General features: G+C 37.2%; 2 protein-coding genes, 1 long non-coding RNA gene and 1 other non-coding gene across 4 annotated transcripts; 2 read left to right on the top strand and 2 right to left on the bottom strand.

Moving 5' to 3' along the window:
• Positions 1-13,201: 13,201 nt before the first annotated feature.
• On the bottom strand, positions 13,202-40,126 carry STARD6 (StAR related lipid transfer domain containing 6). Its single transcript, XM_061169387.1, is given in 6 exon segments — positions 13,202-15,772; positions 19,800-19,899; positions 22,258-22,375; positions 36,829-36,922; positions 38,672-38,755; positions 39,388-40,126. Coding segments are annotated over 4 exon segments (510 nt in total). The 5' UTR covers positions 36,919-36,922; positions 38,672-38,755; positions 39,388-40,126; the 3' UTR covers positions 13,202-15,570.
• Positions 33,003-33,075, bottom strand: TRNAA-UGC (transfer RNA alanine (anticodon UGC)). The gene has a single exon. It is a non-coding gene; the product is annotated as a tRNA-Ala (tRNA).
• Positions 40,127-40,332: 206 nt separating the features above from the next.
• LOC133075667 (uncharacterized) lies at positions 40,333-42,909 on the top strand. Its single transcript, XR_009697380.1, has 3 exons — positions 40,333-40,469; positions 41,050-41,146; positions 42,858-42,909. It is a non-coding gene; the product is annotated as an uncharacterized LOC133075667 (long non-coding RNA).
• C15H18orf54 (chromosome 15 C18orf54 homolog) lies at positions 42,904-61,821 on the top strand. The gene is made up of 7 exons (XM_061170018.1): positions 42,904-43,186; positions 43,897-44,679; positions 45,013-45,163; positions 48,415-48,517; positions 54,868-54,999; positions 56,323-56,393; positions 61,647-61,821. The coding sequence occupies exons 1-7, from the start codon at positions 42,904-42,906 to the stop codon at positions 61,717-61,719; spliced, it is 1,596 nt and encodes a 531-aa protein (XP_061026001.1). The 3' UTR covers positions 61,720-61,821.
• Positions 61,822-72,089: the final 10,268 nt, after the last annotated feature.

Here is a 72,089-nt window from a genome sequence, read left to right as displayed (position 1 = left end):
GAAGATTTTTAATCACCGTTTCAATTTCATTACTTGTTTTTGGTCTGTTCATATTTTCTATTTCTTCCTGGTTCAGTCTTGGAAGTTTTTTTTTTTAATTAATTAATTTATTTATTTATTTTTGGCTGTGTTGGGTCTTCGTTTCTGTGCGAGGGCTTTCTCTAGTTGTGGCGAGCGGGGGCCACTCTTCATCGTGGTGCGCGGGCCTCGTACTATCGCGGCCTCTCTTGTTGCGGAGCACAGGCTCCAGACGCGCAGGCTCTGTAGTTGTGGCGCACGGGCCTAGTTGCTCCGCGGCATGTGGGATCTTCCCAGACCAGGGCTCGAACTCATGTCCCCTGCATTGGCAGGCAGATTCTCAACCACTGCGCCACCAGGGAAGCCCAGTCTTGGAAGTTTATACCTTTCTAAGAATTTGTCCATTTCTTCCAGGTTGTCCATTTTATTGGCATAGAGTTGCTTGTAGTAGTCTCTTAGAATGCTTTGTATTTCTGCAGTGTCTGTTGTAACTTCTCCTTTTTCATTTCTAATTTTATTGATTTGAGTCCTCTCCCTCTTTTTCTTGATGAGTCTGGCTAATGGTTTATCAATTTTCTTTATCTTCTCAAAGAACCAGCTTTTAGTTTTATTGATCTTTGCTATTGTTTTCTTTGTTTCTATTTCATTTATTTCTGCTCTGATCTTTATGATTTCTTTCCTTCTGCTGACTTTGGGTTTTGTTTTTTCTTCTTTCTCTAGTTCCTTTAGGTGTAAGGTTAGATTGTTTATTAGAGATTTTTCTTGTTTCTTGAGGTAGGCTTGTATAGCTATAAACTTCCCTCTTAGAACTGCTTTTGCTGCATCCCATAGGTTTTGGATCATTGTGTTTTCATTGTCATTTGTCTCTAGGTATTTTTTGATTTCCTCTTTGATTTCTTCAGTGATCTCTTGGTTATTTAGTAATGTATTGTTTAGCTTCCATGTGTTTGTGTTTTTTTTTTTGTTTTTTTCCCTGTAATTGATTTCTAATCTCATAGCGTTGTGGTCAGAAAAGATGCTTGATATGATTTCAATTTTCTTAAATTTCCTGAGGCTTGATTTGTGACCCAAGATGTGATCTATCCTGGAGAATGTTCGATGCGCACTTGAGAAGAAAGTGTAATCTGCTGTTTTTGGATGGAATGTCCTATAAATATCAATTAAATCTATCTGGTCTATTGTGTCATTTAAAGCTTGTGTTTCCTTGTGAATTTTCTGTTTGGATTATCTGTCCATTGGTGTAAGTGAGGTCTTAAATTCCCCCACTATTAATGTGTTACTGTCACTTTCCTCTCTTAGAACTGTTAGCAGTTGCCTTATGTATTGAGGTGCTCCTATGTTGGGTGCGTATATATTTATAATTGTTATATCTTCTTGTTGGATTGATCCCTTGATCATTATGTAGTGTCTTTCCTTGTCTCTTGTAACATTCTTTATTTTAAAGTCTATTTTATCTGATATGAGTATTGCTACTCCAGCTTTCTTTTGATTTCCGTTTGCATGGAATATCTTTTTCCATCCCCTCACTTTCAGTCTGTATGTGTCCCTAGGTCTGATGTGGGTCTCTTGTAGGCGGCATATATATAGGTGTTGTTTTTGTATCCATTCAGCCAGCCTTTGTCTTTTGGTTGGAGCATTTAATCCATTCACGTTTAAGGTAATTATCGATATGTATGTTCCTATGATGATTTTCTTAATTGTTTTGGGTTTCTTTTTTGTAGGTCCTTTTCTTCTCTAGTGTTTCCCACTTAGAGAAGTTGCTTTAGCATTTGCTGTAGAGCTGGTTTGGTGGTGCTGAATTCTCTTAGCTTCTGCTTGTCTGTAAAGCTTTTGATTTCTCCATGGAATCTGAATGAGATCCTTGCTGGGTAGAGTAATCTTGGTTGTAGGTTCTTCCCTTTCATCACTTTAAATATGTCATGCCACTCCCTTCTGGCTTGTAGAGTCTGCTGAGAAATCAGGTGTTAACCTTATGGGAGTTCCCTTGTATGTTATTTGTCATTTTTCCCTTGCTGCTTTCAGGAATTTTTCTTTGTCTTTCATTTTTGCCAATTTGATTACTATGTGTCTCGGCCTGTTTCTCCTTGGGTTTATCTTGTATGGACTCTCTGCGCCTCCTGGACTTGGGTGGCTATTTCCTTTCCCATGTTAGGGAAGTTTTCGACTATAATCTCTTCAAATATTTTCTCGGGTCCTTTCTCTCTCTCTTCTCCTTCTGGGACCCCTATAATGTGAATGTTGTTGCATTTAATGTTGTCCCAGTGGTCTCTTAAGCTGTCTTCATTTCTTTTCATTCTTTTTTCTTTATTCTGTTCCACAGCAGTGAATTCCACCATTCTGTCTTCCAGGTCACTTATCTGTTCTTCTGCCTCAGTTATTCTGCTATTGATTCCTTCTAGTGTATTTTTCATCTCAGTTATTGTATTGGTCATCTCTGTTTGTTTGTTCTTTAATTCTTCTAGAGCTTTGTTAAACATTTGTTGCATCTTCTCGATCTTTGCCTCCATTCTTTTTCCGAGGTCCTGGATCATCTTCACTATCATTATTCTGAATTCTTTTTTTGGAAGGTTGCCTATCTCTGCTTCATTTAGTTGTTTTTCTGGGGTTTTATCTTGTTCCTTCGTTTTGTACATAGCCCTCTGCCTTTTCATCTTGTCTATCTTTCTGTGAATGTGGTTTTTGTTCCACAGGCTGCAGGATTGTAGTTCTTCTTGCTTCTGCTGTCTGCCCTCTGGTGGATGAGGCTATCTAAGAGGCTTGTGTAAGTTTCCTGATGGAAGGGACTGGTGGTGGGTAGAGCTGGCTGTTGCTCTGGTGGGAAGAGCTCAGTAAAACTTTAATCCACTTGTCTGCTGATGGGTTGGGCTGGGTTCCCTCCCTGTTGGTTGTTTGGCCTGAGGCGACCCAACACTGGAGCCTACCTGTGCTCTTTGATGGGGTCAGTGGCAGACTCTGGGAGGGCTCTCACTAAGGAATACTTCCCAGAACTTCTGCTGCCAGTGTCCTTGTCCCTTGGTGAGCCACAGCTGCCCCCCACCTCTGCAGGAGACCCTCCAACACTAGCATGTAGGTCTGGTTCAGTCTCCTATGGGGTCACTGCTCCTTTCCCTGGGTCCCGATGCCCACACTACTCTGTGTGTACCCTCCAGGGGTGGAGTCTCTGTTTCCCCCAGTCCTGCCAAAGTCCTGCAATCAAATCCCGCTAGCCTTCAAAGTCTGATTCTCTAGGAATTCCTCCTCCCGTTGCCAGATCCGCAGGTTGGGAAGCCTGACGTGTGGCTCAGAACCTTCACTCCAGTGGTGGACTTATGTGGTATAAGTGTTTTCTAGTTTGTGAGTCACCCACCCAGCAGTTATGGGATTTGATTTTATTGTGATAACGCCCCTCCTACCATCTCATTGCGGCTTCTCCTTTGTCTTTCTTTTCATGTGGGGTATCTTTTTTGGTGAGTTCCTGTGTCTTCCTGTTGATGATTGTTCAGCTGTTAGTTGTGATTCCGGTGTTCTCCTCGAAAGAGGGAGTGAGAGCATGTCCTCCTACTCCGCCATCTTGAACCAATCTCCCTCAAGTCTTTTGTATCCTTACTTTTTTTTTTTTTTGTATATTGAGAGGATTATTCAAATCTCCAACTAAAATTGTAGACTTATCTTTTCTCCTTGAAGTTTTATCAATTTTTGCTTCATGTATTGGTATTTCAAAGATTCATTAATATTCAAGACTATTACATTTTGATTAGTTGACCCCTTTATCACTTTGAAATGAACTTTATCCCTGATAAATTCTTTGCTCTGAATACCAGTTTCTTGATGATATCCATTATAGCTTTTTTTTGATTAATGTTAGGCTAGTGTCTTTTTTTTTTTTTTTTTTTTTTGGTTGCACTGGGTCTTAGTTGTAGCAGGCAGGCTCCTTAGTTGCGGCTCACTGGTTCCTTAGTTGCAGCACATGTGCTCCTTAGTTGCAGCCAGCAGGCTCCTTTGTTGCGGCTCGCAGGCTCCATAGTTGCGTATTTGTTGTGGCATGTGAACTCTTAGTTGTGGCATGCATGTGGGATCTAGTTCCCTGACCAGGAGGTGGAACCCATTTCCCCTGCCTTGGAGGTGGATTCTTAACCACTGCACCACCAGGGAAGTCCCTAGGCTAGTGTCTTTTTGCATCCTACCTATTTGTGTCTTTATATATAAATTGAGGGTGTTTTTATGGTACAAAAGAGATAGTTGGGTCTTGCTTTTTCATTCAATCTGATATATCTTCCTTTTAAATGAGGTTTCTAGACCATTTATATTTAACATGATTACTGATATGGTTTTGTTTCAATCTACCAATCTCCTATTTATTTTCTATTTTCCCCCCCATGTGTTCTTTGTTCCCTTTTTTCTCTCTTCACCTTTCTTGGCATTGAGTGTTTTTTAAAATCATTCTTTGTTTTATCTCTTTTATTAGTTTATTAACCATAACCCTTTGTTTTGCTATTTTAGTGGTTGCTCTAGGATTGCTGTTATACATCTCTAACTTATCACAGTCAGCCTTCAAACTATAAACTAGTAATTCATGTTTCGGGGCCTTACAACAGTATACTTCCATTTCTCCCCAACTGGCCTTGTGATATTATTACCATACACTTTACTCCCGTGTATTTTATAACTCCACAATATATTTTTTATTTTTATTTCTGCTTTATACAATCAACTTTTAAGAGGAGATTTTAAAATAATGGAAAAAGCTGTTAAACATACCCACTTTCTGGTATGCCTCCTTTCTTTGTGTATATCCATATTTCCATCTGTTACCATTTCTTTCTGCCTGTTGGATTATCTTTAACATTTTTCTTTGTAGTACAGTTCTGCTGGGCATGCATTCTTTCAACTTTCTTAATGGCTTTCTTGTGTTTTTAATTTTACCCTATTATTTTTTTTTTTTTTGGCTGCACTGGGTCTTTGTTGCTGCATGGGGGCTTTTCTCTAGTTGAGGTGAGCAGGGGCTACTCTTTGTTGCGGTGCATGGGCTACTCTTTGTTGCGGTGCATGGGCTTCTCATTACGGTGACTTCTCTTGTTGCAGAGCATGGGCTCTAGGTGCACGGGCTCAGTAGTTGTGGCTCGCAGGCTCTAGAGCGCAGGCCTAGTAGTTGTGGCCCATGGGCTTAGTTGCTCTGCGGCATGTGGGATCTTCCCAGACTAGGGCTTGAACCTGTGTCCCCTGCTTTGACAGGCGGATTCTTAATCACTATGCCACCAGGGAAGCCCTACCCTTATTTTTTAAAGATATTTTTACTGGGTATAGAATTCTAAGTTGACAGACATTTTTTTCTTTCTCTCTTTTTCTTCTTTAAAAATATTTGTCTTTTGGTTTGCATTGTTTCCAAAATGAAGTCTACTGGTTTTTTTGTTTGTTTGTTTGTTTTTTCTCTAAATAATATGTTTTTTGGGGGGGAGGGGTGCAGGGGTCTCCTTGCCTCTAAGATTTTCTCCTTATTACTAGTTTTAAGAAATTTGTTTGTGATATTCCTTAGTATTGTTTTATTCATGTTTGTTGTGCTTGGGATTTGTCAAGCTTTTGAATCTATTAGTTTATAGTTTTCATCAAATTTGGAAAAATTTCATCCATTGTTTCTTCAAATATTTTTTATGTCCCCTACTCTCTTCTTTGGGGACTTGAATAAGACGTGTTAGGCTGCTTGAAGTTGTTCCATAGCTCATTGATACTGTGTTCATTTCTTTTCAGTCTTTTTTTCTGTGTTTCCTTTTGGATAGTTTTTATTGCTCTGTCTTCAAGTTCACTAATTTTTTCTTCCATAGTATCTAATCTTATTTCTGATCAGTGTAGTTTTTATATCAGACATTTTATTTCTCTAGATATGTGATTTGGGTTATTTTTGTATCTTCCATATCTCTAATTAATTGCTCAATTTTTCCTCTACCCTCTTCAACATATGGAATATTAATAATTGTTCTAAGGTCTTTTTCTACTAATTCTGTTATCTGTGTAATTTCTGCATCTATTTCTATTGATTTGTTTTTCTCCTTATTATGAGCCATATTTTTCTACTCTTTGCATGCTTTGCAGTTTTTTAAATTGTATTGCAAACATTGTGAATTTTGCCTTGTTGAGTAATAGATGTTTCTGTTTTTCCATAAATATTTATGAGTTCGGTTCTTGGCCACTTTAATTAGTTACTTTATTAGGTACAACCAGAGCAGCCTTTAATCTAGGGACAATGTTACCCCACTACAGAGGCAAAATCCTTTTGAGGACTCTATTATATGCCTTGTGATTTGTGAGGTTTTCTACTCTGGCTGGTTATAACATGAAATATTTCTGGTCCTATGTGGTCTTAGAAGATAGCTCCCTCTGCTGCTTTCACTTGTTCTTCCCTAAGCCTTGGATAATTTCTTCACATGCATGTACTAATCAGTATTCAGCTGGAGACTTGAGAGGTATTTTCTAGAGTTATCTGTGCAGCTCTCTCCTGTCCAGTACTTTGCCTTGTCAACTCTAGTCATCCTGGTGTCTTCAGACTCCTAGCTGTGTCTCCTCAATTCACAGAGACTGCTAGATTCTCTCACTTCCCCATCCAGTACTGCACCCTGGAAACTCACTTCACAGAAGTAATCTAGGGCAATTGTTGGGCCTCATTTGCAGAGTTTTCATTTCTGCTATTTTATTTTTTAAGAGTAATTTCTAGTTCTCTAAATGTTCTTTTCTATTCATGTTCTTGTTTCTTGGATACATTATGTTCTTATCTCTTCAAAGATGTTACTGATAGAACTCCCAAAGATTTCCCCTACTGCATAATTACTCTTGAAATTGCTTTTATTTGTTTAAGAGTGTGGGACTAAAAATCTGGAAGCTCTGGTAGCTTGGTAGGACTTGTCAACTTTAAATTCCATGAAGGATGATCTGTCTGGGCCATTTTGTGGAGCACTCCTAATATCAGCATCTTTAGGTCTTTCCTTTGAGGCTGGTTATGTTTCTCAAAGATGATGCTTAAATTATCCTGCTTGGATTATGATTATCTGGCTACCTGTGTTATAGGAACAAACTGGGGGAAGGGGACTAGAAGTTTCAGCATTCAATGTACATAAAGTCATTTAATTCTGTTTTTAGTGCACTTGCTAGGTTGTCAACCAATGTACCTGGCATTGTCCCATTCAGAGTCCATCTGTTTTGCTCTTCTCTGCAGAGTAAACCTCCAGTCTTCTGTTGGAGTTGAGAGAATCTGGGGATATAATTCTCAATTAGTTTTTACCCACTTATCTTTAGCAAGTCATGTTAGCATCACATCACTAATGTAGCATGAGTCCTGTAGGGAAAATTAGGTTTTACCAGTTAGATACACTCCCACAATTTTTCAAAGGTGAAAGTGCAATGAAAGTTACATGGTGAAGGTGAGAAGGAGTCTATCTTCCTGACCCTTTTGGCTATTTTCTGCTGTCGAGGTTGTGCAGGCATGAGTCATCTTTGCAATAACATTCCTTAGTCTATTCTCCAGTTTTCTGGAGATAGAATTGTTATGGGGATGGTGACTAGACTCCTTGTTCCAGTGCCTGGTCACCAGATCATGGATGTCAAGACCTATTTGTGGAAGTATAAGTAATGATTTCTGCCGTTTGAATTACAGCTATAATATACGTTCTTGAATTTAAAGGTTCTAACATAGACTTAGAGGTAGTTGCTCTCCTGGCAGGTTGCCTCCATAGTATTCTGGGAGACATTCCTCAGGGCCTAGAACCTGCCCTTCCCACTCTTCCAACAATGTTCTAGGTGCCTAATTAGCTGTATTAAATCCATCACTTTCTGCTTAAAATACCTAGATTGTTTCTGTTCTGTACTGTTCCTAGAATGGTATGAAGTTCTATTTCCTTTTCTTAAAAATCATCTTGAACTTTTTCTTATTCTCTGTATTAAACCCAGTTTATTAGTCTTGTCTTTATTTTATTTATTTTAAACATAGTCATTTTTATTCTGTATTAGGCAATACAAATGTTTGAATTCTTTGGTGGAAGACTTTAATTCTTTGTCTTATTATTTCTACTGACAATTTTACTCATGCTGGCCTTTTCTCTCATGTGTTCTGTGATTTTGGAGTATGGGCTCACATTTGCTGGGCTTTATCTATGGGACTCCTGTAAGGTTTGGATATGGATGTGTCCCTCCAGAAGATAATTGCACTTGCTTCTGCCAGCACTTTGGGCAATCACAAGCTTGGATCATTTTAATTTCTCATCTTGGAAATTAAACCCTAGATCTGGGCTCACTGTAGGCATGGATTCTCAGGGGATACTCCTCCCCCCTCCCCCCTGCTCCATTCATTCATCGTTTATTTTGTGGTTGGATTATTTTTATTAGTTCACCATTTTACTGAGAAGATAGTCCTGTGAGGTTCCTGAGCAGTCTCATCCCATTACCTGCCTTGTATGGCCCAAGGTTTTGTCTTCTGTCTGCGAACTTAGATTTAATTATTTGTTTTCTTATTTACCACATTTGTTTTGTCACTTGTAAATAAATTATTGAATTGTGGACATTGGAACACAGAAGAAAATTCTCACCATTCCTTGTTCTTGCTGGCCAGCAGAAACAACAACAAAATAGGAAAACTGGCCTCCGCCTCACTCACAGCTCTCACAAGACTTCATACAATGGGTGTAGCCTAATTTTCAGCCAGAAGACTAAATACAAGCAATCCCTAGGATGTGTGTTTTTTGTCTTGTTTTGTTTTTTGTTTTGTTTCCCAACCTCTCCAACTAGAAGCAAGGTAGAATGGAGGTAAGCCAATGCACAGAATCTGTCAAATATATGTGTGTATGTGTGTGTATGTGATTTATCTAAACCAAACATGTGGATGGACATATATTGAGAGAGAAAAATTTGAGATGTTGATAAAATATTTCATCTTTAGACTTGGACTTATTCAGTTCAGAGTCATCAAATTTTTTGATGTAATGTCATAGCAGTGAAAAGAATGTGGAGGCACATATTCCCAATATCTGGATATTTGACTAGGGATTCACCAGAATTCAGCTCTAGCCTTGGTATAGTATTCAGCCAAATTGAATTATTTGGCTTTTGGGTGGCTGAATAATCAAGTACTTCAGCATCATCTGTGGCATCACCGAAATTGTGCGTGAAATTATCATGTGATTATGTAGGCTACCATCATATCTAATCAGTGTTAATCCACTGATCATTTGTTATCACACTTATATTTATTATGAGCATCTGAGTATTCACTTTCAAATATAGGTAAGCTTTCTAGACGTAACCAAGTTCCATTAGTCAAAGTATACATTTGTAATTATTATTGCAAAGTAAAATGTTGCAGTAATCAATAATTATGAAAGCTATTAATTTTATATTGAAAACAATGAACAATTTTCAGTTATTGAGTAGGGAAAGAGATTGACAGTTAATATGAATGTTGAGAGTACAAAATACTTGATAACTTTATGGTGAACACATATCCTTTTTGAGTCAACAAAAAATGTGTGGTTGTTTTGTGGCATTATTTTGTTAATAGATAACTACTGCAAAAGTTAATACATAGAAGTGGGGAGCTGTTCAACAAAACCCTGAAAATATGGTATTGGCTTCAGTAGGGAGTTGAGAAAACTGTTAGCAGAGGCTGAAATAATGATGAGGAAACTGCTTTATTGAACAGCTTTTATGAAACATTTGATAAAACAGCTGCCTATGGTACCTTGGAAAACAGAAAATACACCTAATTAACTTTTGGGTTTGGGCAAGGTTATCTCCAGGCAAAATGTAGAAACCGCCACCTGGTGGCTTTTAGCTACATGGAGTATACTACGTACAAGAAAGGGTTGAACTTTAAAAAAGAAAAAAAAGATGGTTAGGTTGCAAGCAGAAGTTAAAGGTAACATAGAGAGCCAGAACTACTAAATTGGAAAACCTGTCATCTTATCTCCAGCCATCCCAGTTAGCAAAGTCTCGAAGTGAGATGTGAGCATGTGTCAAACATCAAATCAAGATTGTGACTATCAGATACTTTGATAAGACTTCTGAGAGAGTTAAGGTGGCACTGAGATCTTCTGAAGTGGACAAAAGCCTAAGGGTGTGGTTGCACAGAAGTCAGATCCAAAATTAGCAATAGGAAAATCTAGAGAAGTATATGTTGATACCAGTTACAGGGGTGTGGCTTTTGAATATGTAATGGACCATAACCAGACAGTTACAGAAAGCTCAGAAGTTTTCAAGAGAGTACTACTAGCGAAAACACCAACTGCCTGGACTAAAAGAGGGGTCAAGCTATACAAAGGCCTCTGGGCTCTTGACTTTCTGGGTAGGAAGCATCCTGAGAAAGTTATTCAGCTGCTAACAAGGATCATTTCTTCACAAAGAGTAAAGGAGGGTGATGGGAAAAGGAGGGCATCTCAGATAGTGGGACAAAAAGCTGGAGAACAATGAGTCAGGGAGCAGCTCCCAGAGAGCAGGGTTGGGTCTAATCAGGGAGCATTTCCCTGTCGTCAGAATGGCAGGCCCAGTGGGATATCAGAATTGTTATGAACCAGTGACTCTATGCTTCCCATTCTTCCTCCTTTCCAATGGGACTATTCACTGTGGTTATCCTGTTCCTTTTTTATTATTGTATATTGGCTGCGTTTGTGTTGAGGCAGAGGGCTAGGAAACTTGTCTTTTTATTTCATAGGTCTTTGGACCAAGAGAAGCTGCATCTGGACCTGATATATATCACAAAGTTCTAGACTTGAAGTCTGATACTGTGATTGTATGAGACCTCTGGGGGTCTTGGGAATGAGTGAGTGTATCATGCATGTGGAAAGAATGTGATTATGACCAGAGGGTGAACTGTCATAGATCAGCTGCGTTAATGGTCTCACTTCTTCACCTCTTGTATTCATACTCCTTTACCATGGGACTTTACAGTTTCACTAAAAAGGCAGATTCTATTTCTTTGCTTATATAGGATTACGAGTTTGGCGGAGTGACTTGCTTTGCCAATGCGATGTTAGACTTGAAAAAGCACTTAGAGTTTTTCCACCTCCAGGCGAGGCTGCTGGAGGATGGAGACTCACGAAGCAGAGCTAAGTCACTACAGTTGTTCCAGCCCAGGCCATCCTTTCTCGGATGACCCACAGCCGTTTGCCAGACTTAGGATAAATAAAGTTAATTGTATGCCTCTGAGGTTTTATGGTTGTCTATTAAACATCATTACTGTGGCAACTGATAGTTATACAATAATTTACAATAGTATACATAAGTCATCTTAATTTATGAAAAAGATAAAGTATGTGAGGAAAGTGTTAGTGAAAAAAAATTGGTTGAACTTATTTTGTTCAACCAATTAAATCCCAAAACAACCTTCAACTGGAGGATAAAATTTAAAGCAACTTATTAAAATGATTATTGTAGACTGCCATTTTGCTAAAGGAATTTTAAGGTTTGCCAAAGCTATGAATCCTAAATCGAAGTTCATTTTGAAACTCATAGAACTGAAGAAACTTTTCTCAGATTTTATGTCCAAAGGAGTTAGTAATATCATTATGTGTGCCATTTGAACCTGTGTACTGAAGGGGTACAATATAGTGACTGTAAGTATAGTCTAGAAGCTGACAATACTGAGAAATTATTTTTCCCTGCACACTGTCAAACTTGAAAATGTAGACTTCTAAAAATTTTAAACAAAATTATAATACATATCTTTTGATAAAACTTCAGATTTATCCTTATGTCCCAGTTCATTCTATGATGGTGATAATAGGAGCTGGCCTTGATTTGGACAAATACTGATTTTAATACTCACCTACTATTTGACCAAAATGTATATTTAATTCAATGTACTTCTATTTTTACATAGTTTAAAATTATAAATTTATTCTATTGTTAGATATCTTAAGACATGAAAGACATTTAGGATGAAGCTCATTTTCGTTGACAGTGGATGCAATTTTATATTTCAAATAGTCTTGATAATTTTTCTAACTTCTTATGAGATCTAACTACATATATTATTGTTGTTTACTTTGTAATGTTGCAAAGATCTCACATTAATGAAATGTCAGCTCTGCTATATTCTCGTTTTTGCTTTCATTATTTGCATTTTCAATCCTTAGTTTCTTTATAGAAATCTTTTAAATTCACTTTTCCATTTTCCAAGGATTTTTTTTTTCATTAAAACTTTATCAATTTAACTGTAACCCTAGAAAACCCAATTTGTCAAAATATACTGAAAGCCAACAATCACTTTCAAAACTTCCACATTGTGGAACTTATTCTTACTCCTCAGAATGTCTTTTGTAATATGTCTCAGGACCCTTTCATAACTGGTGAGGTGTGACACTGGAGGCAAGGTACACAGCATACATTAGTAATTGATTTTTTGAAAAAAATGAACATAAGTAGAAGTTGTAATATTTTATTTCTGCACCCCAGTAGAACTTCCCTTTTGCTTTTTCTACTACAGATGCTAGAATACCTTCAGAGGCCAGGCCTGGCCGTGTGTTCCACTCTTGGCGAATGAGATGTGAACATCTTGGATTGAATGTGGAGGTTTCCAAAAAGGCTACGTACCAGGATGAAATCAGCTAAAATGTCTTTTAGCTTTTACCCTCTTTGTCCTGCTTGGAACCCTGGGACAGTGCCACTGGGACAGAAAGACAGAAGCTACAATCGAAGCAGAATTGAGTGATGTAAAGAGCCTCCCCGGTCCCAATTATTATTAGCTCTGTACTGAGCACTCCCAGACTTCCTGTGTGAGAGCAATAAACCTCTCAACATTTATGTTCTCTGAAAGTCCTCTTTTTTTGCAGCCAAATATTTTCTTAACTGATATAATCATGTTGCACTGTTCTGGTTCATTAATGTTATACGTCGAACATCACAGTTAGATAAGATCCAAGATTTGAAGGTGCATAGGGAATAAGCATTTCATTTGATTAAATATAAACATTTTGTTTTGGTAATTCCAGTAATGTCTGAATATCTGAAATTATTAGGAGAGTTGCATGATTAGAAAGATTATTTAAAATATTTAAAGAAAAATCTAAGTTTAGAATTAAATTATTTTTATTTTTCATATTATTTGGATGACAGTATTACCTTCAAACTTTTGTGTTATATCGGATTTTCGTTATTACAGATGACACCTTCCATAATACTTCTTCATAGGGTCTTTCCTAGAGCATACATTTTTAATTTTGATGAAGATTAATTTGCTATTTTTCCTTATATGGATCATACTTTTGGTATCCAGTGTAAGAATTCTGCCTAGCTGTAGGTTCTGAAGATTTTCCTCCTAGAAGTTTTGTAGTTTAATGTTTTACATTTAAGCCCATGTTCCATGTTGAGTTAATTTTTGTACAAAGTGCAGGATTAGGCCTTTGGATGTTAGTTACTCCAACACCATTTGCTGAAAGGCTGTCCTTCCTCCAATGAATTGCTTTTGTACCGCTGTCAACCATCAAATGTGATTTAATATACTCCTGAGAACAGTATATGACATTTGACATTTTCACCTCTTTTTACCCATTCCGCTGTTCTTCTTTCCTTTCCAAAGGACTCTGGATCCTATTGAACCTTCCATCTCAGCAGGCAGTCTCCTAGCTGAGGTGTAAGGAGAGGACTGGTGGGTATGTACATTCAGCTCCCCACTAGGCCCTGCTCTCACCACCCTGGTGAAAGTAGAGCACTGACCGACCCTCATTGCAGATGTGAGGGGGCAGCTCAGCTCCCCTTCCTGGCAAAAATGGGCACTGATTTGCATAGATTTGTTGCCTCCAAGTGCAAATATAAGCTCAGCTCCCCACTGGGCCCCGATGACACCAGGGAGGGGAAGGGGAAGTGGAGTGCTGACTGACCCCATGTCCCACACCTTGTTTCACCTTGTTGATGCAAGCTAGGAGCAGAGGCCCAGATTCCCACTGAACCCTGCTGACACCAGTGAGGGTATATTAGTTTCCTATAGCTATCGTAACAAATTACCACAAATTTGGTGGCTTAAAGGAACAGAAATTTATTCTCACAGCTCTGGAGGCCAGATGTCTGAAATTAAAGTGTCGGCAGGGCCACACTTCCTCTGAAGGCTCTAGGGGAGAATCTTTCTTTGCCTCTTTCAGCTTCTGGCAGCTCTAGGTGTTGCTTGGCTTAGGGCTGCACAACCCCAATCTCTGCCTCTGTCTTCACATGGCCTCCTCCTCTCCACATGTCTCTCCTTTGTGCATCTCTTATGAGGACACTTGTGACTGGACTTAGAGCCTGATAATCCAGGATGATCTCATCCTGAGGTCCTTAATTTAATTACATCTGCCAAGATCCTTTTTCCAAATAAGGTCACATTCAAGGTTCCAGGGATTTGACAAGGATGTACCTTCTGGGGGTCACCATTCAACACACTATAGAGGGGAAAACACTGATGCTGGGTGGGGATGGAGGCTCACATCGTGCTGGGCCTTGGGGACACCAAGGATCAGGGAAGCTGACTGGTGACTAGCTCTTCCTTGACTTAGCTGGTGACATCTTGCTGCTGCCAGGTGCGGGTGCAAGCTCACTTTGCCACTGAATCCCACTACCACCACCCCAGCAGGGATATCAAAGCACCATACCTGCCTCTGCCGGACGGAAGGTGGAAGATGAGCTCCCTGCTCGACCTTGCCGACACCACAGGCTGGGGGTGTCCAAGCACCACCGCCTGCTCCTGCGGCGCAGAGATGAGGTGGGGTGGCAGATTCGCTCTGCTTTGCCCACACGGTGGGGTAGGTGCAGTTTTTAGGCTGGTGTTTGGCTGGTGTTCTGCTGGGCCCCCCTTTGGTTTGTGGACACTCCTATGGCGAGGAGGAGCAGAGGAGCAGGCCTTTTCCTAAAGCCTCCCCCCTCTTTTTTCCTCTTTCCTGTCAGCAGTCCCAGGTTGGAGGCTTCTGCAGCGCCCCGTCTGGAATATACGGATGGCAATAAGGAAACCCAGAGAACTCACTGCTAAGACATTCCTCAAGTCCCCAGGTCCTTGGCCAGCTTGCCTTCTTGCCACCTATGCTGGAGTCTTCCTATGCTTGTCTGTTGTGCTAAGTGCAGGTCTTCTAGTTTTACGAGGAAGGACTTGGGAGGAACAGGCTACTACATTCTGGCCAGACCAAAAATTGATTCATGATTCAGCTGCAGATTCCAGGTATCAGTTGTCAAACATTCTAGTGGAATTCTTTTCAATTTTTATGTTCCTGTTTCCTACAGTTATCAATTTAAGCAGTAAGTGAAAGAAAAACAATTTAAAATATATTTTAATCTTTAATTAATGCTGACCTCTAACTGTATATGCTTTCTTATTGATGTTTTCTTGCAGAGCATTTTCCAGGGAAAAAAAGCAAAAGATAAAAGTCCATTAAGAACACTTGTTGTTTAACATTATTCTTATATGAGATTAAAAACTATATTTAATGCTTCTCTTGTACAACTATGAGCTCTTATTTTCACAAAGTACCTTCAATAGTTTGTTCAAGAATACAGTTTAGAATAGTGTAACAGTATTTATGCATATTGACTTAGAAGTAAAAGGCAGTTAACTGCCACACATGATTTTAAATGGCCTCATTTCTTCTTTAGGAATGACGAATGCCCATTATGATGACATCCACGTCCTGATGGAATTTTGTGTGTCTTTACTCCATCTTTTACATTGAGGAGGAAGCTTCCTAAATTGGAAGGCATCGTTGCTTCAATTATTGATGGGGCCAATTTTCCTCTCATTTCTGTCTGGACAAACATCACTATTTTGGAATATGCTGGGTTCCTGTGAACAAAGGAAGAGTTAAAAAATATAAAGAATTTTTAAGTTTATCTCTTGAGTTTACAAGTTTATAAGGAGCAGGATTCTTGTCTTATTCACCAATGACTGCCCATATAGTGCTTATGACACTGTAAACAGTTACTGAAGGAAGGAAGGAAAAAAAATGTAGAGTGATTTGCACACTCATAAATATTTTACATAAAAATATTAAGTAGTCAGACTATATCTTAAAGTCTTCAGTTTTAGTTATCATTTCCTTGTCATTTTATTGACTTTTTAAAATTATAAATGTAATATATGCTTATATTTTCACAATTCCCCCTCACTCTGTTCACCAGAGATAATCACTATTTATAACTTTGACTGTATCTTTTCAGGTTATTGTCTATGGATATACAAAGATAGCATGTATGTACATATATGTTATGTACCCCACATAGACGCACATGTACATTCTTGTTTTTACAAAAATGAGACATATTTGTTTTTCTGGAACTAGTTTCATTTTCCTCTTAGTATGATATCATGCACCTCTTTCTGTGTCAATCTATACAGATCAGCTTAATTGTTTTTCATGATTCTACATGGTATTTCATACTCTATTAACCAGTCCTCTATTGACTGTCATGGGGCTGTTTCTCACTTTTTGCCACTGGAAATAAAGCTGCAATAAAGCATCTTGTAGGGCTTCCCTGGTGGCGCAGTGGTTGAGAATCTGCCTGCCAATGCAGGGGACACGGTTCGAGCCCTGGTCTGGGAAGATCCCACATGCCGCGGAGCAACTAGGCCCGTGAGCCACAACTACTGAGCCTGCACGTCTGGAGCCTGTGCTCCGCAACAGAGGCCGCGATAGTGAGAGGCCCGCGCACCACGATGAAGAGTGGCCCCCCGCTTGCCGCAACTAGAGAAAGCCCTCGCACAGAAACGAAGACCCAACACAGCCAAAAATAAATAAATAAATAAATAAATAAAATTTTAAAAAAAGCATCTTGTAATGTATCCATTTGCACTTCTATAAATACTTACATTGAGTTTCTAGGTCAAAGTTTTTGTGCATTTAACATTTTGAAATGTTATCTCCAAATTGCCTTCCAAGAAGACTGTAGTATTTTACATTCTAACCCAGTGATCTTCAAACTAGAGTATATGAAGACTTGCCAAGGGGTATGAGAGACTGAATAACATTTAAGGGAATAAATTTTCAAATCTCTAACTTCCATGTAACTTTTCCTTAAACTGATCTGAGAATACGTCTCTGATGGAGATGTTGGCTTTGCTCTTGCCACCAGCCTGTTCACACCCTTCTATTGCTTTACAGAACCAAGGGATGCCTGTCATTCCCCCCTGAATAATGCTGAATGGTACCAAGGTGCTTTACTCTGGCATATAAAAATTTTTGAGATGCTAAAGGGAACATTCAATCTATTGGAAGTGAGTTGAGAAAGTGAATGACAGGTGACTGGGTAATAAAACCTTACCAAGTCATGTCAATTCTTTGCTTTCAATAAAATGTAAGGATCTAATTGAGTTGTCACCTGATAGGTCATTAAAAACAATTTTTGATTATAGGTCACTATGTAATTCACAGTACATAACTCAGAAGAATTTCAAGGGATTGAATGACAGTGCTAGGGTTACACTCTCTCCATTTTAACTCACTCATTTATGTGAACAAAGTTTCTTATGCTTATTTTATAAAAATGCAAAGTAGAAGTAGACTTGATATTAAATGTTGTCTCATTCTATTAGATAGGATATCTAGATCAGAACTTTTGTCCCATGTTTTTTACAGTTAAATGAGTGTAACTGATAGAAGCATGGACTCTGAAGCCAGTCTGCATAGTTTGAAGCTGAGCTTTGCTATTACCTATGTGTAACCTTGAGAAAGTTACTTAATCTCTCTGGGCTTCCATTTTCTTTTCTGCAAAATGGGGACAGTAATACAACCGACTTCATGAGGTAATTGTGAGGATCAAATAATTGACTTATTTGGTATATGTAAACTGTTGTTTGTAACAGTGTCTGGCACATAGTAAGTGCTAAGTTTTGCTAATAATATGTGTTTCCAATAACAATTTGCTTTTATATTGAACAATTATGTAATATATTTTTATTTTTATCAAGGCATAATAATAACAATTTAAACCAGTACACATATACATATTTTAACATTTAGATACTTGGGGTCATAGAAAATAAAACAAATTTTAAAAATTAGGTACTTATTTTTGCTGAGGTATGATAGAAAATAGATAGATAGTGATTAATAAAAGAACCCAAAGCATAAGATATATTCTATTAGGATAAAATTATGCAAGGCAAAAAGAGTAAAAATATGGGATCAAGGAGAAAAGAAATGATATAAACTTTCTGACTGTTAAAGGTTATATGTATTTTGAAATTGATAATGTAATGGTGGGTTTCAAGTTGTTATGGTATTTAGATTCCATTGGATGCACTTAGAAGGGTGATATAACCATTTTTTAAAAATGTCAGGATTTAGAGTACGCTGGAAATTGCACCCTCTTAATATAATGCTATGAAAGATTTTAATATCAACTTAAAAATGTGCAAGGCAGTATACAGTTTTACAAAATTCTCTTGGGGGGTTTGAAGACCACTGCTCCAACAAACCGTGAGTGTCTATATTCTTACACCCTCTCTATGCAGAGTTTAGACTATTTTTACATTGTCTCAAATGGCTGGACTCACTACCAGTTTGTATGGTCTTAAATCTCTATTTGAGTTTACTAGGGCTTTACACACTTAACAAAGCCTTTCCAACATTTACTGTAGAGTACCTTTACTACAGATAATATGTTTTATAAGTTTACTACAGGACTTGGGCTGCATGGAAAGAGAAGGTACAAAATTACTTTTTTGTCAGTACCCTTCTCCAGCAGGATGCTAGGCAGAGTTTCCACCCTAGGTGGGATATCTAAATCAGAGCTTTTGTCCTATGCTTTTTGCAGTGGAAAGGGAATGGTGACAAGGTGCAAGAAGGGGACTTTGCCTGTGAAGCACACTTTAGGTTGTGTAGCTTCCCAACCAGAGTCCCCACCAGCAGCTGATGTACCTAGCTGATCTGGAGTAATAATCCTTCCCTGTTTTGTTCTTTCCTGCTGTGGAGAATAAAGTCCTGGCCATAGATACAAAACTGATGGATGGGCAGAAAGGCCATATCGTCATCAACATCATCCTCTGCATCAATGATCCTGTCCATTAATGTAAATATTTGTGAATATCTTTTAGTTCTCTAATTCAGTAGAGAAAATATTAAGGAGTACGGGTCTAAATGTAATTTTATTTTGACTTCCTTCACATAAATATTTTTCTCATATTGAGTGGTTTATATCTGACCACTATAAAGTTTTACACCTGGTTTTATGTGTCAATATCTTTTATTTAATATAAAATCATTTACCAAAAATTAAAACGTAACGAATTTGTAGAATGATATACATTGAATTAATATATATGCATTTAAAGACTATGTGTATTGGATGTTACCATCTTATCCCTAGGCTGGCCACCTGTGGGCAGTGACTCATCTCTAATTTCTCCAGCTCTTCCCTTTCTGAATTTACCTACTGGATGGTTCATTCTGCAGGTATCTGTTCTCAGTAGGTAGTCCACTGGAAATAATTTATTCAAGGTAAAGCATTCATTGCTGATAAATGTAACTGCATTATGATTCTAGAGAATTTATTTTTAATTTGCAAAAATTCCCTAATAATTCACAGAAGTGACTCTAATGGAGAAACATAAAACATCTGGTTAAGGTTAGTAGGAGGGGGTGAGGATGTCTGTATACATGTGACTAGTGCCAGAAATCTCAAATCATACTTTATAGGGAATTATCCATTCTGATTATACTTAAGACAAAAATACTTAAAAAATTATTTTCAAAATTGTATTTAGGGGCAATTTTTTTCCCAACAGAATATACCACAACATATTTCTGGTGAGTTAGTTAACAAATTACAAATTGAACTAAAAAACTGTTATAAAATAAATATATGGAAATAACACTTATTCTTGCAGAGGTGAACATATATAGCCACAAGCATGGTTACAACCACGGATATAATTTGAAGATGGAGGATATGCTGGAAAATCCACACTAGTAGCTAAGTGATTAAAAAAAAATTAAAATGAAACTTATTCCACAAAGATGAAAAATTCTGTTTCCAGTAGCATATTTTAAAAAATGTATGACATAGCACTTGATTTAACTTAGTTATTATCAGCAGTGACATTAGTTTTATACATATGTATGCATGTTTGCACATTTGAATGTGTACACAGGCCAAAAATGAAAAAATATCAGTATGATCACTACTGTCCTCTCAAATTTTTTCATGTAGTACTTTGAAAGATGCTGTTATCTTTCACATACAGGAAAAACTGTTAAAAGTATTGTTCAATTACTTTCTGAGATTTGAAGCAGAAATCACAAAGAAAAAGACTATACTATTAGGATAGTGGGTTTATAGACGTTTTGGTTTACAAATTTTTAAAATAAAATATTTGATGTAGTTATTTGGTCTGTCAATAGAAGTAGTTTAAATGCCCCTTTCTGCCAATTCCCTGTAGCTAACTTCAACATATAATTAAAAATCAGTAGATTTTGTTTTAGGAATTATGCAGCATAACTGCATATTGTATGTGAAGTTAGAAGGGAGGTGATCTGATTATGATTATGTTTATGATAATTATATATACTCTTCCAAATATATTTGTTTACTCTGTGCAACTGTTTATTCTGTGCAACAGAATATATTTGTTTATTCTGTGCAACTGAATTCTGCTCTTGTCAGAGAATTTTCCTATATGATTTTAACATAAGCAATCACTTCTGTAGAAATATAATGTTAAGCACTGGCTTAGGACTAGCTTAGGAGACAAATGTGGTTGAATCACTTTCCCATTTTCATGACCTGTTTCATCATCTTAACAGAGCCAATTATGTTGGCAAAATGGTACTGCCAGAAGTGATATTAACATATTTTTTCACTGTTTAAAATATGGAGATCATATTTGTCTTTATTTTAAAAAATTTTGTTATATTCCACAAACAAGTATGGGTCTTTTGTGAGGCACACAGTATGGTAGTTAGTACAGATTTTGGAAAATCAGAAAGACTTCAGCTGCTTATTAGCTATGTAACTTGATTTCTGTGAACTTCGGTTTCCTCATTGGTGAGAAAATGCATGCAAAATATTTAGCTCAAAGCAAGGTACACAGTAAGCTAGACAACAACAGAAACATTAAGAAGAAAACTATCAGTAATCATCAAAAACTCATTCAAAGAAAATCGCTTAAAGCAAATTCAGTAGTGATCACTGAATGACTGATTATAACTATTTATTGATTTTATCTTCCATACTTATTTTTTACCTTCCCTCGGACCACTAAAAATGAGATACAAATTGAATGCTTTCAAAATATAGACGATAACAGATCTATGATTCAAACGGACAGTATTTGTGTTATAGGCAGTGAATAAATTTTTATGTGCCCTCATTTAAAACTGAGACGACCAAATGACAACTGTATGAAACTATATGAGACAGCTATGTGAAAGTGATGAACGTCAGTCCCCAGTGGTATGGGCAAGAGAGCTAACTGTGTGCATGAGTGCTATCAGTAGAGCAATGACTCAGTCCTGGACTCTGAAACTTAGAGTCCTACAGATGTATCGAAGTAACTGCAACCTTGCTGGAAAATAATAATTAACAACACTTAACTGTCCCTCCCCAAGTAGTTTACAGTAGGGGAAACTATTCACGTAGGAATAGTGAGATTAAATTGAATTACAGGGAAATAAAGGGCTCTAGGCCATTGTCCTACCAAAGTCCCTTCACCATGAATTATCTTGAGTTCTTGGAGTCCAAAGATCTTTGGGGTCTGAACTGGTATGTTTTAAGTGAATAACGCAAATTAGGAAGTGGTTACGTATTTGTATTTTACAGAGTGACACATCTTTTTTGGCGGGGGGGGGGCGGTGGATAAGGGTATATCAAAAAAACCTCCAGTTTTTAAAAGAAATATAAGCACATTTATGAAAACACCTATCTATTGAAATTTTCTTCACGAGTTTTTTCAGTTTCTAGATATACCCATTCTATGTAATTTAAATACAAAAGTATATATCCAAAGATCAATTTTGTTTCTTAATAGTTTTATAATGTATGCTGTGACGTTTTAGCCTGCAATTATCTATCTATACTGAGTGCTGCAGGGTATATGCTGCAAAAAGGCCAGGAGATGCCATAATCATTGACTATGATTGATAGAAATGGCACCTCTAGAATTAGGTAAAACTTCAGGCTTATCTATATTAACATGCATTTATTGGTCTCACTAAGTAAATACAAAAATAATTAATTGAAAATATTATTTCTTTCAAACTGTGAGTTAAAAGTAAAAAAATTTATTAATGACTCATAGTAATTCCGAAGTGTGGGCAAAATGTTTCAACTTACAACTGATAATATCCATATTCCCTTCGTAGTGCTTCAAATACACTAAGCCGATAAAGTCTCGGGGGGATATTGAGCCCATGGCAAAACTTTGTGTAATGGTATGACATATGAATGTGTCCTGAAACAAATCAAATCATAAAGATTGCAACAATTATTTAATATTGTTCTTTGTACTCCTCCCCAAAGAATTTCACTGCATAAGGTTGGACTGTATTTGGAAAAAGCAGGGCTTTGAGGTTTTAAGAATTTATCACCAAGTCAACTTGCATTTTCAGCGTTAAAGAAACATTAGATGTATAATTATAAGTGCAAGGCAACAAAAGCAAAAGTAAATGAGTGGGACTACATCAAACTAAAATGCCTCTGCACAGAAAAGGAAACTATCAACAAAATGAAAAGGTGACCTACAGAATGGGAGAAGATATTTGCAAATCATATATCTAACACAGGTTAATATAATCATAAGTGTGACAGAATCAGAAAGGAATCTTGATATTATCTAATCTTTGAATTTTTAGGTGAAGAAATTGAAGCCTAACATTAAATTACATGTAGAACTAGAGATCTGTATAGAACTAGAACCTGGATTTCCAGCACAATATTGTGTCTACTACCCCACATTGACTAGGTAATATATTCTGAAAGATAGATTGACTTAGCAGCCTGTGGTGTAAGGCCTAAAATTAAAGGCCAATATATGCGCTGCTTTGACATCTGGTAAAACTGGGAGGGTTGTGAATGGCCTAACTTCAAGTTCCTCTCCCCACTCTGTTCCCACAGATAAGAACCCTTAGTCCAACAACCCTCCTTATCAGCAGGATCAGACACAATGCCTACTTATACCTGAGTAGTGCGTTTCAGTTCCCTGCTACCCTCCCTGCAGAATTATTCCAACAACCAATCAGATCCTCCTGCAGGAATCAGGGGTCACCTCAACCTCTTGATACTACAAAGCCTGCCTTGCACAACCCCTGGTTATTCACTCTGTTCCTGAGCGCAACTCCCATGTCACACTGCATGACATGGTGCATCCTTGAGAGTTTAGCGAAGCTACTCCGTGGTACTGCTGCCTCAGTATCTGTTTTGTTTGGCAGAGCAGCCTGCAGGGGCCTTAAACTAACACTAGTCCTCTCATGTAAGGACACCCCCAGATAACAGCCCTCCGAGTCACAAGCAAACGTAAGTGCCTGATATGACTTCCCCAACAGCGCTTCTGATCAACTGTCTCTCCCACTTCCCAGGGCCTTCCCCTTGTGAGCCCCTTCGGTAAGATGCCCCCTGTGGAGCTTACCAAAACCCTGCTCTTTCTGGTTCCAATTGATCAATCTGGCCTTAGCCCAGGAACCCCAAAGCACTCCACCCACCGACACTAACAAAGGCATGTGCCTCAGGTCCTGCCTCTGTCTGCAACCTGCCTTGACCTCCCCACATGGGGCCCTTGAGGTGTGCTGTACACTTCCTCCAGGACCTGTGAGTAATAAACTTCTCTATTTCAATTTCTCTTATGGTCATTTGTTGAACCTGGCTCACTATTGGCACCCTGTGCTCCACTAACAAATGTTAATTTAACAAAGTCTTAACAGTGCTTCCTGGGCTGTGATTAAGGATTAAACAAAGTGCTGTTGACCTCATTTGTCTAGTGCTGGTGTCATGTGTTTGACCACCACCATAACCTTAGAGCAGGAATCCCTTCCTCACCAATGGCGTGAATGAGTCAATTAAAATGCACCCCTGGAAGTGAATGCTACAAACATTCACTGGAAGGCAGACTAATTCTTCTCACAGTATCATGTGATTCAGAGTTACTGTGGTATACTGGAAAAGGCATCAAATTTGGAATCAGGAGATCAGGTATAAGTCCTGGTTATACCATACATTGGCTGTGGTGACCTTGGGCAAATCACAAAATTCCTCTGAATCTGTTTTCAAGTTTTTTGATGCCAAATCTAGTATACCTTCCATTATTACAGCTGACTTGCAGCAACAGCAGAAATATCTGAAATGCTAATGAAACTGTATAATTAGTATCATAGAATCATGAATGAAACAGTCCAATGTTCGGATTTCTTTTCTGTTTTTATTCTCCCTCTTCATTTCTGAGATAATGTATTTGAAAGTGTTTCTAAAACCACAATATAATGTTATTTCACACTTACTCTTTAAAAAAGTCACATGCTGTTTGTTCTTAAGTCCTTACAGTAAGTGTCTACAATGTTCCTGTTATCTAGTGTATTATGACTAAGATAAATCTACTGACTTCCCGTCAACAAGGCATGCTTAATCTTTTTATTCCACCTAATGAAGGAGGTGAATCCATGAATTCAGTCCCCTCAATAACCGAGGGCACACATCTGCAGGAGAGCTGACCAAGTTCAGAATGTGGTATTCATTTAAAACAGAATAAAGGTAACTGGAATTGAACTCTTGACTAATAAAGAAGGAAGTTTTAAGCTTTTTATAAAAATTTCAACTTGATTTGAATCTATAAAATACAAAGTGTCCACATAATACAGATTTAATAAACTCAAATCACTACTAACATAGAAAACTAAAAGTGTATTCATACAATGAAAGTCCAACATTAAACAGTAAATTACCGAATCAATTTTTTGTACCATGTTGTACACTTTCAATGATTTGTCCCATGTGACTCTGTTTTCAGGTTTGTAGAGGAAACCAGATAGTTTAGATGTTGATTCTGGAATTATTCCTTCAACACGATATCTATAGTTAACGAAATAAAGAAAATTCAAAATTTAATAAGTTTAGTCTAAGTTGAAAATATAATGCTATCACAGTATAAAGCACACTAATTTAGCAAATAATGTAAAGAAAACTTGAAGGTAATATCAGCAATTTAAAATACTAATATTCAATTGGAAGTAGCCAGGTTTATATAAATATGCATTGTAATAATTAATATAAATTATTTAAAAATTCATTTTTCTACAAATTTTGTTTATAATGTTTCTATAGTTGTCTTTTTAAAAATTTATTTATTTATTTATTTATTTATGGCTGTGCTGGGTCTTCGTTTCTGTGCGAGGGCTTTCTCTAGTTGCGGTAAGCGGGGGCCACTCTTCATCGCGGTGCGCAGGCCTCTCACTATCGTGGCCTCTCTTGTTGCGGAGCACAGGCTCCAGACGCGCAGGCTCAGGAGTTGTGGCTCACGGGCCTAGTTGCTCCGCGGCATGTGGGATCTTCCCAGACCAGGGCTCGAACCAGTGTCCCCTGCATTAGCAGGCAGATTCTCAACCACTGCGCCACCAGGGAAGCCCTATAGCTGTCTTTTTAAAGGGGCTACTTTCATTTAGAATTTTTCTAAACTCTTTCTCATAAACATTTACCTACTGTATTTATCATAAGCCCACAGTAACTGATGAGAAGTTTGTGTGGTTGTGCAATATCTTGTGGCCTTAATTCTTAACTGAAGGATGTAATGTGGTCTAAAGCAGAGGTCAGCAAACTTTTCAGTAAAGGGCCAGATGGTAAATAATTTAGGCTTTACAAGCTTCATGTTCTATGTTGCAGCTATTCAACTTTGCTAGTGTATCAGTGAAGCAGACATAGACAATATATAATGGGCACGCTTGTGTTACAATTAAACTCCATTTATAGACACTGACTTCTGAATTTCATTTATTTTTCACATGTCAAGATTTGGAGAAGTAACTAACCTTTATGTTAATCCATCAATAGAATTGGGTTGGGCTATCACAATCAATGAAGTTAGGACAGTGTGAGAAAACTGGATTGAAACCCACTATTTAGCAGTAGGTTGTTAAATGAAAATGAAATCTGAATAATATTGGCCATACTTTCTCTCTCTGTTAATCATTCTTTCTAAACTAAGGAGATAGGTTTAAGTAAAATCAAAATTTTAAACCTCTAAAAAGTTAAAATTTTTGGAGGAAGTGAGGTAAAAACTAAATGCTATTATTACAGAAAATAGTTGTTATATTTATGAAGAGTTCTTCCTCTGAACCTTGTTTTTATGATTTGGTAAACAAGTAAGTCATTAGACTATTTTTTTGTATGTTAGTCTCTCTTTAAAAGCTCAGCTGGTCCCTAGTTTTCTCTGTGAGATATCCTAAAATTTTCTTAGTATGCAAGGTTTCCTTCCTTCAGATCTACAAAGTTTTTAAGAGCTTATTATTAAGCTCTATAGAAGACAGTGACAAAACAACCTGAATAATTATCAGGTCCTTTGAAAAAGAAGGCAGATATAAAACAGTTAAAATTTAAGCACAAAACTATTGTTAAGGGGTTTGTATATACCTCCCTAGATTGCTTTTTTTTATTACTCTGTTCTCTCTCTCTCGAATTATATTGTAAATTTTGAGGATAAAGAGTTTTTAACCTTTTTGTATTTCTAGCTAACATCGAATTAGGTGTCTTTTATTAAGCACTTACTATATATTTATTGATAATGACTACTCTTAATCTTTTAATAGCACTCTTTTATTGACTGAGTGACCAAACATTTACTATTTATTATGTTGACCCTTGAACAACGTGAAAGGTAGCGGTACTGAGCCTCATGCAGTCAAATATCCGTGTATAACTTTAGATTTGGATCTATGTATCTGTGGTTCCTCCATATCCACAGTTCCACATCCAAAGATTCGATCAACTGCAGACCCTGCGGTACTGTAATATGTATTTATCAAGAAAAAATCCACGAAGTTAAAACCCGTGTTGTTTAAGGGTTAACTATATATATACTTCAGCCTAGCAGAGAGTCAGACATATAATCAAACAATTATTAGATGGTTTGATAAGTGTTGAAGAGATAGAAAGCAAAAAAAAAAAAAATCAAGGTAAGAAGGGGAATAATGTGCTGAAGCTCTTTTTTGGAAGGTTTGCCCAAACCCTTTTATAGTTATTCATGATAAAATTAGGGATGGAGAATATTGAAATGGAGGACATTTAGGCATCAGCTGCTTTGTTTCTTCTATTTTGGAGAGGAAGTTTCGATTTTTAACTTTAAGTAACAGTACATACATTACATATAATTTACAAAAGCATTTTGCTTTTTTCATTCAAAACTTTGTTTTAAAATTTTATGCATATGGATAGCTATACTTCTTGTATAATATTTTAAATGCTTAATATAGAAGTTCTCTATATTTTTAATTAAAATCCTTTATTAATTATGTATATTGTAAATATTATATCTCTGGCTACAGCCTACCTTTTCACTTATTTCTTTTGGTACAGAAGTGTTTCACTTTACCATAGTCAAATTGACCAATATTTTCCATTGCGGTTTGTGCTTTTTTATGTCTTCTACAAGATATCCTTCCCTACTTCAAGATCATTAAGCTACTTTCATACATTTTATTCTAAAATTTTATAGTTTGTATTCACATTTAGGACTTTAATCTACCTGGAATGGATATTTGTGTATATGGATGGTGGATAGTGTGAGGTCAGCATCTAATTTTACTTTTTACATATAAATAATCACTTATGTTAGCACAATTGATTATAAATAGTTCATCTTTTTCCATTTTTTGGTAATGCCTTATCTGTTACATATCAAGTTTCCACACATGTGTAGGGCCTGAGCATACCCATATATTATTGCAGAGCCCCCCTGACTTTGAAAGAAGCTCCCTAGAAAAGACAGGAACTTATTAAAAACTCTCTTGATTGAAGTTGGCTTGTAATAATTCTAATAATACTTTACACCTGTATCTGCATAGTTCTTTACGCTGAGATACTTAATATTTGATTTTGCTGATGTTTCATAGTTGCTAGTACACACAGGCAATAAAAATTAAAATGTTAGGAGAGTAGCGTATAGAGTAAGCCCACCTGTTTTCAAATTCTAGCTCTAACTCTTACCAGTTATCTGACCTTAGGCAGGCTACTTATTCGAAGTCTTGGGTTTCTCATATGTAGAGATAGTAATATTTACTTCATAGGGCTGTCATGAGGACTGAATAAATTAATATATTTACAGGATAGTACATGGCATGTATTAACTGTTCAATACATGTTAGCCATTATTATTTCACATATATTGATTCTTTTATGATAGTCATCCCACTCTGCCTTGTATTATAGGTATTTATGTACTTTTCTCTCTTACAAAGACTAAAAACTCCTTGAGGAGCAAATCTGCTGGATAAAATAATGAAAAATTAACTTTAAGAGGTTTTTTTCTTGAGATGTCAAGATTATAAGCTTTACAAGTGTATGCATTTTGTTTTGATCACCACTATACTACCAGCACCTAGAAAGTAATTAATGAATAACTGAATATAATGAACAACATCATTTTAAATAAGTCTAGATACCCTGCTGAAAAGTCATAGCTGGAAATCATGCCTTTATAAATTAAGTGTCTTGGGGAACGTCCTGTTTTGACCTCATAGTCTTCCCCACTCCATTCATTCATTCATTCATTCATTTATTGTAGGGAAAAGTCTTAAAATACTGTGACTTTCTTTTAAGATTGTCTAATTATTAAATATTGTATTCACATTTAAGCCTGTAATTCATCTGGAATTTAGATTGGTATAGCTATGAGGTAGAGATCTAATTTCAAATGTTTACATCTTTCTGTTTATCACTCATTAGATAAATACTTAATTGAGCACTTACTATGTGCCAGGTATTGAGGCTACAGGGGTGCTGCAAGACAAAATGTTTCTTACCCTCAAGCTGCTTTGTGATAATAATAATTAGAGCTTCCATTTACTAAACACCTAATATGTGCCAGACACTGTGCTAAGAGCTTTGTGTAAAGTATTTTACCTAAACCTCACAACCCTTATCTATATAATTATTATTCTCATTTTACAGATGAGAATACAGAGACTTGGAGACATTAAGAAATGTGTTCGACCCTCCTACACTGTTGGTGAGAATGTAAATTGATGCAGCCACTATGGAAAACAGTATGAACGTTCCTTGAAAAACTAAAAATAGAGTTACCATATGATCCAGCAATCCCACTCCTGGGCATATATCTGGAGAAAACCATAGTTCGAAAAGATACACACACCTCAATGTTCATAGCAGCACTATTTGCAATAGCCAAGACATGGAAGCAACCTAAATGTCCATTAACAGGTGAATGGATAAAGAAGATGTGGTATATATATACACAATGGAATATTACTCGGCCATAAAAAAGAATGAACTAATGCCATTTGCAGCAACATGGATGGACCTAGAGACTTTCATACTAAGTGAAGTAAGTCAGACAAAGACAAATATGATATGACATCACTTATATGTGGAATCTAAAAAATAATACAAATGAACTTATTTACAAAACAGAAACAGACTCACAGACATAGAAAACAAACTTATGGTTACCAAAGGGGAAAGGGGGGGGTGGTAGGGATAAATTAGGAGTTTGGGATTAGCAGATATAAACTACTATATATAAAATAGACAAACAAGAAGGTTTATAGCACAGGGAACTATATTCAATATTGTTTAATAAACTATAATGGAAGAGAAAAAAATGTGTTTGAGTTCATAATAGTGCATGATTGAAACTCTGACTGCTTCCCAATCCCATACTCTTTTCACTATATTATACTAATACATTGGGGGGTAGTTTACATATGTGTTTCTATGACTTGGATATGAAAATTGTTATGGGAGGAAAGAAGAGTCCCTAATATACATATAAGTTTATCAGCATTTGAGGATTTGTGATTTTTGATATCTTCTGTTTAGGATAGGGGTTGGCAAACTATGTCCCATAGGTCAAATCTAGCCTACTTCCTGCTTTTGTAAATAGTTTTACTGAGACACAGCCATACTTATTCATTCATGTATTGTCTATGTCTACTTATGTATTGTGCTCTTGTGCTATCATGGCAGAGCTAAGTAGTTAGAACAGAGACCACAGGAGCTGCAAAGCCTAAAATATTTACTCTCTGCTTCTCCACTGAAAAAGTTTGCCAACTCCTGGTTTAGACTGTCTACTCAATGGCTAATTGTTCATTTTCCAGTCATTTGTAAAGGTGAGAAAAGTTTGTTATTGGTATTATATGACTGCAAGGCAGAAATTATTTATTTTGCTTCCTATAAGATTATGAAATATAATTAAAGTTGTGTCTTGGGTAGAGGGTAAGTTACTAGTTAAAAAGTACCTTACCTTGGCCTTCCCTGGTGGTGCAGTGGTTAAGAATCCGCCTGCCAATGCAGGGGACACGGGTTCAAGCCCTGGTCCGGGAAGATCCCACATGCCGTGGAGCAACTAAGCCCATGTGCCACAACTTCTGAGCCTGTGCTCTAGAGCCCATGAGCCACAACTACTGAGCCTGCGTGCCACAACTACTGAAGCCCGCACACCTAGAGCCCATGCTCCGCAACAAGAGAAGCCACCGAAATGAGAAGCCCGCGCACCGCAACAAAGAGTAGCCCCCGCTCGCTGCAACTAGAGAAAGCCCGTGGGCAGCAACGAAGACCCAACGCAGCCAAAAATAAACGAACCAAATTTTAAAAAATGCGTAAAATCTATCTTTAAAAAAAAAAGTACCTTATCTTAATTCACTAGTTAGAGGTGTACTGGAGTTACTACTGGCTTTTAAAAAATATGTAAATATCATGCCTCTTTGAAAACATAAAACATTTCTATGTCTTGAATACTTGAATCTATCACTCAATGAGCAATTCAGTATCTACTGTGTTCAAGACTCTTCAGAGATATCAATTTTGTCATATTTGAATCTAAGAACTATATTTTTATATCTATTGATCATTAAAATGAATGGTTCTTTGGCTATTTTACTAAGATCTATAATAAAGCTTCATGCTCGTTATGAATAAAGTGACCAAGTCAAATTAAAAATATTTTAATTATTCTCTCTTGTCTCTCACAGTTTCTGACAAGCTTTAGCTGGTATGTGGGATAATTGATACATGAAATTATGTTTCTTACAGATCATCATTTCATGAAGCAATGAACACCTTTTAGTAAATGTGCATTTGTTTCAACATGCTAATTTGAACATGCGTCTCTAAATCATTTTATAGCCTTTTATGGCTTCTGTGAATGAGTACTGCTGAACAGTAAACTAGGAGGATAAGGGAAGAGAAAAACACTGGAAAGTGCCTGTTTTTGCATACTAGAAATTATAAACCTGGGGAAGCACCTGTAAGATGATAAGCTTTTTAGTGATCTTATTTTTGGCATTTCCTATGTGATAATTAGGGTTGGGAGTGGCACTTCCAGAGTGGCTATGTGAGGAGCTAAGGAAACCCTCTTCTACAGTCACTGAACTGGTGAACATTACTTTCAAAAACTACTTAAATTCCCTAGAAATTGACCTAACAGCACACAGGAAATGAAGAAACATTTATTCAAGAAAATCTACTAAATCTAGGTAGGAAAAGTCAGAGTCTGTAGCATTTGAGCCACGACCTTCTTCCAGCCACCTCCCTCACTCTATGGTAGCTCTGCTCCAGCTGGGTGCAGACTAGAAGACAGGGGCTCACTCTCCCCATCAGATCCAGGCTAGGGCTATGGTTTCATCCTGGGATCAGCAGGACACTGACATCTCTCATCACCGAAACTCTCAGCTCATGTTGTAGAAGCTCTATTCCCCGCATGCACTGCTCAGAAGACTAGGGTTTCCCGACACCCTGATCTCACTGGTAGGGTGAGGGCTTTGCCCAAGGCACAGTAGGCTGTGAGTCCTGGGGCCTAAATTGCCCCTCACCCCTAGAATAACAGGAGCAAACTGAGAAAGTCATGGTACCATCCTTCCCCTATGCTACCCACTTGCTCACGGAGTAGAAGTGTTACTTGGCTTCAGTGTATTAGTGCATAGGTCCCTGCTCAGAGCAATCAGACTGAATGTTAGGCTGCCCTTAATCAGAGTAATGAGAGTAGATATACGAGGTTGCCCACACTCAGGAGAAATCAGAGTGGGTGTACTAGGCTGCCGCTACTAAGGAACATTCAGAGTGAAGTACCAGGCTGTCCCTAACCGAGAAGCAATGGGAGCTTCGTACTAGGCTGCCCTTACTCAGACAAATCACGCTGGATATGCTAGGCTGCCCCTACTTAGGAGTAATCAGTCCAATATGTGGCTTGACTGACTTGCAAGCATTCCCCAAGCCATACACAGATTAAGTAGCGAAGGGCTGAAGTCTTACTGGCTCAAGAGACTTAAGCATAATCTGAGTCATCACTGACTGAGCAATAAGCTATTCTGACCACTTTAAAATCAAATCATACTCGTCGCTGGTGGTTTGGAAGGATGTGTGTACCCCAAGGCTATGTCCTCTGAGGAATGACTGGTGACACAACTTCCAAGCTACCGGCCCCCTGGCTACATGCAGGGCAAAACCATAAAACTCCCTGAACTGTGAAAACAGTTTCCAAGCCACACACAGAATTGACAGTAAAGGGTAAAAATCTTACTGGCTTTGGGTGCTAAGCACAACTTGTGACCAATAATGGCTTATGTTAACCTAGGGATGACCTATAGGATGCCAGGCTGAAAGATAAAAACAAGGACAAAAATCAGAGCAGGTATATCTGAGGCTGCAGACTGGGGGTGAACAGACTTCACGGAATTAGTCCAGACAAATCACTAAACAAATAAACGCCCAAGCAATAAGAAGCCCTGGGTGAGTGGGTGGAATCTGTATCCAGAGTTGCTATATTACCTAAAATGTTCCATTTTCTTTTTTTTTTTTTTTTAAGGATTAAAAAAAAAAATTGATTGATTGATTTTGGCCGAGCCACGTGGCATGCAGGATCTCAGTTCCCCGACCAGGGATCGAACCTGCGCCCTCGGCAGTGCAAGTGCAGAGTCCTAACCACTGGACCGCCAGGGAATTCCCTAAAATGTCCAGTTTTCAAGAAAACTGTGAGGCATGCATGCAGAGAAACATGGAAAGTGTGATATATACACAGGAAAAACAACAGGCCTTAGAAACTATTTGTGGGATATATGAGTAAATTTAAAAATGAAATTATTTAGCTTAGTGTGTGACATACAGTAGATCAATAGGGGAATTAATAGGGAACACAGGGGAATGTGTCAGCTGAACTGTGTGCTGGTAGGTCTGTATTTCATCTCTTGAGGGTAGAAAGGAAAAAAATTCCAACCAAAGAACTGGCCCCCTTCTCATGCATATAGGCAAGTGCTCAAAGCTAACCACAAAAGGAGATTTTTGGGTGGAAAATTAATAAGAAAAGGTGAAAGTGCTGAGAAAATATCTTCAGGTTTTGTTGTTGTTGTTCTGTAGTTATAAAGGAAACAAATGTCTAAATGCTTTCTATTTGGCAGCCAATATAACATAACTAAAGTCCATAAATTCATTCAGGAAATATTTATTAAGTCTTTATGTGACAGACACTGTTCTGGTGTTAGGGATACTACGATGAACAAGAGTTTATTTCTAGTCTGGTTCCTGTTCAAGTTCCTATTTTCAAGTTTATATTCTAATAAGAGAGACGTAATAAATAAGACAACAAATGAAGAAGATAAATTTCATCTAGTGATAGATGCTATGAAGAAGGTAACAGCAGAATAGGGTAGTAAACAGTGGCTTGGTGTATTTGAGAACTTGGACCGATTGGCCAGGAAGGTCACTCTGAAGAGAAGCAATGAAGCTGAGATCTTGAAAACAAAAATGACATCAGCCTTAGAAAGATCTGGGTGAAGAGCACGCTAGGCAAGAAAAGAGCAACTACGAAGGCTCTGAGATGGCTTTAAGTTCAGTGCATTCGTGCAAACAGTAGTCTTACATGGCTGTAGCATAAGGAGAGCAAGGATGCAGTGGTAGGAGAGGTCAGAGAGGTAGGTGGGGACCAGATAGTGCCTTGCAGAGCATAATAAAGCCTTTAGAAGATTTTAGGCAGGGGAGCAACACTGAATTATATTTCAAAAATCTACTTTAACCATTGTGTGAAGAATGGGGTGTAGTTGAGTAAAGGTATATATGAGGAGTCCACTAGGAAGTTACTGAAATAAACCATGAGATGAGAGAATGATAGCAGGGAGATAATGAAAAATAAATCACTTCTCTCTGTACATACTTAGTCAATTAGAGCTTCTATTAGAATCCAAATCTGAGATGAGTGACCCATTATCTATCTAGGTCAATGTTTTACAAGCATGTTCTTTGTTGAAAACATTTGGAAGAGTCTGAATTACAGTTTGACAGATGTCTTTGCTTTAGGACTTCTCTGAACCTTAGAGAAGAGAAAATAGTCTAGAGTGTTTTGAAAAACTTGACAATGCAACCCATGTTCCCCCACAGGGCATTTTGAAGGATAATTTCTCCCAGACACTAGCTTGGTAAACCATATTAGACCATGCTATATATCCCCAAAGTGTGCAATGTTTACACTTGGTTGTCCAGTCTAAATTAACATGCATATGTTTCTTGCTTTGATTATTTATAACCCTATAAATAAAACTGTGAAGCTTGAAGTACTGGAAAATTTTAAGCTTCCCTAGCTTTTTCCCTTGATTTATTTGACGGCAATCTCACCCTCTTCTCATTCCAAGCTGAGGGAGGTAAACGTTTCGACTGAGGCAGACCAACCTGATCAACATGTTCAGATTGATTTCCTTTGGAAGAACCTAAATATCTGCCCCAGCTGATTTAGAATAATATAGATATTTTGAAAAGTATTAATTGCTCCAGTCACACTCTCCTTCTGTACATAAACATGCTAAATTTAGAAGAATCAGTGGGGCGTGCTTGACAAAACAAGCATGCAAAATTGAGATTTGTGTATCTTCTAGCAGTCTTAATTTTAAAGCTGTGCTTGATATTTATTGGATGATAGTTCAACTGTAAAAAAGAATTAAAAGAGAGTTTGCCAAAATCAATGTGTGATAGGTAGCCTCTAAAATGGCCCCCAGTGATCTCCACTTCCTGGTATTGACACACTTATGTAATCCCCTTCCCCCTGAGTCAGGGTTGGATCTAGTGATTCACTTCTAATAAACGGAATACTGCCAAAATGATGGGGGGGTCACTTCCAAGATTAGGTTACAGAAGGACTCTGGCTTCTATCTTGTTTGCTCTTTCTTTTGCTCTCTCCTAAATCCCTCCCTCTGAGGGAGGCAAACTGGCATGTTGTGAATAGCCCTATGGAAAGGCCCATACGTCAAGAACTGAGGAAGGCTTCCAGCCTAGAGCTGGCAAGTAGCTGAGGCCCCCAGTCTAACAAGCCCACGAAGAACTGACTGCCAGTGACTGTGTAAGTGAGCTTGGAAGCAGAGCTGCCTTCAGATGCGACCTAAGCCCCAGACCACACCGTGACTGCAGCCTTGTGAGAATCCTTGAGGCACAGGCACCAAGCTAAGCTACACCTGGATTCCTGATGACATAAACCATGAGACAGTATCAGTTAAATCACTAAGATCTGGGATAAGATATTACTGTGTATTAATAAATAAGCTAGTATGCAGTGCATATAAATTTCTCTTAAAGCAAGTGCAAAAAGTTTCAATTTTTTTTGTCTGTGTAGTATGGCATGTAAGAGTACAATATCGTTGATGAAAAATTCCAATAAAGCTTTAAAACAGTCTTATTGAGGCTATTTTTTGAATGGCTCTAGGCATTGTGTAGAGTACCTTGTATAATAGTACCCAGCAAGTATTTGTAGAATAAATACCTTCCAAGGTTTCTTTGATGCATAGGTTGCTGCCCATATTGGCCTGACCTCGAAGGCACCAAAAAACTACAACAACCAAAAGTTTATTCCCATAGTGTGCCTGGGCCTGACCTTACCCACTCCCTGCTCAATCTGTTTTTGAAAGTGCCACTATTAGAATCATTAATTATTTAGATAACAAAGATAGGGATTACCTTCCTGATAATTATTAAAATGAATAGGAGAAAGTATACCAGCTTTGTCCTACAGTAAAAAAAACTGAAACGAAACACAAGATAGATAATTATAGTCAGATGAAAAAAGAGCAATAAGCACAAAACAGAGGAGTGAAAAGGAGTGGACCCCTACCCCTCAAAAATAAACTAAATAATATTTGGTTTTCTCAATAACATATGATGATCTGATGGCATTAATGTGATATCACGAGCAACAAATGAACAACTCTTAAAAAGAAGGTTAAAAATGTCAGCACAATTTCCCTTAGAGTACTTGTATCTGAAATAACACGATCCTCAAAAATATCCTTAAGGGGCTTCCCTGGCGGCGCAGTGGTTGAGAACCTGCCTGCCAATGCAGAGGACACGGGTTCGAGCCCTGGTCTGGGAAGATCCCACATGCCGCGGAGCAACTAGGCCCGTGAGCCACAACTACTGAGCCTGCGCGTCTGGAGCCTGTGCCCCGCAACAAGAGAGGCCGCGACAGTGAAAGGCCTGCGCACCGCGATGAAGAGTGGCCCCCGCTCGCCGCAACTAGAGAAAGCCCTTGCACGGAAACGAAGATCCAACACAGCTAAAAATAAATAAATTTATTAAAAAAAAAACAAAAAAAAAATAAAGCAAAAGTAAAAACTTTTTTTTGGCTTGTAAAAGAAAATATTTTTAAAAATGTCTTTGCAATGAATTGTTTCTCATTAAAAAACAAACTCTTGAAACATATTTAACTTGCTTTCTTACTGAAGTCTTAACCACTTTCCAGCCTGATGTATCTTGATAGTAACCTAAAATTTCTTGAGCAGTTTTTTGGGCAAGTGCCTTATAGTCCATCTACCTGCAAAGTTTTAAAAACAAATGACTGGTGAGAATGTAATCATACAAAAATTTTTTTAAATGCTGTATTACATTTTAATACTATTTCTATGTCTGTCACATAGCAATGAACAATAACTACTTTTGGAAGGCATGCATGAATCTCTTCCTTTTTATTCATAGTCTTTCAAGTGAGAAAATGTGATATAGTGAAAAGAGCAGGCTTTGGCTTTGGAGTCAAAGAGACCTGGGTCAAATCCTGTCTCTGCCACAGACTAATTGTGAACCATGTTATTTCATATTTCTCTTTCCTCATTTTCTCAAGTTGTAAAGCTGGGACAATACCTAACCTGGCAGAACTGATATGAGGATTAAATGAAATAATGCACTTCAATGTCTTACCCCTTTGCCTGGCACATAATAGTTATTCAATAAACTGTTATTTCTAACAGCTAAATCATGCTTCCTTTCTCTTGTAAAGCAGCATAATCTGTTGATCATGTGTTACTGGGAATTCATCTTTTTAAAGTGAGTGGCAGTAGCACTAAATGATCTGACCCCTGCCTTCCTCTCCAAAGACAATTCCTACCTGTCTCCTTCTCTCCCACTTAGCTCCATTCATACTGACCTCCTGGCTGTTCCTCAAATACAACCAAGCAACTTCCTACCTCAGGGTCTTTGTACTTGCTGTTCCCTCTGTTTGTAATGTTCTTCCCCAATATGTTCACAGGACTGACTCCTCTTCATTGGTGTCTTTGCTTAAATGTTACCTCTTCAGAGAGGATCAAATTCACATCAATTCAATTCAAACACATTTACTGAATCCTCGCTAAGGGTTAGACGTTGTGGTAGATGTGGCAAAAAAGGTTGAGTAAGATGCTGTTTCTGCTTTGAATGAGCTCAGGAAGGTGGAGTCTCATTGGTCCTTTGGCCCATCACCCAGTTTTCAAATAAGGGAAGCTGGCTGGTGTGGTGGAAAGAATACGACAACACAGAGCTGGATTCAAACCTTGGTTTTGCCACTCACCACCAGCTTTATCATTTTGAGTAAACTGCTTAAACTTTGAACTTCAATTTTCACTTCTTAGATTGGGGATAGTAATACCTATCTCATGGGGTCATTGTAAGGGTTACGTGAGTTAACATACGTAGAAGTGATTGAAACAGTGTCGGGTCCCTTCTTGGTGATCAAAAAGTTAGTTTTTTTTTTTTCTTAAAATGGACACATTTAAATCTACCTTAAAAAAAACTCTCCTGGGCTTCCCTGGTGGCGCAGTGGTTAAGAATCTGCCTGCCAATGCAGGGGACACGGGTTCGAGCCCTGGTCTGGGAAGATCCCACATGCCGCGGAGCAACTAAACCTGTGAGCCACAACTACTGAACCTGCGCGTCTGGAGCCTGTGCTCCGCAACGGGAGAGGCCGCGACAGTGAGAGGCCCGCGCACCGCGATGAAGAGTGGCCCCCGCTCGCCGCAACTGGAGAAAGCCCTTGCACAGAAACGAAGACCCAACACAGCCAAAAATAAATAAATAAATAAATAAATTTATAAAAAAACTCTCCTAAGAGCTGCCTGAATAAACCTTCTTAAAGTTTAATTATCAGCACATGTCTTCCTTAGCTCTCACCTAAAGGCCTTTAGGTGGGATCATAAATCTATTTTCTCGTGTTTAGTTCTCCGGCAAGGCACAGCACGTAGTTAACATGTATATTTGAAAAGCATTAGTAAACCATTATAATTCCTCCTTCCTAGTAGACTCATGGTTACTTTACCTTTCCTAGTAGATCTAGTCCAGAATTTTAATAACTATTAGGACTCTTCTCCAAATCCTTGTGGAGATCTCCATAGCTTTCAACCTGTGAAGGTACGAAGTGGAAGTAGAATTATTTTGATCCATGAATTAGGTAAATATTTTTGATAATTTCCTTAATATTTTCTCAGTGTCCTTTATTTATACTTTATGTACTCATTTGGAAACATTTGATATATTTTTCCACAGTGAAAGAAAAAGGTAGTAAGGGAAACATTAAAGATAATGTTTATGAAAAAGAACCTTTAAGAAATTATCTTTAAAAAGAATAGGTTAAAAAGATACTTAGGTGGAATGTGGATAAAAATGTCTAAGTTTTTAAGGTCACGCCATTAACAATCCTTGGCTGGTCCCTGACCTGGGCTTGTCCCAGCATATATAACACGGTTCTTTATTTCCTACCAGCAACATACTTGATACTGAAGGATCAAGAAATTGCAGATTTTTGGAACATACCACTAGCATGTAAACTTCCTGCAGGGACTTTGTCTTACTCATTTTCAAATCACTAGCACTACTTACTGCCACAATAAACATGTGTTTAATTGAACCACTCAACTAAATTTTGTAGCTTCTGGACTTTTTCATTTGCTAAGAAAAAAAGGGAAGGTTAAGCTTAGTGGGCTAGAGAGGATGAAGAGAAGAAAAGAGCAAACAGCAAGACTACAGTTGTATTACCTGGTGATGTAACATCGGATGAGCTGGAACATATTCAGATGCAGTCATGGTCAAGGATATCTTCACCCATAGGGTCAGCGGAAAATAAACACAAACCAACACTGAGATGGCATCTTTTTCTGATACACCACTCGGTTGAAACTGGATTCTTCGCACCTCATATCCCGTCCCAGCCTTGTAGACAGGTTCACACATGTTGTTAAGTGGGTCTTTACATCTGTTTGTATAATCTCCCTCTTTCTGGGCTGCCTGACTGGGTCCCCAATCCGTGCTGGGTCACTGCCATTCTTCCCTGGGAATCAAGGTCCCCAAGGAGTTTGGTAAGTCCCATCCCTGGCCAAACTCCCTCCTCCAATCCCACGTCTGCTTTGAGGGTGAGGGGCCGGCTGGAAACGCAGGAAGGCCGGGCTCAGGGATGGGAAGGGGAAGGCGCTGAAGAGGAGGGAAAAAAGTGGTCGGGGGATCTGCCCCCCCCGGCCGAGTCGGTGTCTTATCCGGGGAGGGGGTGCTCTGAAAGCGGGGAGGCCGAGCGTGTTGGAAGGACTGTGGCTGTAGGGCTGGCTCTCAGCGACCGAAACGGCAGCCGCCAGGGGCCCAGGTCCCCATCCCCGCCCCGTCCCGTCTCAAAGCCCCGGGAAACTGGCCGAAAGAAGCTCAGCCTGGCATATGCGCAGACCGGCCGCGCAGAGCCGTGACCGAGGTGGGGTCACACGCGGCGTAGCGACGCGGAAGCAGTCGAGAACCTCCCCGCCCAAGAAAGACCAGGAGGGAGAAACTACACTTCCCAGCAGGGAAAGCGACCTAACGCCCCGCCCCGCCCCCTGCCCCTCGCCCTGCTAGCCCCAGCGCCCGAGCGCCACGCATGCGCACCGCAAGCCAGCGCCATGTTGGGTCAGTTTGAAAGGGAGCGCGGGCGCCGCGCTCGGCTGTGACGGCGGAGGAACGTGCTAGCTGGCGGAGCCTGAGGCCGGGCGGCGTCCGGGTCGGGGTGCTTTGTCGCGTCTCCCGTCGGGTGGCAGGCCAGGGATTTGGGTGGAGAGTTGAGGACGTGTGCGCTTTTCTCTCTTTTCGGGCCTTTGTCGGTGAGTTCGGCCGGAAAAGGGCGTGTATTTTCGAAAGGCGTCCCATACTTTGACAGCCCGAGGGGAGGGGAGGGCTGTCTCCCGAGGGAGGGGGCGGGATGAGAGTCCCGGTGGAAAGTGGGCAACTTTAGGGGGGAGGGTCGCGGAACTGGACGGAGAGGACCTGACCTGGACCTCGAGGCGCTGTCGGCGATAGAAGCGGGCGGGGAGGCAGGGTCTTGGGCTTAAGGGGCCGTCACCTCGGCAAAACTGTCCGCTCGCTCTTGTTGTCTGATGAATGGTTTGTGAGAAGCCTGTGTTTGGGACTGCGGTGGGGGGGGTGGGTGGGTGCTGGAATCCCCGAGGGAGGTGTTTCCTGGTTAAGGGCGGAAGCTTTGAAGCCGAAGATGCTCCGCTGCAGGGGCGCCAGCGATCTTCTCTTTCCAGGGTCATTAATTCTTGTCTTTTTGCTGCAGAACAAACACATGTTCATTTTCATAACATAAATCACAGAGCTGTTATTTCTAAGAGTTGTTCTTCATTTCCTGTGAGCTATTCTCATTGGCAATTTAACGCTCTACGTTCTGTTTTTGAATGAAAGGTAGTAGAAATCTCTGGCCACTCGTGGTAACGTTCTATTCGTCGGAATGATGGATTTCCTTTTGGAGATACACCCGGGAGTGTTAACGGAAGAAATGGTGAGATGCAGGGAATTTGCTTCCAAATAATTCTGTGGCGGAAGTGAGAAGTGGGTGGATAGAGTTTCGTTGTGTTGGTAGTTGAAGCAGGATGATGGGTGCATAGGAGTTGATTAAACTTTTCTTTCTTCTTTGGTGTACTTTTGGAAACTTTGCACAATAAAAATTCGGTTGTGGATTTTCTTTTTGCCTCCTGTGAATTAAGATAAATGTTATTACCCATTTACTGAGAACTATAATCCTATTACCCACTTACTGAGAACTATAATCCAACAGCTTTCCCTTTTAGGGTTTTGTTTTCGTTTTCAAGGTTTTGTAAAATAAATGATAAAATCGGTAACCTGTCCTGTGTTGGAATAAGGGAGGAAACGTTTGGTCAAGCTTGTTATCCAAGCAATATTTACTTGAGAAAAGTTAAAATCATTAGTGAGAGGGGTGAAGAAAGGGAAGAGCTGACTTGGCCTAGCCATTCTTTAGAAGTATACCAATAGTATCACAGCATTCAGGGAAATCAGAGGCTAAATAACCATTATCTTATGTTCTGCTGCTGCTTGCACTGACTAGTGTCAGCTCTGACCTTTACTCTTTTCTTCTTAAACGGAAAACTTTCTCAATATTTTAAAGTCAAATTTGACAGTTATTAAGATTACATTAAAAGTTGTTAAAACTTAAACATGCCAAAAATTATAGCCAAAAATTAAACGTATTAATTTTATAACATCATAGCATGTGTTAAGTCCTAGACATTAAGCTTTCATTTTTACTTCAGAAAATCCATTGATTTAATTCTAAAAGAATGTCATATTATTTACTGAAGTAGTGCCTGTTCATTCTGTTATTTCTTAGGTTTTCAAATATAGATCCTATTGTTGCTATATTAAGGTAGACTGGAATTCTCTCAATTTTAAAAATGGAAAAACAGATGAATACATTAAGGCAATTTCCAAACTATTAAGTCTCCTCTGAAAGAGAGGTGGGCTGAATCCATTTTACATAAGAATTGAAAATAGTGAGGATAGTATCAAAAATGAATGTCAGAAAATGATTATTAACAGTTTATTTTAGGAAAAGAGCATTTTGCTAGCTCATTATATGGTAAGACTTGCAGTTTATTTCTTTATAGATGAATATTGTAAATTATTTTGTTTTCTCAAGTCTTGGGGGAAGGGGTTGGCTAAAGTTACATATTGGCATTTAAAATGTTGAAGGTGGGTATTCTCCATTGTTCCTTCTTGTTTCAGCTACGTCATTTGATGCCTTTTAAAAATTTATCAGGCACCTACTATGTGCAGCAAATGGTGGTAGGCTTAAGAATTTAAAAATATTTTGTATAGGGGAATGTTAGGTATTGTGATGTCATAGACTATATCAGCATAAGAAAAGACTGTACATCAGTAGTTTTTAGGACTTAAAAAAAAGAAAGTGCGTATTCTTCCCTTGGTACTTTCTATACATAGTCGTAGATGATTTTTGTATACATAATTCCAGGCACATAGTAGGTGATCAGTAAATGTTTTCTAAATTGATGATGAAGGAATTCACAATAATTAAAACAGATAATCTATAATGTGCATTACCTAAAAATAATTTATAGATAATGGATTTTATTTTTTAAAGAAAGTTATAAAACGTTTACAGATTTAGTAATTTCTCTGTGTATAGCTATTATTCCTTTTAATTGGAACTTTAACCTCTCGTTTTTGTATTACAGTTGTTTCTAAGAGAAATGGGTAGAAATAACCCATTTTGAGGAAGCCATGGCAAAATTAAATACAAAGCGCAGAGTTTGTTCTCGGGAATCTTCAGTATCTTCTCTGTTAGCAAACTGCAACCTGAGTGGTAGTAATTCCTCTAACTCTGATGGCTTTTTTCAGTATAAGGATAGACTGTACAGTTCTGCATCTCAGGCTCTACAGGCCTATATTGATGATTTTGATCTAAGCCAAATGTATCTTGGTGCAAGCACTGGAAAGATTAACATCAATAAATGTTCTGCTAATATGCCAGAATTCTCCAACTATGTTTATAAACCAAACAATGGTATGCTTTATTCTTTGTTTTCTTTTTGCCTACCGATTTAAAGCATTTTGAGAGATGTATTGTAGCCTTGGAAAACTAAATGCTTTTTTTGGTTCTTTTGGGGTAAAAATGACTTGTAATATTGAGATCTGGATGTATTTCTTAAATGATTCTGTAATTTTCTGGTTCTCAGGAGTTTTCAGGTAAGACCCCCTTTTGACCTTGGAGGAGAAGATCATGAAATGTAACTAATAATAGTAGATGGCTGATCCTAAACCCTTAAGCCATTCTATTATAGCATAATGGAAATAGCATTGACTTGGTGGTTCTAGCTTTCATTAACTAGCTTAATGACTTTAAACAAATCTCAGCCTTTCAGAATTTATACTTGATCAATTCCAATTGATGGGATAGGGCTATATTAGTCTTCCTGATCTGTATTCTGTGGGACAGTAATATTCACAAGATGTTAAGGGTTTTTCCTTGGTAAGGTTTCCATGAATACAAGTTTGGAAGATGCATCTGTTGATAATCCAGTTAACACTTTACTAGGCACTTACAGAATGGCCCCTAGTGTGGAAAAAGTTTACATTCTACTCTTAGAAGGGGGTAATATATTCCAGAAGGGAAAATGGCAAACATGATTCTTAATTTTCATTTACTGTTGAATATTATGAAGTATTTTTATATGTGATACAGGAAGATAAACAGAACTATGCTTTGTTTTTCAGCTTTTGAAAATCTTGATGACAAAAAAGATTTGTCCTTATCCTGTAGAGGACAGACTATTAATGACATGGACTCCGTTAGCCTAACAACTGATGATCTATTAAAACTTCCAGCAGATGGGTCATTTTCTTTCACTTATGTTGGAGCAGGTCACGGAATTAGCAAGAAAAGCAAGAAACGTACTGGAAGACTGAGTTCATCCAACAGTGAAAAGAATCAAAATTTTCAAGAACCAGCCGCTCTCCTGGGCAAGGATAACTTAGTTACCCCAGTTGTATACACAAATGTAAAAGGAAAGCAATGTGGTAGGCTGAAAAACCCAAAACTTGTGAAAAAGGCTAATAAATGTGTTTCTGTACCATCTTTATCTTCTAACAAGAAATCATCTTTTAGGGACAGTTCAGAACACAATCTTGAAAAGAATTACCCACGATGGCTCACTAGCCAGAAGTCTGACCTTAATGTTTCAGGGATAACGAGTATACCGGATTTCAAATACCCAGTCTGGCTCTACAATCAAGACTTGCTGCCCGATACAAATAGTCAAAGGATTTATCAAATATTTAAAGAAGATCACTGTTCCCCTAGGCATAGTTACCAGGCACAAAGAACTTCTCGGCGAATGAATAAATTAGATTGTTTTGAATATTCTTTTGAATCTTCAAACAATTCACATTCCTTGAGTGATGATAAAGGATTAGTTAATGAATATAAATGTGATTCTGAACATAGCCAATGTCAGTGTGACAATCCACTTCTCCCAGGATCCGAAAAGCCATTCAGTGGTAATTGTTTTGTTTTGTTGTTTTTAAGAACCAAAGAAAGTGCTGTAAATTTGACCTCACATCTAGGAGTTTTTATGTCATATTCTTGATGTAACCATCAAGTGATATATCTGTTTTGAACTCTTATGGTCTTCATTTATGTAGCATTTTGTGACTGGAAAATGTCTTTTCTTTTTTTCTTTGTGTCACAACAAATGTCACATTTTAACATAGCTTGCTATTACAGATACGTGTATATTCCAAATTATCTGAAGTCTTGTTGCCTTTGTGAGGTTTTGCTGTGCTTTGCATTTATTTCTTTTCTTAAAGAATTAATGTAATCTTTTAAATTAGGTGACAGAATTGAATTGCTTATCCTGAAGGCCAAGAGAAATCTAGAGCATTGTACTGAAGAATTACCAAAGTCTATGAAAAAGGATGACAGTCCTTGTTCATTAGATAAACTTGAAGCAGAAAGATCATGGGAAAATATTCCTGTTACTTTGTAAGTAAGTTACAATAGAAAAACTATTCAGTTTTCCAAATGAAGAATGTCATGTGAACAGCTGATTTATCTTTTAAATAACAATGATAATTAACAGTGGTAATAACATGGTAATTCTGTAGAGCATAGCTTTCAGTGTTGCTTGCTTTAAATTGCATTTTTCATTTGTTACCACAAGATGGCGTAATATTTCATAACCTTAGGTACATTATATAATTTTTGTCTTTGTTACATGGTCCTTTTGTTGCACTGTAAAATGTTGATATATATTAAATATGAGGAATTAGAACCAAAAGCAGCTATTTTGCAAATGGAGAAGGCTATGAAATTCTTGTTACTTTTTTTAAGTTTTTTCTTCCTCTATATTCTCTCCATGTGTTAGAGTTATTCGTTTCATTTACAGTTTATTTTCTTAGTCATTATTTTCTGTAAATAATGGTACATTTTCTTGTATGGTAAATGTTTGAAGTTTCTAAGATTGTTTTCATTTGTGTACTTAACCTTTCTATGCCATAGTTTCTCAGAATAATTTAAAAAGTGTTTACCTAGATACCTGTGAATGTGAGTATAGAGGAAGAATCGAGAGCTTAGGTAGGAAAGTTTCTTTTAGTGATATTATTACATTCATAAGAAATGCATTCTTGGTAATCCTGTATCCTGCCTTAGGCTCTGATAATTTATTATCTTCAGTTTTCTAAGCCTTCATTCTGTTATAGACAGAGTCTGTTAATTCCTGAATCCTTTTTTTGATTACTTCTCAGTTGAACATCTTATTTCTTTGTAAGTGGACACTGACTAATTCTAGTTTGGAATCTTGGCTCTGTCACTTCCTTGCGGAGACTCCGTACAAATTACTTCTACTTTGGGGTTGTGAGGATTCAGTTGATTAGAAAATAAATATATAGCACTATTTACAATAGCCAGGACAGGGAAGCAACCTAAGTGTCCATCGACAGATGAATGGATAAAGAAGATGTGGCACATATGTACAATGGACTATTACTCAGCCATAATAAGAAGTAAAATGGAGTTATTTGTAGTGAGGTGGATGGACCTAGAGTCTGTCATACAGAGTGAAGTAAGTCAGATAGAGAAAAACAAATACCGTATGCTAGCGCATATATATGGAATCTAAAAAAATATATATGGTTCTGATGAACCGAGGGGCAGGACAGGAATAAAGATGTAGAGAATGGACTTGAGGACATGGGGAGGAGGAAGGGTAAGGTGGGACGAAGTGAGACAGTAGTATTGACATATATACACTACCAAATGTAAAATAGCTAGTGGGAAGCAGCTGCATCGCACGGGGAGATCAGCTCGGGGAGATCAGCTCGGTGCTTTGTGACCACCTAGAGGGGTGGGATAGGGAGGGTGGGAGGGAGACACAAGAGGGAGGGGATATGGGGGTATATGTATACATATAGCTGACTCACTTTGTTATACAGCAGAAACTAACACACCATTGTAAAGCAATTATACTCCAATAAAGATGTTAAAAAAATAAGTAAATATAAGGTACTTAAGACAGTTTCTGATTTATGATGCTCTCTTATAAATTGTAATAGTGGCGATGATCATCCAGAATATTTTTTGTTTGTTTAGCTTCATTTCGCACTTGTTGGTTCATTAATATCTTTAAAAAAAAAAAAAACTTGGGTTAATAATTAGCTCACTTAATTCTTAAACTTATCTTTCATGTTTACTAATTTCTTATTTTCTTATCAGTTGGTTGTATTTGTATTTGTACCTGTATTTGTAAAATCCTATAGCTGCAATACTTTGCTTTCAAATGGAACCAAAATGGGTGAGCAAATCATATCAGAGATGCTTAAATTAAGAGTAAAACTTTTGAATGCATCAAATGTATTTTGTAATTAGATACTATGACTTCTGACTTGTATAATTATTATTAATGGTTTGCCCTAGTACCTTATGGTACAGTAGTTGATTTTTGGACGTTTAAATTCATATTATGATGGTTATGTTTTACATTAAATTAATGATGGTGTGAGAAGAAGGAATAGACCTGACTTCAGTGTGATAATGGCAAATTATTAATCTGTCATCAGAAACAAAATTGACTGGGAGATACTCAAAGTAGTGTACTGAGAGATAGAATAACTACAACCAGACAATTTTTTTTTTTGGTTTAACTTTTTATAATGGAAAATTTCAAACAAATACAAAAGTATAAGAATAGTATAATGATTCCCCATGTATCCAGCACCCATCTTCTATAATCAGGTAAATGCTTTTTTGATAATAGTGGATGTACAAACTCTTTGGTAAAGAATGGGAGAAAAGACTACTTGGAAGCGAGAAAAAGTTCCTAGTAAATTACAAATCAAATGAGTCAATAATGAAGTGCTGCTAATTATTGAGAAAAAATTAGCATTATGACATTTAAATGTTTTAAGAAGATTCTTAGATACCTGAGTACTTGAGTTAGAGACACATCTTATATTGGTATATAAATGTAAAAGATAAAATGAGTTTCTTTATTCTCTGTAACTAATAGAATTTGGTTTGGGGAAAATTTTTACTTTTGCTGGGGGTGCCCTTCTGCTTGAACATCAAGATAGAAACTATTATTTATTGAGCTCTATTCAATGTACCAGGTATATAGAGTTAATTTATGCAATACTTCTGTGACATAAGTGGGACTACAAATGTAGAAACTGAAGTTAAGATAAAGTTTTGTGAAGTCATATAAGTGAGTGGGACTGGTATTTGAACTCAGGAATTTTAATTTCAGAATTGATCCTTCTCCCACTTTAATCTGTCCTCTGTATTAATATGTGCCAGTTCTGAGGGAGAAGTCTGTCCTATTGCTTTGACGTAGAAGAACATGTAACTGCCATCCCAGTAGAAACTGTTAATAAATTTCTGGCAGTTTTGTGTATTAATATTGACTAACAATGTTTAATTGGAAAAATGCACTGCTTATTTCAAACAAATGAGCTTTTGGAGGATACTTATATTTGAAGGCTTATTTGTTTAGTTGAAGACTAATGTCTTCAGTTTCTTTATAGTTTTTCCTTAAAGCTTTAAAGGAGAAGCAAGGAGATAGGGAGGGATGAAGGAAGAAGTTTAGGGAGAAGGTGAAGGAATCACCAAGCAGCATCAATATGAATCCTAATGGTTATTTCGTGGTGACCACTTTAATTTAAATGATAACCATCAGTTATATACTGTCTAATTTTTGTAAATTGGGAACTTATTTGCTGTCTCGTATCCTTAAATCCTAGCAAATCTCCTGTTCCTGTTAACTCTGATGATAGTCTTCAACAAACTTCAAGGGCAAAGTATGCTGACAGGTTCCTTGAAGACTTTTTAAATAATGATAATCAGGTGGGTGATGTTAAATCTTTTTAACTTATTAAAAGAATATTTATGACTAATATATATAGATATTCATTTCTAAGTTATTTAGATAGTATAAAACAAAAAATGACTCAAATCCCTTCTTCCCCAACACACATCCATAAAACCATCACTTCTAGAATTATTGATGATTTTATTTTAGTATTCTAAAGTAGAGTGACCTGGGATTGAACTCTACAGGGAGCCTAAATTGTCATTACAATGGTTTTTTTTTTTTTCTGGAAAACACATAAAACAGACCCTTATAGAGTAAATTATATTTTCCCATAGGGCAGTTGCTTATTGAGAGTTATGTTTCTAAGATACAATTATGCATCCCTGTGATTTAAAATGGGAAATTTATTATCCAGTTTTATAAAATCAGCATATGTGTATCTTGCAAGTAACCCTAAAATGAAGTGTAAATGTGTATATATACACATAAGGAATGATATATAATATGATTTAGAAATATAAGCCATGGCTGTTAAATATTGAAATACACTTTTGATATTTTAACATCTGGAAGATTTGAGAGATTGAACACTCAAAACAAAAATTAGCTAAAAATTTTAATACAATATATATCTTTTCCTTCAGTGAAATTTACCAGAGAAAGTAGAGGCTGTCAGAATATGTCTGACCTTAGAGCTCTTTTTTTTTTTTTTTTTTTTTAATATTTATTTTGTCTGTACTGGGTCTTAGTTGTGGGATGCAGGGTTGCAGACTTCTTAGTTGTGGCATGCATGTGGGATCTAGTTCCCGAACCAGGGATTGAACCCAGGCCCCCTGCGTTGGGAGTGCAGAGTCTTACCTACTGGACCACCGGGGAAGTCCCTGACCTTAGAGCTCTGTATAAGATACTATAGCAGATGCTGATTAAGTGAAGCTTAATTATCAAATATTTATTTGCCAAATATTTGGATACCAAGCACTTTTCTAGGAACTGTATTCCTGATAGTAAATAAGAGAGAAGAATCCTTGCATCTTGGATTTTTTATTCCAAGTTGGAGAGATAAGCTATATCAAAATGTAATATATAAGGGAGTACTACAAATGTTATGAAGAAAAATTACTTGGGATAGAGAAATTTTAACTAGAGTAGGTAGGAATGGCCTCTCTAGAGAGGTGATATTTGCACCAAAACCTAAAATGAGTGAATAAGCCATGTATGTACCCATAGGGAAGTAACTTTACATGTAGAGGGAATAGTAAGTGCAGACACCCCAAGGCAGAAAAGTGTTTGGCATGTTCAAGGAATATCAGAGTCCAGTCAGTGTAGCTCAATCAGAATGAACAAGGAAGAATGGTTAAGAGGTAAGATGGAGAGGTAACCAGGAGTCAGATCATGTAGCTATGTAAGCAATGGAATGAAGATTTTACGTTTTATTTCAGCGAGATGAGAAGTCACTGGAGTACTTTGGAGGAATGAAATTATCAGATCTACATTTTAAAATATAAACAGGCAGCTGTATGGAACATAGACCTTGAAAGGAGCTAGAGAAGGACAGGGAACCCAGTTAGGAGGCTTTTGCAGTCTTCCAGGGTAGGGATTGTAAAGACTTGGGTTAGGTGGGTACATTGGAGGTGGTCAGAAATATTTTGAAATTATTTTGAAGGTGACCTTGTAGGATGGAGATAGAGAGGATTCAAAAGATGAGTCCAAGATGTTTGAGCCAAGCAACTAAAGGATTGGGTGGTGCAATTTACTTGGGTAAGGAGCGCTGGTAGAGGCACAAATTTGCATAAGTTTTTCAAAGTTTGAGATGGATGACTGTTAAATACTAACCAACTAATCCCTTTTCTTATGCCTTTACACACACAACCTCACTACCACGGCGTTTTTTTATTTTTAAATAATTTTAGATGTACAGAAAGTTGCCAAAATAATACAGGTCGTTCCTGTCACCCTTCTCCCAGCTTCCCTAATGTTAACATCTCATATCATAATGATCACATAGGCCCAGTACTGTTACCTGAACTACAGACCTTATTCTGATTTCACCAGTTTTTCTACCAATGTCTTGTTGCAGGATACAGCATTGCATTTAGTTGTCATGTCTTCTTAATTTACTTCAGTCTGACAGTTCCTCAGTCTTTCCTTGTCTGTCATGACCTTGACACTTTTGAAGAGTTACTGGTCAGTTGGTTTTTTTGTAGATAGTTCCTCAGTTGGGTTTATCTGAAGTTTTCTCATGATTAGAATGAGGTTATGAATTTTTGGCAAGAATGCAACAGAAATCATGCTGTGCCCTTCTCAGTGCATCATATCAGAGGGTTCATGATATATTGATATCATTGGTAATATTGATATGTTCTTTAGTTCAGGCTGCTGTAATAAATATGCCATAGACCAGGTGGCTTAAACAACAAACATTTATTTTTCACAGTTCTGGAGGCTGAGAAGTCCAGATGAAGGTGTCTGGTGAGATCCTGCTTCCTAGTTTGCAGATGGTCATCTTCTCCTTGTATCTTCACATGGCAGAGAGCAGAGAGGGAGAAAGCTCTCTGTTTCTCTTCTTATAAGGGCACTAATCCCACTCGTGAGAGTTCCACCTTCATGACCTAGTTACCTCACAGAAGCCTCTCCTCCAAATACTGTCACATTGAGATTAGGCTTCAACATTTGAATTGTAGGGGGACACAAACATTCAGTCTAGAGCAATATATTAATACAGTAATATGTAATATATAAAATTATAATATATTAATACTTGTGATGTTAGTCTTGAACACGTGGTGCCTACTCGTTTTCTCTTTAGTAAAATCATGGTTTCCCTGGTAATTAATAAATATCATAGGGGAGATACTGTGAGACTATGCAAGTAGTCTCAAACTTTCATCTACTAGTTTAGTATCCATTGGTGGATATTGACTTTTTGTCTGCATTATTAATTGAAATTCTTGTATAATGAAGAGCTATTCCTTCTCCCCCATTTATTTATTAAACTATTTATATTAGGACTCATAGATACTTATTTTATTCTAGGTTTAATACAATACAATATTATTACTTATTTTGTTGCTGAAATTGTTTTAGTTTAGGCCATAAAGAGTTGCTCCTGTGTCCTTTTGACATGTCCCTATGCTTTTTTGAGCACTTCTCTGAGGAGCCATGGTTCTTTTTATTGGAAAATGGTGTTTAGAAACTAAGATCTAGACACTAGGTGTGTTTATTGCTGCTGGGTTTTTATTTATTCTAGACTTTCTCAGCAGGCAGACTTAGGAAACATAAGTTTACTAAGCCACGCATGCACACATACATATTTGTATATCTATTTACATATGTATATTTTATATGTAGGTATAAAATCATGAGTTCGTACTGATACTACTGATTCCAGTCCAATACCACAGGGTTTGTTTTAGCCCCTCTGTTCCTTATTTGTAACTTCTTTCTCATCTGGTGAGAATCTTTACTCTTATTATCTATAATAGGTTTACTTATTTTTTCAGTCTTAGCGTATGCATAGTTTCAGAATTGCTAACCCATACTGCTGTAAGAAACACATTTACTAATTAGATTATATTATTTGTGTATGGTTCTTTTTGTCTTTTGCCTTACAATATCCAGTCAAAATATTCTTTTCCAAAGTTACCGTGGTTAATTATTTTCTGCCCAACTCCTTTCAGTGTGGTCATGTTGTTCATTTGTAATGCTGTTAGGTGGCTCATTTTTTTATTGTGTAAATTGGGTTATTCCCACATTTTATGTGGTTTAAATAATTTTTTTTTTTTAAGTAAAACTTTTTTTTTTTTTTAACTTTTTTGGGGTTTATTTATTTATTTATTTATTTATTTATGGCTATGTTAGGTCTTCGTTTCTGTGCGAGGGCTTTCTCTAGTTGCGGCAAGTGGGGACCACTCTTCATCGCGGTGCGCGGGCCTCTCACTGTTGTGGCCTCTCTTGTTGCGGAGCACAGGCTCCAGACGCGCAGGCTCAGTAAATTGTGGCTCACGGGCCTAGTTGCTCCGCGGCATGTGGGATCTTCCCAGACCAGGGCTCGAACCCGTGTCCCCTGCATTGGCAGGCAGATTCTCAACCACTGCGCCACCAGGGAAGGCCCAATAATTGTTTTTTGAATACGTGAAACGTTACTATAGTTCTGAGAGTCAGAGCTATACTATACAAAAAGACGTACTCAGAGACATTCACTACAAGGATTTAATGAGAAGTCTCAGAACAAATTCTATCAAACATACCAACGTTTATTAAACATTCATTTGTGAATGGCACAGAACAGTTCATATAATCTGTTTTGTAGTTTTCTTTTTTGGTATTGTGACCACAATTTTGCCTGAAAAGTTCACTCAAGGCAGACATAGCAAATTGCAGAGGCAAGCTTTTGTAACTTTTATGGTTGGCATTAGGCAACCTGAATTTCTTCTAAATCAGTGGCTGGATGCAGATCATTTAGAGATAATGCCTCAGGTGCTGTCTCCAAGGTTGTAGGAGTATAAGCAGAACTGGATCCTTATGGCCTGGTTCTTTTTCTTTCTTTCTTTCTTTCTTTCTTTTTAAATATTGGTAAAATATATAAAATATTTACTATTTTGACCATTTTTAAGTGTATAGTTCTGTGCAATAAGTACCTTCACATTGTTGTGCAACCATCACCACTATCTATCTCTAGAACTTTTTCAGCTTTACCAACTGAAACTCTGTACCCACTAAACACTAACTCCCCATCCTCCTTTACCCCCAGCCTCTGCTAGCACCATTCTACTTTCTGTCTCTGTGAATTTGACTATTCTAGGAACCATATATGTTTTAGTCTGCTGAGGCTGCCATAACAAAATACCATAGGCTGGGTGGCTTAAACAACAGATATTTGGTTCTCACAGTTTTGGAGGTGGGGGAATCTAAGATCAAGGTGCTGACTGATTCTGTTACTGGTGAAGGCTCTCTCCCTGGCTTGCATATAAGCCACCTTCCCACTTTGTCCTAACATGGCCTTTCCTTGAGCTCTTAAGTGTCTCTTTATGAGGATACTAATCCTATGGTTTCAGGGTCCCACCCTTATGACCTCACTTAACCTTGATTACCTCCTTATAACCTTATCTCTAAATACAGCCACATTCAAGGTTAGGGCTTCACCATGAATTCTGGTGGGGGGGACACAATTCAATCCATAGCATCGTATAAAAAGACTCATACTATATCGTTCCTTTTGTTACTGGCTTATTTCACTTAGCATAATGTCTTCAGGGTTCATCCATGTTGTATCATCTGTCAGAATTTCCTTCCTTTCTTAGATTGAATAATACACCATTGTGTGTATGTATCATGTTTTGTTTATCCATTTATCTATTGATGGACACTTAGGTTGCTTCCACCTTTTGACTATTGTGAATAATGCTGCTATGATCATAGGTGTACAAATACCTGCTTGAGTCTCTGCTTTCACTTCTTTTGGGTATATACTCGGGGAGTTGCAGGATCATTGTGGTAAGTCTATATTTAGTTTTTTGAGGAATTACCATACTGTTTTCCACAGGAGCTGCACCATTTTATTACGTTCCCACACCTCGTTTCTTATACCCTGTTCATATAACTGTGGAGAGTGCCTTTAAAATATTTTTGGCCACTATGCTTAACTTCATATACATGTTATACTGTCTATGTTGAAATATTTTAAATCATAGACATCTTAAGAGGCCTATTTTCCACTTTGTGGATGATTATCAGGACACAGCAACTCATTTGAAAGATGTAAAACTAAAGGTAAGACTTTTAAAAAGAAGTTTAAAAATATCCTGTACAGGTTCTCTTAACTGACCACCTTATGTGGCTAAGTGCTGTTGCCTTCTTTGGATGCAGATAAGACCAGTGGTAATCGAGGTGTGAGTGTTTTTAAGGTAGCAAGGAATGTGTGGTCCTTAAAGAGGTGAAAAACCAGCATTCCCTGTGTGAAAACGTATTTGGAAGTGTGCAGAGAATATGATATTTGAAATTCTAGTCCTTGTTCAGCTGATAACCAGCGTCATATACACACTTGAAAAGAGCATATTGACTTAACTGCTCTCTGAGGACCTTTCAGTTCTAAAAATCTATAATTTTAAATGTACTAAGTGAATGCATTGCAAATGTAAACATGTACCATTCATTTTAAAAGAACAAGGACTGGGAAGGATATGCCAAGCTGTTAATAATGATTGTCTTTAAGTGACTGGGTAAGGGGAGGCTTATGAGTTACAGCTTTGATTTGTTGGAACACTTTATTGACGTGTATTGTTTGGATTTTGCATTAATTTTATATTGTGGGGAAATAATACAAAATATAACTTTTCCCCTTCTGAATTTGGATGGTTTGTCATTCATCTGTTTTAACTTTTAGAGCTGTACCCTTTCTGGAGGGAAACATCATGGTCCTGTTGAAGCCCTGAAACAAATGTTATTTAATCTTCAAGCAGTGCAAGAAAGTTTTAATCAGAATAAAACCACAGAGCCAAAAGGCGAAATTAAACAAGTAAGCACAAACTTAATTTATGAATTGAAATCTATGAATGTGAATTGAAATCTGTGAAGGGTAAGATTTCCTCCTAGATCTTTCTTAGCTTGACCTCTAATTTTATGTTAATAAGCATGGTATATAACACATGTCGTAGAGTTGTACTGTTGTTATTCTTTTTTTTAGAAAGTTAACTTACTCAAATTTAACACTGTAAGATTTTTGCAGTTGTGTACCCCGAATGGATTGTTCTATTAAGTTTATGGTTATAAATACAACATCGTATTTAGATATGATGTTATTAAAACTGTAGATGAAAGGATTGTAAGAGTTGTTTTTTAATGCCCTACAAAATTATTCTGTGTAGTCCAACTTCTTGTGTTTATATTTGAGGTGGCCTAGAGAACCTTTCAACATTAGACTTCTCCCCATAACCTTTGTCATCTGAAGTTTAATTTTGTTACCATGTGTTTATTGACTCTTAATACGGCTATGTAAAGTTTTATTTTAAAGTAGTTGTGTTTTTGTGTATTTCCTAGGAATTTGGAAATCTGTTTCTGCTTTGGGCTGATATTTCATAGGGGTCGAATTTTCCTCACAGTAATATAGTGTTTACAAACCTGGCTTATGTTCTCCCAAGCCTGATTGTGAATTCTAATTCTGCCACTTACTAGCAAGTGCAGTATTTGTACAGATCACTTAACCTCCTTAATTTCAGTTTCCTCTTCTGTAAAATGAGATTGTTGAGAAGACAAATTGAAACAAACTATAGGAAGTACTTATTATAGTGCTTGGCACCTGGTAAAAACTTAGTACCTGGAAAATACTTAATACATTTTAATTGATATTATTTATTTTGTTACTCAGTAGAGCTTTACAAAATTCAGTTTTCATTACAAGTGAGTGGACTAGATTTTAGGAACTATCACATGCTACTCACTTAAGTTGTATTTCTTAATTTTTCTCTTTACATTCTAATGATCATAACACTAACATACAGTGCAATCCATCCTTCTTTTCCTTCCCCTTTTAAACATTCTTGAGATAAAGCCTTGTTCAGTAAAGTCATAATTTCAAGCCAAGATTTGATACTTAATGAACAAACATTTAGAAGCATACTTTAGGACAGTTACAAGATGAACAAGTTGTAGTATTTTTAGAATAAAAAAGTATATATATATATTTAATGCTTTACTGAAAATTATTTGCTTAGAATTATTTCCTTGGGAATGCAGACAGTATTTTTAATGTTCTTATTAATCACACATATTAAATAGCATTTAAGTTTATAATTATATAATATTTTCACTGTTTTATTATATTTGGTGTTTTTAATAATAGGTTTCAGAAGATGATTTCTCTAAATTACAGTTGAAGGAAAGTATGGCTCCTATTAATAGGTCACTTCAAAAGTAAGTGTTCTCTGTTAATTTCTGAGTATGTTATGGATACAAACATCTCTGATTGAAATCAGAAGGTTACAGGATGGAATTAAAGTTGCTGGAAGAGGAGGTGTGCTAGGTATATTTAAGATTCTCGGAACATATTGTTTAATCCTGAGATTTTCTCTTAAACTTGTGCTATTTTCTATTTAAAATGTTCTTAGGACCTAATGAGATAACTGTAGCACTTAAAGTATAATAGATATGAATGGCCTAGAGAAATTCTCTTTTCATTTCTGAGTAATACCAACAATTTGAGATAATATTGGTGTGGATATTCTGGAAGAACAACTTGTACGTGAAATGTGTTGTCATATATTCCCTCTAGAAGAGATAAATAATCATAAGTAAGTATATCATTATTTGACATATCGCCACAGAAATTTAAGTGGATATAATGTCCTGGATATAAAGATAGGTCTAAATGCCCTAAGGTGTTAATCTGCTTATTTTCTTAGTTACATATCTTAAAAAGTTGGGAAGAATTTCCTATAGTCATGATATTGGTAGAAGAGACGGGTATTTATTTTATGGATTTGATTGTGTGAATATGAAGTGCCCTAAAAACATGGAATACTGAGTTTAAGATTTTTCACTTTGTAACAAACACCATTTTGCTTGACTGTAAGTGGGGCTAAACAAATACGGTCTACCTTTTGTCCTTTCAGAATTTGCTTGGGATTCTCTTACCTAAGGAAGCGGTGGAAAAGTGAAACACTAGACATGTAAACTTATGACTCTAATTGTCATGATATATATGTATCATTTCTGTTTTCATACTTAAAAAAATATGTATATATGTGTGATTTTTTCCCCCCATCTACTTATAGTATTCTGGGTAGAAATAATGCCTCTTTCTTTGTAGCTTGACATAGTCTTGGATATAGTGTTTCATATTTAGTAGGATTCAGTGAATAACGATACTAATAACTAACATTTATTGAACATTTACCAAGTATCAGTGTTCTAATTGCTTTTGTATGTAATTCATGTGATCTTCACAACCCTATGAGGTTAAGTACTATTATTATCTTCATAATACAGATCAAGTAATAAAAATCAAGTAATAAAGTAACTTGCCCAAGGTTACATAGCTAGTAAAACAGCACTGGGATTCATACCAGACAGTCTGATTCTATAGCCTGTGTTCCTAACACTCCTCTCATTAGTGATAGTGGTGCATTATCCTTTTAGACTAGGTGCAGTGCCTCAGTTGATTATCTAGGATAAAGATCTCGTTCTGCTTTAAAATTCAAAGTAGATGACCTCAAGCTTTGATACTGAACTTGTCTCATAGACTTAAATGTGTTTTCCGAGTTAAAGTTCATACCCTGGAAGATGTTTTTCTCGGTGAAAATGAAGCCTGAGCCATAAGTAATTAAATAACCACAAAAATTGATACTGATTATAGGTGCTTTTACCATTTTCTGTAATTTTTTTTGATAGTAGTAACTTCTTTCTAGCGTAGGCAATCAGTAGTCTTGCTACATGTAGAATGCCATTTTTAGAGAGTGAGATTCATGTTTTGTTAGATGGCTTTTAGCTTTTGATTCTGTTGGGGTAGCTGAAGCAATCTTAATTTGGCTTTTACTTTACGTTTCAAAAGTATTATCAGTAAGGCATTTGTAGTGTTAGGAAGTAAGTTTAGACTTACAAAAGCATGTTAGTACATTTTTTCCCATTATTTTCAGTCTTTAGATTGACTGTTTTAAGGATAATTTAAAATTAATTCAGTCTCAGAATTCCTCTTTCTAGACTACAAAATGTTCTGTTTAGATTTATGGTCTTCATATTTTAAAATAAATAGACCCAACTTTTTCAGAAGTTACAGATTGTACCTTGGGTGCTTTCTTATTATGTTTCTCCCCATTCCTCAAATAACTGCTTTTCTTTCTAACTGTTTGGATTGCTGACTGGTTTTAAAATATCTTTCATTAGCCTTAGGAAACTCCAGGATCTTAGTGTGGGTTCTTCTTATTCCCTTGGAAACTCAGTTTTCTTATGTTCTCTCATTAGAAATAGCTGAGAAAAAGTCATTGGATCTGAAGTATAAAATGATTGGTAGCAGCTTAAAATGTTATTTTTCCCAGAGGGATTTTGCTTTTAGTAGGAATCAAAGTTGTAATTGTTTTGTATCCCTATAACACTTAGCTTTGTCTTATGCATTTACATATTAAAATTATTATCTTTAAGCAGTGAAAAAATTGTAGTTTTTGAGCAAGGGCCTTTTCTAGAATCTTTTATTATGTCATGTAAGCTTAGGCTGGTCGTAAAAAATGAGCAATTGTATATTGCTCGCATACTATAAAGGTGAGCAGTAGTAGACAATTGCAGAATCATCAGTCATCCCAAAATTTTTGGCTTCAGAATGTGGTGTTTTACATGTAATTTGGATATGAATGTGTAAGATTTTGTAATTCTCAATACTAAAGGCCATGCTGTGAAAACCAAACTTAATGATAGCTGGAAAATTGTCTCATTTCTCAGATCTCTTTTCTTGCTCAATTTTCTGGTCTTCATTCTATACTAGGGATAGACAGAATTAGCTCTCAGACTTGGAAAACTTGACCCTAAAGCAAATATTTTTCTTTATTCTAATGCGCTCATACTTTACTTAGATCTAGGAAATAGTAGGCAGTTTGTTCTGAAAAGCCTTTCATTCAGTTCTTGCTGGATACTAGGCTGAATATAGGCCAGTAAACATAGTATTTAAGAGAACAGCCAGTATAGTAGTACTAGTAGAAAAACAAATGTAAGATGTCAATGAGTAAAGTATAGCTAAATTGCCATCACATAATCAGTGTTACTGAGTTTCTGTGGGTTGATTAGTATTTACTTGAATGATCATCAATAGATACATTGTCACAATAAGAAATGAGTTTTTTAATTTCAGTTTTTAAGGTGAATGACTATTCAATGTTGTAATACAACCCTTAGGTTGATGTTTTCCCCATTAGCCTGCTTTTTCACTTTTTGAGAGAAGAAAATCAAGAATAATTTCCTTCTACAATTTTATCCTTCCCTTCTCCCTACACTTAACTTTGAAATACCAATCACTTTTGATAGACTCTTCTCTAAACAGATCGCTTTATTCTCAAAACAGGAGATAGAGGTTAGATGAAAGGAACTGCCAACTGATTGCGTAGCTGAGGTAGGGAGACTGAAGATTTCACACTTCTACTTAGCTTTTTTATTCCTTCCCATTATTACCCCCTCCCCTTTCTACCTGACATTGTGTGTTAAAGGCATAAAATATACTACATGGGATTAGAAAGGAAACCAGTTATAGTGAATTAACTATGAAAATATTAAAATACATTTCTAATTAGTAATATATGCTTCTCTTTATTGCATTTAAAATAAGAATACATTTAAAATACAGGTAAGTTAAAATTCATTTTGTAAAAACATGTATTAGTGTGAAGGCCTTTTGCATAACTTGAATAAAAGCATTAAACCATGGTGTGCTCTTTTACTTACCTTTCACATATTGATCAGCAAACAATTAAAGGGAATATTGGAAGGCATTGATGTCTGGGTTACCAGTGAGACTTCACTATTTGGTGGATGAACAACTAGACCTAAAGTTGTCTAATAGTTGGCCAGTTATGTCATATGAACTTTTGGACTGTAGACAGAAAGACTTAGAGGACGTATGTTTTAGCAGTGGGTTTAATAACTGTTGTAATTTTGTAACTATTATATAACTATTGTAATTTTGAAGTAGTGATGAGTATAAAATATACTTGCAATGACTATAATGTGATATGAAAATACCTCTGATTTCTATGGCATATGAGGTCACAGATTTTGGCTGTTGCTTACATTCATAATGGAAGGAAATGCTAATTTAGAGATAGCATTTAGTGAAAATAAAGATGATTTTTTTCCCCATCCAATTTCATAGACCCTCTAAATCTAAAGGATCTGTTGACCCTCCGATTTGTAAACAGTAACATCAGATTCTAGCCACTTGTCATCTTCTTTCTCTTGAATCACAGCCTGAAAAGGAAAAGGAAGATAAGCCCCAAGTATATTTACAGATTATCTTCTTCCTCATAAATATGTCTGTAGGAAGAAAATAATTCTTTAAGTAGAGAGATATTACTATAGGATGTAGAAATAATAAAGTCTAATTTTACCTCTGATTGCTTAGTAACTCTGGGTGAGTTATTGTCATTTAGTTAATGAAGATGACAATCTCAAACATTAACAGAAGCTGCCAAAAGGATGGCAGAATTCAGATTCTTAATACATTTGAGTAAAAGTGTCTAAGATATAGAGTACAGGGAAATAGACGTAATGCAGTAATTAACACTACTAATTTCCTCCATCTCCTTATCCTTGGTAAAGTGGAAGATGTATTTTATTTAATATACATCAGTTGAACCTGTGTTGGAGACTGTAGAATAAGGTGTTGTAGTCACCACCTTTCAGTAACTTCTCACTAATTTCTCACCTTAGAGATTACTGGTATATTATTTCTGTTTTTCTTGGTCTCTTATTTATCAGAGATCTGAAATATGGTTGATTAACTGATATTTTCTGAGTGATCCTCAAGGATCTGAAGGGTAAGGGAGAGGGAAAGCTGGAAGAATACTTTTAGAGGAAGACTGGAAACTTAAGGGCTCCTATCTTCTTGGTTTGTCTGAGGACTGATTGAGAAAAACCAGGTTGTTGGTATAATACTACATTATTCAATGTAATTGTCATTTGTGTTCCCCCATGCTCAATAAAAATGAGTTTTCCTCAATTGTAACTGATTCTTTAGTGCTATTTCAATTTAGCTGCCTTGAATGTACATGTTAAAAATGAATTATGTCCTTTATTTCTTAAATGTTATATACAGTATATCAGAAGGTATCATTTCATTCTGCAAAGTACATGAAAAAGATGCTTTAAGTGTGACACAGATGATACCTATTACTGTTTCTTATTAGGCTACTTGGCACACTTTCAAAAAAAAAAACCCTTAAATGTCAAACATACAATTTTTTAAAGTAAGTGTTTATAGAATTTTAGATGAATTATTTTAACCCTCAGTTATTCAGATTGCAAGGTTTTGTAAAGAAAAATTTTCAGTTTTGATACTAAAACTATTCCATAAACTTATCTCTCATACTAATTTTGAAGTTAAGAAACAATGTAGTCACCATTTCTTTTTGCATTACCTATTCACTCCTTAATATTGGTTTATAACGTGTTTTATACTTTTTAATGAAGGGCTTTGCACCATTTATCTCGCCTGAGAGACCTGGTTGATGATTCCAGTGGGAAACAGTCACCGAAAATGTGAAGAGGAAAATAAAAGTCTAACCAATAAATAGTCACCACAGAACAAAAGTGTATTTTTTTTCCTATTGCTTAAACTGACAAAGTAATTAGAAGCCATATATTATTCTGTGATTGGTTCAAGTATTATATATTTTTTAAAAACCAGACTTGAAAATGTCCATAGATTTTTGTGGCCTATCCTCATTTTGTGCCAAACTACCAGGAGGTGAACTAGAAGGACCCACACCATATGTCCTAGTCTGACTTTGGTCTTCAGGCTGTCAGATGTCTAATATTCGAAGATGGATGATTTCCATTCTTGAAGCTTACTTGGACTTAACCTTCTTCAGCATCCTCATCATTTTATCATCTGATTCTGGATCATTAAGAAGCTTTTCCTGGTTTCTATCCAAAATCTCTTAAATAGACTCTTTTATAAAGTTAGCATCCACTTAAGGAGCTTGAGGAATGTCAAAATTGTTATGGTGTATCTTATCCATATGGAAGTATGTTACTTTCAAGTTTCATAAAGCAAACATTTAAGAATATGTTATATTTGCAAATAACATTAATTGATGCAGTGCTAAAGGATGTTTTATATTGTGAATTCCAGGAAAACCTCATTTAATTAATGCTTTGATTCTATGTAAGATAATCTTGACAGTACTTGACAGTTTATAAAATATTTGGGGGGGGATATTTGAGATTTTAATATTTTGATATTATTTCCCAGATTTAAGTTTTGAGGTTAGCTCAAACTAGTAAAAACTATATCAGTGGCCAGTTGCTTTATGAAATTTGATAACTAAACTTAAATGAATATGGAAAATCAGAAAGTAACTATTTTAAAGCTATTTTGTAAGTGCTGAACTTTCTTTAAAGCAAACTTTCTTTAAGGTTTGTCACTAGCTAGGACTGAACAGAGCTCTATAATTTTGCAACTTCTACCAAGTGAGCATCTAATAAGCAGGAAGCATCTTTACCAACAAAATGAAGAAATAATTCATAAGACATGGCGAAGCATATTTAAAAAGCCTGATGAAATTAGAGAATAGGTATGTATACAAATAGTACAAATTAACACTACCCAAATTGGAGCGTTTTTGCTAATAAGTAGCTTCACTGTCAAATAGGAATTTCTAAGTACATTGGGTCAAAGAATTTTTCTGCCCAATTTAAAGCACTGTCTAAGACCTTTGTTATAGAACTTACATGCCAAAGACTGTGGAGTGAATCCTGTCTTTTTTTCCTTGCCTAGTGGGTCAGTCACAGTACTATTCTTTTTGCCCAGTTTGAGAATCACTTGCTAATAAGTTTGTTTTGTTTACTCTGTGGAGGTGTTTTTGCCACAGACATTCTATTTCTGATTATGGTCTTCTGCTTCACAGCAGATAGTTTGCATACAATCAAACAAGACATTACTTTGATGATTGAAATGTGGTTGGCCGTTAAAAGTGCAGATAGATTTTAAGTGGATGAACATAGATCTGAGCGGAGCATGTTCCAGTGAAATCCAGTATCCAACAACTTCTAAAGGCAGAGCAGACAAAGATATCAGATAATTACATATTATATGTTGATCAGATATAATATGTTTAGTATACCTAGAAAGCATCTCCAAAGGAATTATTATGCTATGTTGACTCTGAGTAGCATTGATTTGGTTAGTGCTCCCATTTGCAAGAACATATATCCAGTACTAAATAAGATAAGCCTGTTCTAAAATTTTGTTATAACTAGTATTTTAAGAAACTTGATTATACTTACCCCAGAGTATTTTTCCTTTTGTATTAAATATGGAAGTTTAAGTTTTTTAGCAAAAAAGAGAACTTTATCTAAATGATTAATTCTAACCTTTCAAAAAAATATATAGGAGATTCAAACAAGAAAAAAATGTAAATGATAAATGTTCAATAAATTATTTAAGGAATTGATTTAGTTAATTGTTAAATATTTCAGTATTTTTTATTTTGAGATTTCCAGAGGAAAAAAAGGAGACAACAGTATTGAGACTGCTGAGTTGGGAATTTAAAGCAGATGAGAACAATTAGATTTTAAAAATAGAATTGTGAATATAAAGTTTTATCAACCTTTTTCTCTCTTTTAGGTATACTGAAAAATATTAAATAGAAAAAATGATAAAATTTTAATAAGACACTTCAGATTTTTAATTGAGCATGAAAAAATTTAACCTAATTCCAAAAATTATTTGAGATCAAGGGATAAAAGTGTGGTGCATATGTGAAGACTTGAAACTCAACTGTATTTTCTTTATTATCAGTAAGAACTCTCAGTTTTTTCTGGGACAATTCATTTCAGCGTCATAGAGATTTCTGACCAAACTGAGGAACTCTGTCTTCTTGGGTTTGTTTGGGTTATATGTCTCTCTAGTTATGTTATTTCTTGTTGAAATTTATAAATGTGGATTTTGGGGGTTATTATTTTGTATTTAATGTTTGGGATAATGTCTTGTTAAGTCATATGCAGTTATACCAAAATGTTGCCTGAAGATAAATCATGACAAGATTTCTTTTTTTCCCCCTATGTTTTGAATATGTGGAATCACTCATAACTTTGAATTTGTTTCCTTTTTTCCTGTCCCACCTTTCACTGTGTCTCAAAACCTCTGTTAGAAGTGCTCTCAAGAAGTAAACTTGACAATAGGCAAGTAGCATGAAAGGGAACAAAATTCATCTGTGGCTAAGATCATTTTCCTTTTTTGAACAAAAAAAATTAGTTTTTTACCCTCCCAGTTTATTCTGCATTGTCCTTACAGTAGACCAGACATGTCTGTGTAACAACTTTTTTTTACAATTTAGCAACTTCGTTACATTAACCGAGACTAGTCCATTTGCCTCCTAATATTTATTTCACCCTTAACCATTCTTCCCCTCATTTTTAGTTCATACATCCAAAGACATCCTGACTAGTGTTTACAAGATACTGTTGTACACACCACCACTGTAATCTTACTGATTTATTTCAGCAAGTTTGCTGCAGCTAAATTGCTTTACTCAGATTCTCCCAGACTTTCTATGTATATTCTCACCTCTATGCCTATTATTTCCCATACTTGAAATACTCAGTTTTCTTTCATTCTGGTTATTTAAAGCTTACTCTGCCATTTCTTTAAAGCTCTGACAGAGTTTATACTTACTTTTCCAAACATTCTCACCTTCCAAACTCTGGTAGGTTGGCTCTCCATTTTCCTTCCCCATTGCTCATTTAGCTGTTATATTTCTTGTTTATGTTTTTGATATTCCTCTTGTAGCAAATTTGTATCCCTAGGGGAGAAAATGTCTCAAAAAATATTAGATGATTGATTTTGTTTTGTCTCCTTGATAGTGTCTCTTACATAATGATGTATAACCAGAAACATGTAAATTTAAAGTGTTAATTGATAATTCTAAGCCTGATTTCCTATATACGGTTGTAAGCTCAAGATAGGAGAAACCACGTCTTTTATTTATGTGATGTCCTGCAAATCCTTTTTAAAATGAGGTAAATTAAACCTATTATGGAAGAGATTTCTTTTTTGATATTGCAGTTTATCAAATAAGATTAACATTTTTGTATTTTGGATGACTTGGCTATAAGCTTTCTAACCTCTTGAGCCCTCAAAACTTTAAGATTTTTGAGTTTTTATATATTCTGCATTTCATCAGGTACATGAACTATTTTACAGATCTAGGACTAAGTCTAGGGAAACTTTCAGTGGCTGGTTTTCATTGTGTTGCTTCTTTGAGCCTGGCTTGATGGGAAACTATCAGTCTGGGTCCAATCTAGAAACAGAAACCACACAGTGATTGTAAACAAGAGAAGCTTAATATACAAAAAAGTTTTAAACTGGTCAAACTCCCAGGAGTTCAGCATTTGCAGCAGCTGAAGAAGTGGTGTTTCCCTGGACCTGGCTGCCTCCCTCTCTCCCAGGTTCCACAGGGGGAAAAAAGTTTTAAATTGTGACAAAAGAGGTAAGATACAAGAGAGCTCTATATGGTACCCCAGAGATAAGGGAGAGTACTCAAGGAAGGACAACCTTATAAGAAGGAGCTAAGATTTGGGTTCAGAGCTTGTTGAAGGGGTACCTGCAGTCCACTTGATGGCACAGTTTACTGGTTTGCCCAGACCAGAGTCGGTTTTCAGTTACTAGGCAAGCAGGAAGCCATTCTCCAAGGTTCAGGGAAGCTGCAGGTGGTGTCTGGGTGTGGGTCTGGAGAGGGAGTGAGGATTCTTTCTGCATGCTGGACAGTGCTGGCTGGACACCTGGAGCGTAAGGGGTTTGTATTGAGAAAGTTGAAGGAAGGTGATCACCAGCCTGGGCCAGGTCTGTGAGGTCGCCAAGGAGAGCCATACATTCTGGGACTGTGACTGGGGCAGAGAACTACCTGGTGTCTTTATACCCACCTTGTTTACTGATGGTGGAGCTGCCAGAAAGCAGCAGGTGAGCCCCGTCAGGGTGAATTTGGAGCTGGGAGACTATAAATTGATGACTGGCATGGAAACTCGTCAGGTTCTAGAAAGGTTTTGGTGGGAGAAAACATCATAAGGGAAATTTAAAAAATGCTTCACCTGTCCAACTCTGACCTCCCTGTTTTGCAATATACTATGTAGCCTGTCCAAACCAAGAACCTGGAATAAAGGTAAAATAGCAAAAATGTCAGGTCATTTGGAAAACAGGCCCAGTAAGAAACCTTGGGCCAATATTTTCAAAATCTAATGAATCTGATAATTTTGTAAAAGAAAACGGATCTGAACTAGAAATCTGGGACTATTATAAATATTCTGGAATTATATGAATGAAGATCAGAATATCAGAGGAGTAGATTGCATTCCTTCCATTGTTTTTCATCAAGGTGCCACATAACTTTTATTTGAGTGTTTTTGGAAATTGAGCGTTTCCTGCAATTGGAATGCTTTGTTTTGTAGTATATTGCTTCAACTAAGCCATGATTTTTTCTGTGCCTTCCACATGTTACTCTTAATTTTGCCTTTCAAGACAATCTCACATGCACATTTTGGTCTTCCTAATAGAGAAACCAACAAAAATAATGCTACTTCCATCTTGCAGGCTGTTTCTAGTTTCTAAATTATTTTTTTGGACAAAGTTTTATGTTCATTATTGTCTCACTTTTTTTTGAATGCCGTCTAGCTTTCCCTGTGTTGTTTAAATGTCTATATTGTACAAATGAACCAGAGCCCTACTTAACAGCAAAACTCTAGAGTATGCACTTTATTTTTCGTAGTGATATATGATTGACATGTATTAGTTTCAGGTGTACAACATAATGATTCAATATTTGTATATTTGATATTTGTATATAAGTCTAGTTAACATCCATCCACTGTATTTTTTCTTATTGCCACCCATAGCTAATTTTTTTCCAGCTTTGTTGAGGTATAATTGACAAAACTGTAAGATATTTGAAGTGTATGTCATGATGATTTGATATACACACATTGTGAAAAGATTCCTCCATCTTGTTAATACATTCATCACCTCATATTTATCTCTTTTTTTTTTTTTGGTGAGTTGTTTTCATATTTTAAGAAATGTGGCATCAGATGTCCAAGATGCATAGAGTAGATGCATAAAGGATCTACATATTGTTCTTTGATAATTTATTATTCCATTCAGCATTCATTTATTTTGCTCTGCATGTGGTGGAAGGAGGAGAGAGGAGTGTAAGGGTGGGAGAGATGATGACAAAGTATGGCTATCATGAGGAACTCGATGGAAATGTATAAATGGATACAGTTAGACTACCCCAGGTAAGTATTGTTTCAGAGAAACGAAGATGGAGCAACTGCTATTAAGGCACAGGCAATGGAGCAGCTAAGTGGCCGGAAGAATCAGGAATGAGTTCACTCAGGAGGGAATGCTTGAGCTGATCCCCAAAATGAACAAATTTGCCGTCAAAGAAATTGGATGGAAGGGTGTTTGCTCGAGGCAGAGAGTAAGACGTTCAAAGACTTGAGTCCTTAAAAAGGTCTGATACAAAATTACTGACTTGGAAGGGTATGTTGTGTGCTGTAGTGGAAGAAACCTGTGCTTTAATATCTGGGCAGATTTGTTTTATGATTCCACCATTTATTAGCTCTTTGTTGTAAATGAGCTCCTTGATCTTGCCTGAGGCTTTATTTAAATTTTCCCTTCCATTTGTAGTAGGTACTTGGCAGTTTTGTTTCAAGAATTAAATGGTAATGCCTCACACATGTGATTTCAGTAAACACTAGCTGCTAATAATGGTAATACACCTAGGTGGGGGGAGGCGCTAGGAATAAGACAGAAGGCTGAATCTACCCTTGTGGTTCCCCATTCTACTCTGTACATTGTAGCAAGAATTATCCTTGAAAAACGTGTCTGATGATGTACCTCTTCAAACTTTACAGTGGCTTCCCATCTCAGAGTAATTGTGAGGTTCCTACCCTAGCCTAAAAAGCCCAATAAGGTGTGCCAACACCTCTCCCTTCACCCCTGCAAGGCCGGGACCTTTCCTGTCACCCCATTTGCTCTCTGATTCAGCCACATTGGTCTTGCTGTTATCAAGTAACTACAGACATGCCTCTGCCTCCAGGCCTTTGCAGTGTTTCCTCCCATCTGGTCAGACTTTGCACAAACACCCCATGATTCCCTCCCTCACTTCAGGTGTCTGCTCAAATGCCACTTTACCAGACAGGCCTACCCTGACCCCTCCCCGCCCAGGCCCCATGCTGGTATGCTTTTCCCCTTTACCTCTTACCTTATTTTTCTTCACTGAATGTTGAGGGCAGGAGCTTTGCATTATTCACTGTTTACCCCTCAACAACTAGAATAGCGCCTAGGGGTAATTAAAAGTGCTACATAAATAGTTCTTCTCTAAATGAATGAGGCTGAGAAAGTGGTTTGGGGGGCCATCTGAGGATGGCCCCCAAGAATTTTGGATTTTATTCTGTAGGCAGAAGGAATGGCACCAGTGGTTTTGCTGCAGCTTCAAGTGAATGTTAATCTTTGCTACTGTTGCCGTTAGTCCCTACATTGATTTGTGGCCACAGTTAACTTGAACTTCTTTCCAAATACAGTTTTCCTTCTTTCCAGTAGTTAGTCTTTAAAGCCTGATACCGTGACATAAATGCATTACGTTAGTAATTTCTTCAGGAAATAAAGCTAGAAAGTAGGCCTTTTTAGTTTTTGTTCAGAAATACAGTTTTACTGAGGTTCCTATGATATTGTAAAATAAGTCCCTAGAATATAGGTTTTATTTTTTTATTAATAATATTTAGACAGCTATTTATTTGTCTTAGTTTGCAGTACTAGATGTTATTTGATTTACTGAATGATTTATGTTGGCCTTTGGACATGAGTATAAGAAGACAACAGAAACAAGCACAAAGAAGTCTGTTGGAGTGGGATTCAGAAGCCCTGATGACAGGAGCCCTGGAAGGACCTCAGATCATTTCGGTCTTCGTTTTTTTTTGGACCTGGGGGAAATATGAAAAATTTTGTTCAGAAAGAGATTTACTTATTATTCCCAGTTAAAGCAGAATCAATATTCTATTAAAAACGAACAAAGTTTTGCAAACGTTTCCCAACTTTCTGCTGTAGTTTTCATTCTTTGTGTTTTTCTGAGTCAGATTTCGTACAAGGGTTTAAAATTTAAGTGTCAGATTTTCCCCCCTTGTTAGTTGGTGTCCCTTGGGCAAGTTACAGCTGTAAGATTCAATTTATAAAGCAGAGCCAATTGGGCTGCCTCACACACTTGTAAGGATTAAGTGAGATAATGCCTGTAAAGTGTTTGCTTAGCACAGTGCCTCACCATAGAAAGTGCCCAGTGTTAGCTGTTACTCATAAATGCAATTATGTCAGTACTTGTTTTCAGAGTTTCAGCTAGTTATAATCGTTGCCATTTAGCTGCCTGTGTGTGGATATTTTGTAGAAATAGATGCTGGTCAGTGTTAGTAAGGACTGTTTAAAATTTTTCCCGCTGGAGGGCACTATTTTGGCAGCAACAAGATAAATTGTGTGATTGGCCTGCTACCAATTTATGTGGCTTTGCGCTCAGCCCCTGGCATTCATTCACCAGTTACAACTCTTGAAAACTGTGCTGGAATATGTTAAGAAATGCTCTTATCCCCCTCTCCCTTCCCACACCAAGGTATAACTATTTTGAGGAGAAAGAAACATCTCTCTCCATTCTGTAGACCAGATACATTCTTTAGACTGTAAGCATTATGATTAGGATCCCAATTCTCTTCTTCCTCTTCAGGATGCTTCAGCCCAGGGTTCCTGTTAGACCACTGATGTCCTTTGTGCTCTGTCTCTCCTAGTTACCGTCCCCACACTCACATAATGGAAGGGTGTTTGAGCCTAGGCACATGCTTTTGCCATTGTAAAGTGGTGGCCCTTGAAAGAATACTTTGCTTTGGGTCTTCAGCAAGGTATAGGCTTGACATCATGAGTTGGGAGTGGAGGTTCAAGGAAAGTACACTTGTTACTTATCCTTTAGACCTCTTCACCGTATATATGATTAAAGCAAGTTTAGCTGGTAGACTAAGCCAGTGGCCATAGCCTCCCCAACACTCTCACTTCAAGTTGGAGAAAAGAGAAGGTGTGAGGTGGGGAACGAGTAAAAACAGAAAGGGACAACGAGGTGAAACACGAACTTTGATAGCATCACTGTATTGAACTAACAGACCCTGCTTCGGTTAGTTTTTTCATGGATTAGTAGAAGTTTCAGATTCCTAGCTGGTGACCATGCCTACAAAGTAACTTTACAGGAGATGTTATAACATCCGTATCCTGGTTTGCATGTGACTTGTTTTCTGTATACAGTAGAATGTGAAATTTGAGGGGCTCAGTTTCAATGTCAGGTCTCTACTTAGCCATGGTCACGAAGAGGAGCCCCCAAATATGAAACGATGAGTAAGGTATAGAGGTAAGGGATGAGGAGTAGAGGGGAGGATCTGCCAGGATGACTGGAAGGCTAGGAATTCTCTACTGTCTAGTAGGGATAGAAGGGGGACTCCCCTTTGAGTCATCTTTGTAGAGTTCTGAGTTGTAAAGCTAGGAGCTGATGTCTCTGTATCCCAGTTCTAGGATCTAGAAATGTCTAGATTTTATAGCACGGAGTTTTTATAGCATTCTCTATGACCCATAGTCTCAGGTTCAAGTGGAAAAGTCCAAACTCTTAGCATTACCTGTGTAGCAGGGGCATTTCTGGCTGTTGGAAGGCCTCACTTGGCAAGAATGACACAAATGAGGGCTTTGGTTCAGTACTTTGAACAGTACCTTGTCCAAGAACCACATATTCTGGGCTTTTCTGGTGGCGCAGTGGTTAAGAATCCGCCTGCCAATGCGGGGGACACAGGTTCGAGCCCTGGTCTGGGAAGATCCTGCATGCTGCGGAGCAACGAAGCCCGTGCGCCACAACTACTGAGCCTGTGCTCTAGAGCCCGCGAGCCACAACTACTGAGCCCGTGTGCCACAACTACTGAAGCCCGTGCCCCTAGAGCCCGTGCTCCGCAACAAGAGAAGCCACTACAATGAGAAGCCCGTGCACTGCAACAAAGAATAGCCCCCTCTCGCCGCAACTAGAGAAAGCCTGCATGCAGCAACGAAGACCCAATGCAGCCATAAATAAATAAATAAATAAAATTTAAAAAAGAAAAGAACCACATATTCTGACCTCGAATAAAAAGAGGGCAAGGTAGGAATGCTTTTAATGTTGGCAGAGTTGAGATAAGGGGTGAAATTAGAGATGACTAATTTCACTACTGACTTTAAAAGTGAGCAACCAGGGCAGGACAGGAATAAAGACACAGACATAGAGAATGGACTTGAGGACATGGGGAGGGGGAAGGGTAAGCTAGGACGAAGTGAGAGAGTGGCATTGACGTATATACACTACCAAATGTAAAATAGATAGCTAGTGGGAAGCAGCTGCATAGCACAGGGAGATCAGCTCGGTGCTTTGTGACCACCAGAGGGGTGGGATAGGGAGGGTGGGGGGGAGATGCAAGAGGGAGGGGATATGGGGATATAAGTATACATATAGCTGATTCACTTTGTTATACAGCAGAAACTAACACAACAATGTAAAGCAATTATACTCCAATAAAGATGTTAAAAAAAAAAAGTGAGCAACCATTGGTTGTACAGAAACTAGTTTATAAACAGTCTAGTAGAAGTAGTCATCCTTTTAATAAAGTAGGATCCACCCTACCTGGAAGAGAAGCTAATAAATGATGATTAACTGATTCTTTTTTTATATAATTTAAAAATTTTTTTATTTATTTTTGACTGCGTTGGGTCTTCGTTGCTGTACGCGGGCTTTCTCTAGTTGCGGCGAGAGGGGGCTATTCTTTGTTGCAGTGCACGGGCTTCTCATTGTAGTGACTTCTCGTTGCGGAGCACAG

The sequence above is a fragment of the Eubalaena glacialis genome, chromosome 15 (genome assembly GCF_028564815.1).
Source record: "Eubalaena glacialis isolate mEubGla1 chromosome 15, mEubGla1.1.hap2.+ XY, whole genome shotgun sequence".
Classification (NCBI taxonomy): domain Eukaryota; kingdom Metazoa; phylum Chordata; class Mammalia; order Artiodactyla; family Balaenidae; genus Eubalaena; species Eubalaena glacialis.
Note: the sequence above shows the minus strand (reverse complement) of the source record. Positions and strands in the feature narration are given on the sequence as shown.

Bases quoted from the DNA above. Each gene is read 5' to 3' on its own strand.
- C15H18orf54 (XM_061170018.1), top strand. From the start codon at position 42,904: ATGGCAAAATTAAATACAAAGCGCAGAGTTTGTTCTCGGGAATCTTCA. The intron at 48,518-54,867 runs GTGGGTGATGTT...TTTAACTTTTAG, and splicing joins TTTTAAATAATGATAATCAG to AGCTGTACCCTTTCTGGAGG. The intron at 56,394-61,646 runs GTAAGTGTTCTC...TTTTTAATGAAG, and splicing joins ATTAATAGGTCACTTCAAAA to GGCTTTGCACCATTTATCTC.